At 44.2% G+C, this 71276-nt stretch overlaps 3 protein-coding genes, 1 long non-coding RNA gene, 1 other non-coding gene and 1 pseudogene across 10 annotated transcripts; 1 reads left to right on the top strand and 5 right to left on the bottom strand.

Annotated features, from left to right (window-relative positions):
* Positions 1-24054: 24054 nt before the first annotated feature.
* Positions 24055-26950, bottom strand: LOC123137484 (uncharacterized). 5 transcript variants are annotated; one of them, XR_006468320.1, is made up of 4 exons: positions 26364-26950; positions 24957-26224; positions 24769-24846; positions 24055-24612 (listed from the first exon to the last, which is right to left on the bottom strand). It is a non-coding gene; the product is annotated as an uncharacterized lncRNA (long non-coding RNA). The 5 variants fall into 5 exon arrangements; XR_006468319.1 differs by having other exon boundaries at positions 24957-26216; XR_006468321.1 differs by having other exon boundaries at positions 26425-26950.
* A 7878-nt stretch (positions 26951-34828) lies between these two features.
* LOC123140493 (small nucleolar RNA snoR136) lies at positions 34829-34975 on the bottom strand. Its single transcript, XR_006470041.1, has one exon. It is a non-coding gene; the product is annotated as a small nucleolar RNA snoR136 (small nucleolar RNA).
* A 61-nt stretch (positions 34976-35036) lies between these two features.
* Positions 35037-35132, bottom strand: LOC123140273 (uncharacterized; annotated as a pseudogene).
* Positions 35133-48833: 13701 nt separating this feature from the next.
* On the bottom strand, positions 48834-52863 carry LOC123137483 (39S ribosomal protein L41-A, mitochondrial). Its single transcript, XM_044557262.1, has 4 exons — positions 52689-52863; positions 52451-52603; positions 49536-49600; positions 48834-49103 (listed from the first exon to the last, which is right to left on the bottom strand). Exons 2-4 carry the CDS (start codon positions 52596-52598, stop codon positions 49035-49037), a joined length of 282 nt encoding a protein of 93 aa, XP_044413197.1. The 5' UTR covers positions 52599-52603; positions 52689-52863; the 3' UTR covers positions 48834-49034.
* A 138-nt stretch (positions 52864-53001) lies between these two features.
* On the top strand, positions 53002-66486 carry LOC123137482 (polyribonucleotide nucleotidyltransferase 2, mitochondrial). The gene is made up of 16 exons (XM_044557261.1): positions 53002-53373; positions 54281-54436; positions 54529-54699; positions 54962-55087; positions 55158-55319; positions 56197-56316; positions 57289-57426; positions 57643-57805; positions 58144-58269; positions 58745-58875; positions 59015-59234; positions 59312-59383; positions 64075-64154; positions 64286-64429; positions 65155-65889; positions 66036-66486. Exons 1-16 carry the CDS (start codon positions 53050-53052, stop codon positions 66132-66134), a joined length of 2967 nt encoding a protein of 988 aa, XP_044413196.1. The 5' UTR covers positions 53002-53049; the 3' UTR covers positions 66135-66486.
* A 1169-nt stretch (positions 66487-67655) lies between these two features.
* On the bottom strand, positions 67656-70206 carry LOC123134235 (GDSL esterase/lipase At5g33370-like). 2 transcript variants are annotated; one of them, XM_044553518.1, is made up of 5 exons: positions 69870-70205; positions 69613-69740; positions 69274-69516; positions 68260-68512; positions 67656-68153 (listed from the first exon to the last, which is right to left on the bottom strand). In XM_044553518.1, exons 1-5 carry the CDS (start codon positions 70111-70113, stop codon positions 67909-67911), a joined length of 1113 nt encoding a protein of 370 aa, XP_044409453.1. In that variant the 5' UTR covers positions 70114-70205; the 3' UTR covers positions 67656-67908. The 2 variants fall into 2 exon arrangements, with proteins under 2 accessions (XP_044409453.1, XP_044409452.1); XM_044553517.1 differs by having other exon boundaries at positions 69613-70206.
* Positions 70207-71276: the final 1070 nt, after the last annotated feature.

The raw sequence follows: 71276 nt of genomic DNA, 5'->3' as shown, positions 1-71276 counted from the left end.
TGTCAATATGAACTTTTATTTTGAATCATTTGGATCTGAACATCCATGCCCCAATAAAGAAAAATACATTGAGAATTATGCTAGGTAGCATTCCACATCAAAAATTCTGTTTTCATCATTTACCTACTCGAGGCCGAGCAGGAATTAAGCTTGGGGATGCTTGATACGTCTCCAACGTATTTATAATGTTTGATTGTTCCATGCTATTATATTACCCCTTTTGGATGTTTATGGGCTTTATTTTACACATTTATATCATTCTTGGGACTAACCTACTAACCGGAGGCCCAGCCTGTATTGCTGTTTTTTTGCCTATTTCAGTATTTCGAAGAAAAGGAATATCAAACGGAGTCCAAACAGAATGAAACCTTCGGGGGCGTGATTTTTGGAACGAACGTGATCCAGAGGACTTGGAGTGCAAGTCAAGAAGCAGCCAAGGTGGCCACGAGAGGGTAGGGTGCGCTCACCCCTACAGGGCACGCCCCCTGTCTCGTGGGCCCCTCGGGCGGCCACCGACGTACTTCTTCCTCCTATATAAGCCTACGTACCCCGAAAACATCCAGGGAGCCAACGAAACACAATTTCCACTTCCGTAACCTTCTATATCCGCGAGATCCCATCTTGGAGCCTTCACCGGTGCTCTGTCGGAGGGGGAATTGACCAGGGAGGGCTTCTACATCAACACCATAGCCCCTCCGATGAGTTGTGAGTAGTTTACCACAGACCTTCGGGTGCATAGTTATTAGCTAGATGGCTTCTTCACTCTTTTTGGTTCTCAATACAATGTTCTCCCCCTCTCTTGTGGAGATCTATTCGATGTAAACTCTTTTTGCAGTGTGTTTGTCGAGATCCGATGAATTGTGAGTTTATGATCAAGTTTATCTATGAGAAATATTTGAATCTCCTCTGAATTCTTTTATGTATGATTGAGTTATCTTAGCAAGTCTCTTTGAATTATCAGTTTGGTTTGGCCTACTAGATTGATCTTTCTTGCCATGGGAGAAGTGCTTAGCTTTGGGTTCAATCTTGCGGTGTCCTTACCAAGTGACAGAAAGGGTTGCAAGGCACGTATTGTATTGTTGCCATTGAGGATAAAAAGATGGGGTTTATATCATATTGCATGAGTTTATCCCTCTACATCATGTCATCTTGCTTAATGCGTTACTCTGTTCTTTATGAACTTAATACTCTAGATGCAGGCAGGAGTCGGTCGATGTGTGGAGTAATAGTAGTAGATGCAGGCAGGAGTCGGTCTACTTGTTGCGGACGTGATGCATATATGCATGATCATGCCTCTATAATCTCATAATTATTCGCTTTTCTATCAATTGCTCGACAGTAATTTGTTCACCCACCGTAATACTTATGCTATCTTGAGAGAAGCCACTAGTGAAACCTATGGCCCCCGGGTCTATCTCTTATCATATTTGCTTTCAATCTACTTTTATTTGCATCTTTACTTTTTGCATCTATATTATAAAATACCAAAAATATATTCATGTTATCATACTATCTCTATTAGATCTCACTTTCGCAAGTGGCCGTAAAGGGATTGACACCCCCTTTATTGCGTTGGTTGCGAGTTCTTTGTTTGTTTGTGTAGGTGCATGGGACTTTTGAGGAGCCTCCTACTGGATTGATACCTTAGTTCTCAAAAACTGAGGGAAATACTTATGCTACTATTGCTGCATCACCCTTTCCTCTTCAAGGAAAACCAACGCAAGCTCAAGATGTAGCACATGGTGAATAGATTGTTACTTGAGCACAAGAAATCATATGACAAAATATATATATATATGTTGTTGTTATAAGAATGATCATGATGCCCTCATGTCTGTATTTTATTTTATCGACGCCTCTATCTCTAAACATGTGGACATATTTTTTGATATCGGCTTCCGCTTGAGGACAAGCGAGGTCTAAGCTTGGGGGAGTTGATACGTCCATTTTGCATCATGCTTTTATATCGATATTTATTGCATTATGTGATGTTATTACACGTTATGTCACAATACTTATGGCTATTCTCTCTTATTTTACAAGGTTTACATGAAGAGGGAGAATGCCGATAGCTGGTGATGAGGACATCAATACCATTGTTACACCCACAACCCCTACTGCTACATATACTGGACCAATTACTAGAGCTCGCGCACGCCAATTAAATTATCAGGTACTTTCGTTTCTTGGTAATGATTCTAATGTTCATCAGAATATGATGCTGCCTAAATTGGATACATTTGTTTTGCTTACAAATGAAGGGCCTAGCTTGGAGAAGGATGAACATTGGAGCACGAACAAGCATGGAGATGATGGCAAGCGCAAGGGGAACAAGAACAGAGTTACAAGTGATGATTTCAGGACTTTGAAGCCACCATAATGGGTGCATGAAGCCTTGGACGAAATATACAAGATGCCACTTCATAAATTTTGTCCCGAGGCTATTCTAGGTGCTGCATCACCTTATTATTGGGCCAGGCCCATGTAATTTCAAAATACATAAGTATAGGCTATTTTTAGAGTCCGTATGTGTGGGGAAACAAGAGATCGGGTTGATTTCGGACCCCTCCACCAAGGGCCACGAAATTCCCCCCTCTTCCTCCATATATACAGCCCTTAGGGCACCGTTTAGACTTTGGGTTTTGTTTAGATTAAAAGTTCGCCATAGCTGCAACTTCGCGTACTTCGTTTGTGTTCAACGACCACACAAAGGCGTCACAGAACCCCACCTTGATCAATAAAGCTTTCATCTTATATTCACAATATCTAGATTGCAATCTCAGTTTCCTGCTTGTTCTTCGTTTGCTCGCAGGAAACAAACCCTCGTGGTCAGGTTGATCGTGCTCCGGCGTGGGCAATAACCTCTCGGAGTTGGTTTACGATTGCTAAGGCACGACGTACTCGCACGTTCATCGTCGGATCGTCAAAGTCGACTTCCACCAAAGTGAAATCCATCATATCATCGAAAGACGGGACACCTTTGCCTCTATCAAGTGGTATCAGATTTTCAGGTTGCCCAGTGAGATTTTACAGTTTTTCGTAGTTTAGATGGAGTCTGTTTCTTCATATCTATAGTCCACGAAAAAGCCAAAAAAAATTAGGGTTAGTTCATCCTATCCGAACCAATCTGAGCCTTTGCATAATCTTTTCTGTAATTGCATTGTTGAATTTGCGGTTGCTTCGTCGTGCCAAGTTGCTGGTCTTAGCATCTAGTCTTTAGAGTTTCGAGTTCTGTTCACAGGTATTCACGCCGCCGCCGCACCATCTGTTGGGGAACGTAGCAGAAATTCAAAATTTTCTACGCATCACCAAGATCAATCTATGGAGATTCTAGCAACAAGAGAGGGAGAGGATGAGTGCATCTTCATACCCTTGAAGATCGCGATGTGGAAGCGTTACAAGAACGCGGATGAGGGAGTCGTACTCGCGGCAATTCAAATCGTGAAAGATCCGATCTAACGCCGAACGGACGGCGCCTCCGTGTTCAACACACGTACAGCCCGGGGATGTCTCCTCCTTCTTGATCCAGCAAGGGGAGAGGAGAAGTTGAGGGAGAGCTCCGGCAGCACGACGGCGTCGTGGTGGAGCTTGCAGTTCTCCGGCAGGGCTTCACCAAGCACTACTGAGGAGGAGGAGGTGTTGGGGAGGGGAGGGCTGCGCCATGGGAAGGGGTGAAGCTCACATGCGCCTCCCCACTATATATAGGGGTGGAGGGGGCTGGTTTCTTGCCCTCCAAGTCCATTGGGGCATTGGCAAAGGTGGGAGGAAAGAAATCCCGTCATTTCCTTCCCCACCGATTGTTATCCCCCCTATTTAGGGATCTTGATCTTATCCCTTCGGGATATGATCTTATTCCTTCTAAGGGGGGATCTTGGTGCGCCTTGACCAGGGGTGTGGGGCCTTGCCCCCACTACCCACGTTCATGTGGGTCCCCCCATGCAGGTGGGCCCCACTCCAGAACCTTCTAGAACCTTCCCGGTACAATACCGAAAAATCCCGAACATTTTCCGGTGGCCAAAATAGGACTTCCCATATATAAATCATTACCTCCGGACCATTCCGGAACTCCTCATGACGTCCGGGATCTCATTTGGGACTCCGAACAACATTCGGTAACTGCACACTAATTCCCATGACAACTCTAGCATCACTGAACCTTAAGTGTGTAAACCCTACGGGTTCGGGAATCATGCAGACATGACCGAGACAGCTCTCTGACCAATAACCAATAGCGGGATCTGGATACCCATGTTCGCTCCCACATGTTCCATGATGATCTCATCGGATGAACCACGATGTCAAGGATTCAAGCAATCCCGTATACAATTCCCTTTGTCAATCGGTACGTTACTTTCCCGAGATTCGATCGTCGGTATCCCAATACCTCGTTCAATCTCGTTACCGGCAAGTCACTTTACTCATTCCGTAATGCATGATCCCGTGACTAACTACTTAGTCACATTGAGCTCATTATGATGATGCATTACCGAGTGGGCCCAGAGATACTTGTCCGTCACGCGGAGTGACAAATCCCAGTCTCGATTCGTGCCAACCCAACAGACACTTTCGGAGATACCCGTAGTGTAAGTGCATCTAGTGCCACCCCTAGTTGGTTTTGGAGTATTGACGACAAAGTTGGTTGAGGGACTAATGCGTTTGTGAGAATTGCAGGATAACGCAGGTAGTGTCCCTCATTGATTCGGTTTACCTACCGGAGATGGCCCCTAAAAATGTATGAAGACATTGAAGACAATGGTGGTAAGAGAAGATATTCATATTGAAGACTATGACATGAGAAGACATTGCGTGAAGACTATGAAGCGCGAAGACTGTGTGGTTTCATTGTTTCATTTTCTTCTTTGTTGAGTCATAGGAACCACCGTACTGTTAAGTGGGGTCCAAGTAAACTAAGTCAGAGTGACTGAAGTGATGCTCAACCCAAATCCTATGTCTTCGAGCGAAGACAATGAGAGCAAATCTTATCCAGAGCTGGATGAGTCAGCTTTGCTTGTAGCCCAAGTAAAGTTCCCGCGTGTGTTTGAAATCTGACCGTTGGAACACGTGTCAGTTCCTCAGTGACCCAGGGTCATTTTGGACAAATCAGGTCGGGTTGCCTAGTGGCTATAAATAGCCCACCCCCTACACCATAAATTGGTGGCTGCTCAGAGTTTGTGCACGGCTTTTGTCGTTTGAGAGCAACCCACCTCGAAGCATTTGAGAGAGAGAAATCCTTGCGAGGACAAAGCCCAAACACCCAGAGCCAAAGAGTGTTAGGCATCACTGAAGTCTTTCTGTCTGTGTGACCTGAAGACTTATTACACTTGAGGACTGTGAATCCTCCAGCCGGTTAGGCGTCGCGTTCTGAGCATCCAAGAGTCATTGTGGATTGCCGGTGAACGAAGTCTGTGAAGGTTTGGAAGTCTCCCTTGAAGACTTACCAGAGTGATTGGGCGAGGACTGGGTGTCCTTAGCTCAAGGGGAATAAGGTGAAGACACGGTCTTCTGAGTTAAATCTCAGCCTCCCTAACCATACGTACAGTTGTCACAGCAACTGGAACTGGTCCAACAAATCCTGTGTCTTCAACAAGCAACTGGTTCTATCCCTTCCCAACCTTACTTTAGTTTGTCTTCGTGAAGTCATTGCCTATCTGTTTATCTGATTGACTTCATTGCTTGACTACTATTGTTGATTGGCTTCATCTTCCATCTTGATCCTTACTACCTAACTGCTATTAGTCATGTACTTTCACATCATTACCTACTTGACTATGGCTTGTTTAGGGTAGTTTATCTTCCGCTGCATATCAATTAGGTTGTTTCTGTTGTTTGTCTTCGAAACTTCCAAGTTTTGAAGACTTTCATAAAAATCGCCTATTCACCCCCCCTCTAGTCGATACTAGCACTTTCAATTGGTATCAGAGCAAGGTACTCCCTTGTTCTGTGTGATTCGGTTTAACCACCTGGAGTTTCAGCTATGTCGACTGCAGGATTGAGGAACATATCGTGTCCCACCTTTGACGGTCATGAGTATCCCCGATGGAAGGCCATGATGAAGAAGCTACTCATGTCCATGGATAGCGAACTGTGGACCGTCACTGAGATTGGACTCACTGATCTATGCAAGATGGCAGAGGCTAATGACATTCACAAGTATACTCTATTGAACCTTACACCGAAGGACGTCATCTGCTGTCATTTGTCCCGAAATCAGTTCAGGAATGTTATGCACCTCAATCACGCGAAGCTAATCTGGGACCGGCTTTCTGAGGTGTATGAAGGTCATCGCACTCGTCATGATCCGTGGTTTGAGGACTACAAGGAGTCTCTCAAGGAGATGACCTTTGCACCTGAATCATCATCATCCTCATTGTGCCACATGGCAAGAGGTGATAAGGTAACTGAATGCTATCTCTCTGAATCTAGCGATGATGAATCAGGTGATGAATTTGTCCCTAGCTATGACAAGCTTGCTTCCCTTGCCACTAAACAACAAAGAATCTTGGAAAAGGTTCAAGACATGCTTAGTAAGAGCGATGATATGTTGGGTGAAGAAATGGACCAGTCAAAAGCTTTGGCTGATAGTCTTCAGAGACTTCATGCTAAGTTTGACGCCCTTCAAGATCAACATAATGCTCTCTTGTCTGATCATGAGAAGCTTTCTTCCGAATGTCTTCAAAGAAAGCTAGACCTTGAAAAGATAAGAGTGGATTATGAAGATCTTCAGAAGGAGCGAGATTCACTTCGCGCCCAACAGATCAGTTCCGCTCAGGATGGATTTGAACCACCATGTCTAAAATGCATTGAGCGTGATAACGCTACATCTGTTGCTGAATGTTCCACTACTGCTACTGTTTCATTGTCTTCACCTACTGATGTGGTTACTAACCCCTCTGCGGAGGATACCACTGCTGTTGCTGATGAAAATGCTATGTTGAAGACATTGCTTGAAACAGGGATGTACAAAAGTTTGAAGGGACATCAGACTCTCTGCGATGTCCTCAAAAAGCAGATTCTGAACCGAAACCCTAGGAAAGAGGGTGTTGGGTTCGAAAGGAAAATGAATGTTGATGGCTCGTACTGGAAGCCTGAGCAGTACCCCAAAACCACATGGGTTGCTGCAAAGGAACCTTCAGTAGATCCATCTACCTTATCTGGCTTTACCTGTGCTAATCCTATTATCATTGATGAATCCTTTGATGCAAACTATAAGCTGTTCAAAAATCAGAATGGTGAAGTGTTTGCCAGGTACATTGGTACTAACTGCAGGAATGGACCACCTATGAAGAAGATCTGGGTACCTAAGCGGTACATTGAGAATCTTCCTGTGAATGTCGTCATGACACCACCAAGGAAGAAGACAAACCCCAGACCTATAGCTTCATGTGGCCCAAAGGCTTCATACAGATACAGGACTCACATGAGTCACCCTAACGCCAATGTTTTGCAGGGAAATCATGCTCAGACTTATGAATATGAGCGTGTATCTTCGAACCGCTATGTTCATAGGACTAAGAACTTTTCTGCTTATTCATATGAGTATCATTCATCTCCTGCAAGGCTATTTGCTAGGGCTTCAAAGCCAAAATTCTCAGATGCTGCACTTAGACTCATTGCTTCTAAGCCCCCACTGAAGATGTGGGTGGCAAAGAAGAACTAACTCTCTTTTGCAGAAAACGGTCTCCAGCCAGCAATCAATGGCGTCCGATACTATTGCTGGGGACCTAAAACTCATTTAGGACGCACGATAAAATGTCATTCTATATACTTCATCTGAATCTCTTATCAGTCATACTATGTCCTAACCTTGATATAAGATGTGACTGTCCCTATATGTGTCAAATGCTTATGCTTCACAACACTCTTGTGAAGCCTATCCTCCTAACTGCACTGTAGGGTACATCACCAAAAGCTTCAGAATGGATTATGGACAGTGGATGCACAAATCATATGACTGGTGATCGAAGTCTTCTCATGGACTCAACCTTACGTCCATCCGACAAGAGTCACATCACATTTGCTGACACTGGTAAAAGCAAGTATTGGGTCTAGGTAGAGTTGCAATCTCAAAGGATCAACACATGGATAAAGTGATGCTTGTTGAATCCCTTGGTTTCAACTTAATGTCTGTCTCAATGCTTTGTGACTTGAACATGATTGTGATATTTGGCAAATATCGTTGCCTTGTACTAATGGAATCTGACAAATCTCTAGTCTTTGAAGGGTATCGAAAAGATGATCTATACATGGTAGATTTCTCAGCAGGTCCACAGCTTGCCGTATGTCTTCTCACAAAAGCTTCAGAATGCTGGCTCTGGCATCGAAGGCTGGGACATGCTGGCATGAGGAACTTACACTCACTCGTCAAGAAGAAGCATGTCATTGGCATCGAGGATGTCAAGTTCAAGAAGGATCATCTGTGTGGTGCCTGTGAAGCTGGAAAGATGACAAGGGCAAAGCACCCCTCGAAGACAATCATGACAACATCTCAACCCTTCGAGCTGTTACACATGGACTTGTTCGGACCTACTCACTACTCCACCCTCACAACAACTGCCTGTCTCTATGGCTTCGTCATTGTTGATGACTACTCAAGATACACATGGGTTCATATAATTCTTTACAAGACTGAAGTGCAAGATGTCTTCAGGCATTTTGCAAATCGAGCAATGAACAATTATGGTGTGAAGATCAAGCACATCAGAAGTGACAATGGCACTGAATTCAAGAACACTGGACTTGATCTGTATCTGGATACAATGGGAATCACTCATGAGTTCTCTGCTCCGTACACACCTCAGCAAAACGGCATTGTTGAATGCAAAAACAGAACCCTCATTGAGATGGCTCGAACAATGCTAGATGAGTACAAGACACCAAGAAAGTTCTGGCCTAAAGCTATTGATACAGCATGTCATATCATCAATCGTGTGTACATTCATAAGCTTCTGAACAAAACATCATATGAGCTACTTACTGGCAAGAAGCCGAACGTCAGTTACTTCAGAGTATTTGGAGCAAGATGCTGGATAAAGGATCCCCATCACAAGTCAAAATTTGCACCTAAGGCTCACGAAGGCTTCATGCTTGGCTATGGAAAGGATTCACACTCCTACAGAGTCTTCAACCTTTATCTCTACAAGATCGTTGAAACTGTGGATGTGAAATTTGATGAAACCAATGGTTCACAGAGAGAGATTCTGCCAAGTACACTTGATGAAGCTCCTTCAAACGAGTCTATCAAGCTGATGGGAACTGGTGAAATCATGCCCTCTGAAGCACAGCCTGAAGAGGAACTTATCATCTCTGCACCAAATCAACCTGAAGACAATGCTCAGACCGAAGACAATCCTCCCAATGATGACAATGATCAGCCAGAGCAAAATCTTCGTCCTGTTCATCCTCGTGTTGCAAATGAAGTTCAAATAGAGAAGATAATTGACAGCATCAATGCACCTGGTCCGCTCACTCGATCAAGAGCAACACAGCTAGCAAACTTCTGTGGGCACTTTTCATTTGTGTCAATATCAGAACCCAAGAAAGTTGCTGAAGCTTTTATGGAACCTGAATGGATTCAAGCCATGCAAGAAGAACTTCAACAGTTCAAACTGAATAATGTCTGGGAACTTGTCAAGCGACCTGATCCTCGCAAGCATAACATTATTGGAACAAAATGGATATATCGAAACAAGCAAGATGAGCATGGTCAAGTCGTCAGAAACAAAGCACGTCTTGTGGCTCAAGGATACACTCAAGTTGAAGGAATTGACTTCGATGAAACATTTGCTCCTGTTGCTAGGCTTGAAGCTATTCGCATACTGCTAGCCTACGCTAATCATCACAATATCTTGCTATATCAAATGGATGTAAAGAGTGCATTTCTCAATGGCAAGATTGAAGAAGAAGTATATGTCGCACAACCACCTGGCTTTGAAGATCCAAAACATCCTGATATGGTGTACAAGCTAAACAAGGCACTGTATGGCCTCAAACAAGCCCCTCGTGCCTGGTATGATACAATCAAAGACTTCCTGAAGAGCAAAGGCTTCAAACCTGGATCCCTCGATCCCACTCTCTTCACGAAGACATATGATGGTGAACTGTTTGTGTGCCAAATATATGTGGATGACATAATCTTCGGATGCACCAACCAGAAGTATAGTGATGAGTTTGGGTACATGATGCAAGAGCAATATCAAATGTCCATGATGGGTGAGCTGAAGTTCTTCCTTGGTCTTCAAATTCGTCAGCAGAGGAATGGCATCTTCATATCTCAAGAGAAATACCTCAAAGATTGTCTGAAGAAGTTTGGAATGGAAGACTGCAAAGGCTACACGACGCCAATGCCAGCCAAACACCATCTTGGTCCCGACGACAATGGTAAAGAGTTCGATCAAAAGGTATACCGCTCCATGATTGGTTCTTTGCTTTATTTATGTGCATCTAGGCCAGATATTATGCTTAGTGTTTGCATGTGTGCTCGATTCCAAGCGGCACCAAAGGAATCGCATCACTTAGCTGTGAAGCGAATTCTTCGATATTTGGCTTACACCCCAACACTCGGATTATGGTATCCCAAGGGCTCAAAATTTGACTTGGTTGGATTCTCGGATGCTGATTATGCTGGTGACAAGGTGGATCGCAAGTCTACATCTGGCACATGTCATTTTCTTGGTCGATCACTTGTCTGTTGGTCTTCGAAGAAGCAGAACTGTGTATCACTCTCAACTGCTGAATCTGAATACATTGCTGCTGGATCCTGTTGTGCTCAGCTTCTATGGATGAAGCAAACTCTCAAGGATTATGGCATCAACCTGAAACAAGTACCTCTCTTCTGCGACAACGAGAGTGCCATCAAAATAGCCAACAATCCAGTCCAACACTCGAAGACAAAGCACATTGAAATTCGTCATCACTTTCTCAGAGATCATGTTATGAAGAAAGATATCGATATCATTCACGTCAACACTGAAGAGCAACTGGCAGATATCTTCACAAAGCCCTTGGATGAGAAAAGGTTTTGCAAGTTACGGTGTGAGCTAAATATCTTGGAATCCTCTAATGTCCTGTGATCAGGCACACATCCTAACACTTATGCATGTTGATGACTTAGATGTGCAACACACAAAGTAATGTATATCTTCAATCAATGAAGATTTACACTCTGAGTGTGAATATATTAACATGGAATTTGACTTCAGAGCGCCACGATAATTGTGCGCCGTGTCTGGGTCTAATACTTCCTATACGGTGGGTAACGCCACCACCAACCTCTTTGTTTGAAGTGTTTCACTCAAGGCGTTATATTGCAATGACTTCACATTTGGTTTGTCTTCAGTTTCAATTTGTCTTCATGACCTTCTGCACTATGATGATTTGATTGCTTTCTGATATATATATATATATATATATATATATATATATATATATATATATACTAGTGTTCTGTCCTCTACAGCATTCACTTATAGCTATGTCTTCAAGATTGGATCTTTTGAACTAAGTGAATGTGATCGGACCCTAACCTCTCTATGCTTCCTATCTCAAACTCTATCTGTCCAAATCATATGCATTCTATTGAAACTGTCGAATGTCTTCTCTGCGTCCTAGTCAGCAGAAGGCAAAGAGACAAACATTAAATCTGTTTTAAATGGCTTATCTTTATTGTTGAAATCCGGAGAAGCCGGAACAACTCTCCGACATGCCTGGCGGGCGTGGGAACGTGGGACAACCCTGAGTGTGTTGCATGCTTGCCACGTACCCCTCAGATATGAACCGCCAGGGGCACCAGCGTAATTGCGCTGTGTCTCTCACCTACTTATAAATACTTGTCCCCTGCAGTAAAGAAATCTTTCTTCCACCTCTCCACCTCCGTCAAAACCCTAGCGCCACCGCTAGCTCGCGACGACGCCGGCGACGAAGCGCTTAGCTGGCGCGACTTCTCCGACGCCGTCCTCACGCCGGCCGCGGACATCGTCCTCTCCATCGTCGCTGTAGGTGTCCTCCGTCGCCAAGTTAGGGCACGATGGGCTGAACTGCTCGGTCTCCTATTCTTCCATCTAGCAGTTCTTCGTGCGGTAATTATAACTCTATTTTTACCACCTTTTTGATCTTCAAGATTCATCCTGTTTACCGAAAGTAGTTTCTGTCTATTCAAGCTAGATCTATTCCGTCTGCATCTCATACTGCTTAGTCGATTCACTTAGATTTCTTGTCTAGTTTGATTCCTCACTTGTACTTATTCACGGATTGGTACAAATCTGGAACCAACTCACCTATATAAGTGAATGTCTTCGCATCATGAGGTCAATGTCTTCAAACTGATTTATCTTCAAAATCTTCTGAGAATGCATATGACCTCTTCCCCTTCCCTCGCATCTCTAATGCTGTCACAGGTACATGTCCGTGGGAGAATCCCTTGGTTCTCATAGTCTGCATTCGTTTGCAGAATACTTACAGCATCATATAAATTCTCCTGAAGCCAGTTCCTGCTTGACCAGCAAGCGTAAATCTCTGAAGCCTTTGAACATATTGAAGCCTTTCAGCTTAAAGTTCATGGCTGCAGAAAAATCAACAAGGAAGGGTGGCAGACAGCACAGAGAAGGAACATCTAAAGATCTGCCTGATGATTTAGCAGAACTATACAAGACAGATCCTGAAGAGAATTATCATCAGAAGAAGACGCGAATCCAATGGATTCGACGCTATTGGGCAGAGGAGTGGTTCAAGTACAAGTTTGTTATGAAGGAATATGCAGAGAAGAATGCCATCAAGAGACCTTGGGGTGATATCCTCTATCGAGGCCTTCAACCCAAGAGCCTAGCTGAAGCCATTGACCAAGGCTTCTATCCTTGCATGGTCCGTGGGCCACAGCCAGCGAACGCAGATCCCACCTCACTACTATGGTGTCGTGATGACTCTCTCTTCAAGTGCAACTACCAGTTTGCTGTGGCTTCGGCCAAGAAGAACAAGAAGTCCTTGGGTTTGGACTTCAACCCAGGTCCCTCTGCTCCCCGTGCTGACGGCTCCCGTGACGCTAATCCCAATGTCATTGGCCCCTACGCCAACCTTGACGGCCTCATCACCTACATCATGGTCCAAGGCGCCAGAGTAGATCATTCTGACAATGGTGCTGACTCTGATGAAGCCCCAGCTCCTCCTCCAAAGCCCCAGAAGCAAAAGAAGTCAAAGGCTTCAACCTCAGCTGCACCTCCAAAGACTTCATGTGCGAAGCCACTGGCCACTTCACCTCCTGAAACCAGTGTGCAGTCTGAAGATCAATCCCGTGTCTCCAAGAGAACGGAGAAGAAGAAACAACTTGTCAGACCATCTGATCAAAGAGCCTTGACTCCTGCTGCCATTTTGCGTGAAGAACCCATTGATCTATCAAGTGATGAAGATCTTGCCGATAATGCTCTTGAACAGCTGATAAAGAGCAAGGAGGAAGCAGAAATCTTCAGCAACTTGCCTCTCTTTGATGTGGCCATCATCCACAATTTCATTGATGAGTGGTTCGACACCCCCAACATTAGCTTTGAAGATTTACAGCTCCCCATTGGCCTCAGCGTCGCCTTCAATGGCGCCATTGCTTCTGAGCTAGCTCTCGCTCAGCGCATCGTTGAGCTCAAAATCAAGATTGACTATGAGAAGGCTCAATTCAAGAAGCATGTGGCCAAGCTAAGTGTTCAAGACGTCAGAAACTTCAAGGTCATGCTGAATGAGCTTAAAGAAGCTTTTCTCAAGAAACGCCAAGAAGCTCAGGGCTCACGAGAGCGCATGAAGATTTTGGCTGATAAGTGTGTGCTTGCCTACAATGAGGCTGAGAAGCGCAAGTCCCTTGGCCGTCCTGGCATTGACCCTAGGATGGCTGCAAAGAAGAAGAACAAGCGCCCTGCTGATCAGCCTGAACCTTCAAGCCAAGAAGCCCCTCGCATTATCTTCCCGAGCAGCATGACTGGCTCGAAGCCAAAGGTCACCACAACAGCTTCAGACCAGAAGAAGACGAGGGCTGCCGAGGCTGAAGCCAGAAAGAGAAAGCATACTGAAGCCTCTGATGCCGCTCCCTCCAAGAAGAAGCGCAAGACCAAGAAGACTAGGGCTGCTTCCACAGAGCCCTTAGTCGTTGAACCCATTTCCGTGGTTCGCCCTGTGTCAGTACATCAAGAACGAAGAATGGTAGTCCATGAGCCTGCTCCCACAGAGGCTCATGCAGCTGAAGATATTCCAGCAACTGAACACACTGCTGCTGAAGACATTGGTCATGATGACAATGTAGTTGATGATGAAGTTCTTCCTCAGATCGAGCATGAAGTGGTATCATCGCCTGTTCGTACGAACAGCGAACTCATCAGCATTGGTCGTCCTTTGACGCCAATTGCTCAGGATGCATCGTGGACTGATCACCCACAACAACAACAAGACTCCCCCAGTACTCCCCAACAACAACAAGCTACACCCCCAGTGCAAGAAGAGGATGAAGACTTTCAGGCCCAGCCAACTCCATCTCCTAAGGCGCAGCCAGCACTTCGCAGGCTTCGCAGAGGACAAAGGACTCAAGTCCCTCTGTCGAGCGTTCCCGAAGGAGAAGTGCAACGTTCACCTGTTGCACGCCAAGTATTTTCTAAACCAGCTCCAACAGTGAACATCTCCGAGTCTGAAGCACATGCTGCTGAAGACATTCCGGCTGCATCAGCCGAAGAAAATGAAGAAGAAGTTCGTGTACCTACTCCCCCAGCTATTGAAGAAGAAGCAGTTCCAGATGAGAACGTGCCTGTGCCCGACCCTCCTGTTCGTCAAGAGGAGGCTGACAATGTTGAGGCTGCCACCACCAACGCCAATGAAGCCACTGACGTAGTCATGGCTGACGCCAATGTGGAGCCCGCACCAACTAGTGTGACTGAAGCAAGTGTGGGCATAGAACCTGAAACCAATGAGGGTGCTGCACCTGAAACCAATGAGGTTGCCGCACCTGAAGCCAATGAGGATGCTGCACCGGAAGCCAATATGACAACTGCTCCTGAAACACCTGTTGTGCAGCCTGACTCCTCTGATGTTGCCCCTGCTCCTGTTCCGCCACCAAGGCCTCACACTATTGAGCAAGCATACAATCACGGTCAGCTTACCACTGTCTGATGGCCCATTCTGGTGCCTCCGCCTTCTGCCTCAGGACCCCAATTTGACTATCATGTTGAGCATAGGCCTCAGGTCCAGAAGCCAAAGCCCAGGTTGCCAAGGTTTCCAGGTACTGCCAACTCACCAGGTTCCTTCAATGCTAATGGCTTCAAAAGCCACAATACCTTCTTTGACAGCGCCAAGAACCCCTACTCCAAGCCAAGGATATCATCAGATCGGTTCTGGAGCTATCAGCAGAGAAGCTATTCCTCTTGCGTACTATATGATCAAGGGCGCATTTTCCCTCATATGCGCCTGGACACTGAAGCTATTGCTGGATTGTCATGCTTAGAAGAAGCACTTGATTGCTTTCGTGATGTTGGTCTGCTCCACTTTGTGACAGACAAAGAACATTGGAATGAAGAGTTATTGCTTCAATTCTATGCCACTCTGCACATTCGCGGCTACTACAGGGACATCAAGACATGGGTTCTTGAGTGGATGACTGGAAATGTTCATCATGAAGCCAAAGCTATGGATATCATTGAGCTTACAGGGCTAGCCACTCCAGGAGAACTATATGAACCTGACTGTCAGCTACACCGCAATGCTGTGGAGAGCATCTTTCATAAGCCAAAACCCAATATGAGCCAGATGTTGAGCATGATGAAGCCTTTGCCATCTGACGCTGAGTATCCCACACATTTCTTTGTTGAAGACCTTGAGTATCTGCCTCGCACCATATATCATATCATCAGGCGAACTCTATGGCCAGTCAAGGGACACTCATCAGCGGCCAAGCTTGAAGGAGCTATGAAGACTTTGGTCTTCTATATTCTCAATGGCGTCAGCTTCAACACTCAGGAATTCTTCATCAGGCAACTTGCTGCTTCCGGCTCTGACCTATTTGGTCTGAAGTTTTATGCTCCATGGGTCATGCGCCTCATCAAGCGACACTCATCTGTCAATTATCAGCCCTCTGCTCGCAATCATATCATATTTCTGCCAGAGGTTGATATGTCAGTTGATGCTATATACTCTGACCCTGCCAAGACGCCGCTTTGTCTTCAGAATATTGAGCACCAAAGCTTCACTCAGCCTATTGAAGGTGTTCAAGCAGCAACAAGAATCTATCCACTGGCTGGTAACACTCGTCTGCCTCACAGAGCGCCCACTGAAGCCACTGAAAGCACCATTGCGCAAAGGCCTCGGAAGCGTTCTCGCGTTCTCAATGACCGAGAACTTCTTGTGGCCCTTCATCAGAAACAGGATAAGCATCATTTCTGGCTCAAGAGACAAATGCAAAGCCTCTTGGTGGATGTCAATCGCATTCGCAACCTTGCCACCAAGAATGCCTTTGTTGCTCATGAAACTTGCCGGCGATCATGGAAGAGTTTGACCCTGCTCAGTGCTGAAGCAGATCTTCAAGACGATGGCTTCAATGAGAGATTCCAGTTTGACTCCACTCCTCCACGGACTGCTGTCTTACGTCGCACTCCATCTCTTGAAGACTCTGAATATTCTTCTTCCGCGGCAACAGTTAATGCCAGAGTGATCGATGATGAAGATGACGCTACTTCACCACCTCCTACTACTGCGCGCATCGACACTGCACCAAGTTCATCTGCACCGCCAACCAACGACAACGACCCAGCTGCTTCACCTACTCATGACGAGTAGATGCTCTATGTCTTCAAACCTTTTTGGTCATTACTGACAAAAGGGGGAGAAGCGTATGAGTTGATAGTATTCAAGCGGGTTCATATGGGCGGTTGCATTATATTTTGCTGCGTGCTTGCGCTTTGAAACATTTGGTTCTTTGAGTTGTAACACCTAAACTTGATGGTCGTCTGCTACTTCTGCTACTTATTTGCTTTACTGTGATGCGATGATAAATTCCGCATGTGCGATGATAACTTCCGCACTTAGATCATTCTGCAGACGTCCATTTTTCATTATGCATGTCATTCTACTTGCTATATCATTTCATGCATGATGAATTATCTTCATAAGTTGAAGTGGATCTCCACAAGTACAACCTGCCATGTGCATTTGCATTCCAAAAGCAAATTACTTATATGCACATCTTCAGGGGGAGCCCTTGCAACTTATGAAGACAATTCCCTATCCTTACAATTTCACATACTTTATCCCCGTTGAAAACTTCAACCATTTTGTCATCAATCACCAAAAAGGGGGAGATTGTAAGTGCATCTAGTGCCACCCGTAGTTGGTTTTGGAGTATTGACGACAAAGTTGGTTGAGGGACTAATGCGTTTGTGAGAATTGCAGGATAACGCAGGTAGTGTCCCTCATTGATTCGGTTTACCTACCGGAGATGACCCCTAAAAATGTATGAATACATTGAAGACAATGGTGGTAAGAGAAGATATTCATATTGAAGACTATGACATGAGAAGACATTGCGTGAAGACTATGAAGCGTGAAGACTGTGTGGTTTCGTTGTTTCATTTTCTTCTTTGTTGAGTCATAGGAACCACCGTACTGTTAAGTGGGGTCCAAGTGAACTAAGTCAGAGTGACTGAAGTGATGCTCAACCCAAATCCTATGTCTTCGAGCGAAGACAATGAGAGCAAATCTTATCCAGAGCTGGATGAGTCAGCTTTGCTTGTAGCCCAAGTAAAGTTGCCGCGTGTGTTTGAAATCTGACCGTTGGAACACGTGTCAGTTCCTTAGTGACCCAGGGTCATTTTGGACAAATCAGGTCGGGTTGCCTAGTGGCTATAAATAGCCCACCCCTACACCATAAATTGGTGGCTGCTCAGAGTTTGTGCACGGCTTTTGTCGTTTGAGAGCAACCCACCTCGAAGCATTTGAGAGAGAGAAATCCTTGCGAGGACAAACCCAAACACCCAGAGCCAAAGAGTGTTAGGCATCACTGAAGTCTTTCTGTCTGTGTGACCTGAAGACTTATTACACTTGAGGACTGTGAATCCTCCAGCCGGTTAGGCGTCGCGTTCTGAGCATCCAAGAGTCATTGTGGATTGCCGGTGAACGAAGTCTGTGAAGGTTTGGAAGTCTCCCTTGAAGACTTACCAGAGTGATTGGGCGAGGACTGGGTGTCCTTAGCTCAAGGGGAATAAGGTGAAGACACGGTCTTCTGAGTTAAATCTCAGCCTCCCTAACCAGACGTACAGTTGTCACAGCAACTGGAACTGGTCCAACAAATCCTGTGTCTTCAACAAGCAACTGGTTCTATCCCTTCCCAACCTTACTTTAGTTTGTCTTCGTGAAGTCATTGCCTATCTGTTTATCTGATTGACTTCATTGCTTGACTACTATTGTTGATTGGCTTCACACTATCTTCCATCTTGATCCTTACTACCTAACTGCTATTAGTCTTGTACTTTCACATCATTACATACTTGACTATGGCTTGTTTAGGGTAGTTTATCTTCCGCTGCATATCAATTAGGTTGTTTCTGTTGTTTGTCTTCGAAACTTCCAAGTTTTGAAGACTTTCATAAAAATCGCCTATTCACCCCCCCCCTCTAGTCGATACTAGCACTTTCACGTAGTGCACCTTTATAGCCACCCAGTTACGTTGTGACGTTTGGCACACCCAAAGCATTCCTACGGTATTCGGGAGTTGCACAATCTCATGGTCTAAGGAAATGATACTCGACATTAGAAAAGCTCTTAGCAAACGAACTACACGATCTTGTGCTATGCTTATGATTGGGTCTTGTCCATCACATCATTCTCCTAATGATGTGATCCCATTATCAATGACATCTAATGTCCATGGTCAGGAAACCATAACCATCTATTGATCAACGAGCTAGTCAACTAGAGGCTCACTAGGGACATGTTGTGGTCTATGTATTCACACATGTATTACGGTTTCCAGTTAATACAATTATAGCATGAACAATAGACAATTATCATGAACAAGGAAATACAATAATAACCATTTTATTATTGCCTCTAGGGCATATTTCCAACAGTCTCCCACTTGCACTAGAGTCAATAATCTAGTTCACATCACTATGTGATTGTAATGAATCCAACACCCATGGGGTTTGATCATATCTTGCTTGCGAGAGAGGTTATTAGTCAACGGGTCTGAACCTTTCAGATCCGTGTGTGCTTTACAAATCTCTATGTCATCTCCTAGATGCAGCTACCACGCGCTATTTGGAACTATTCCAAATAACTGCTCTACTATACAAATCCGGTTTACTACTCAGAGTCATCCGGATTAGTGTCAAAGTTTGCATCGGCGTAACCCTTTACGACGAACTCTTTTACCACCTCCATTATTGAGAAAATTCCTTAGTCCACTAGTTACTAAGGATAACCTTGACCACTGTGCTATTATCCATTCCTTGATCACACTTGTACCCCTTGACTGACTCATGGCAAGGCACACTTCAGGTGCCGTACACAGCATAGCATACTGTAGAGCCTACGTCTAAAGCATAGAGGACAACCTTCGTCCTTTCTCTCTTTTCTGCCGTGGTCAGGTCTTGAGTCTTACTCAATACTCATACCTTATAACACAGGCAAGAACTCCTTCTTTGCCGATCTATTTTGAACTCCTTCAAAATATTGTCACGGTATGTATTCATTTGAAAGTATTATTAAGCGTTTTTTATCTATCCTTATAGATCTTGACGCTCAATGTTCAAGTAGCTTTTCAAACAACCCTATATGCTTTCCAGAAATTCTACATCATTTTTGATCAACAATATGTCAACAACATATACTCATCATAAATTCTATAGTGCTCCCACTCACTTCTTTGGAAATACAAGTTTCTCATAAACTTTGTATAAACCCAAAATCTTTGATCATCTCATCAAAGCATATATTCCAACTCCGAGATGCTTACTCCAGTCCTTAGAAGGATTGCTAGAGCTTTGCATACTTGTTAGCATCTTTCAGGATTGTCAAAACCTTCTGGTTGTATCACATACAACCTTTGCTCAAAAAATCGTCGAGGAAACAATGTTTTGACATCCTATATGCAAGATTTCATAAATAATGCAGTAACTACTAATATAATTCCAACAGACTCTTAGCATCGCTACGAATGAGAAAGTCTCATCACAGTCAACTCCTTGAACTTGTCGGAAAAACATCTTAACAACAAGTCGAGCTTTCTTAATGGTGATACTTACCATCATTGTCTGTGTTCCTTTTAAAATCCATCTGTACCCAACAGCCTTACGACCATCAAGTAGTTCTTCCAAAGTCTATACTTTGTTTTCATGCATGGATCCTCTCTCGGATTATATGGCCTCGAGCCATTCGTCGGAATCCGGGCCCACCATCACTTCTCCATAGCTCGTCGGTTCATTGTTGTCTAGCAACATGACCTCCAAGACAGGATTACGTACCACTCTGGAGTAGTACGTATCCTTGTCGACCTACGAGTTTTAGAAGTGACTTGATCCGAAGTTTAATGATCAATATCATCAACTTCCACTTCAATCGGTGTAGGCGCTATAGGAACAACTTCCTGTGCCCTGCTACACACTAGTTGAAGTGATGGTTTAATAACCTCATCAAGTCTCCACCATCCTCCCACTCAATTCTTTCGAGAGAAACTTTTCCTTGAGAAAGGACCCGTTTTTAGAAACAATCACTTTTGCTTCCGGATCTGAAATAGGAGGTATACCCAACTGTTTTGGGTGTCCTATGAAGATGCATTTATCCGCTTTGGGTTCGAGCTTATCAGGCTAATACCTTTTTCACATAAGCATCGCAGCCCCAAACTTTTTAAGAAATGACAGCTTAGGTTTCTCTAAACCACAGTTCATACGGTGTCATCTCAATGGAATTGTGTGGTGCCCTATTAAAGTGAATGCGGTTGTCTCTAATGCCTAACCCATGAACAATAGTGGTAATTTGATAAGAGACATCATGGTATGCCCCATATCCAATAGGGTGCATCTTATGATGTTCGGACACACCATCACATTATGGTGTTCCAGGCGGTATTAGTTGTGAAACAATTTCCACAATGTCTTAATTGTGTACCAAACACATAACTCAGATATTCATCTCTATGATCATATCATAGAAATTTTATCCTCTTGTCATGACGATCTTCAACTTCACTCTAAAATTACTTGAACCTTTCAATAATTCAGACTTGTGTTTCATCAAGTAAATATACTTAGAATCTACTCAAATCATCTGTGAAGTAAGAACATAACGATATCCACTGCGCGCCTCAGCACTCATTGGACTGCACACATCAAAATGTATTACTTCCAACAAGTTGCTTTCTTGTTCCATCTTACTGAAAACGAGGCTTTTCAGTCATCTTGCCCATGTGGTATGATTTGCATGTCTCAAGTGATTCAAAATCAAGTGAGTCCAAATGATCAATCTGCATGGAGTTTCTTCATGCGTACATACCAATAGACGTGGTTCGCATGTCTCAAAGTTTTCAAAAAACAAGTGAGTCCAAAGATCCATCAACATGGAGCTTCTTCATGCGTTTTATACCAATATGACTTACATGGCAGTGCCACAAGTAGGTGGTACTATCATTACTATCTTATATCTTTTGGCATGAACATGTGTATCACTACAATCGAGATTCAATAAACCATTCATTTTAGGTGCAAGACCATTGAAGGTATTATTCAAATAAACAGAGTAACCATTATTCTCCTTAAATGAATAACCGTATTGCGATAGACATAATCCAATCATGTCTATGCTCAACGCAAACACCAAATAACAATTATTTAGGTTTAACACCGATACCAATGTTAGAGGGAGCGTGCGATATTTGATCACATCAACCTTGGAAATACTTCCAACACATATCATCACCTCGCCTTTAGCTAGTCTCCGTTTATTCCGTAGCCTTTTATTTCGAGTTACTAACACTTAGTAACCGAACCGGTATCTATTACCATGGTGCTACTAGGAGTACTAGTAGAGTACACATTAATACTAGTAGAACGCCCATGCGTTGCCACGAGCCAACAAATGGATCTATCATGAGCCCCTAAACTTTAACTCCTGGATCACCGTGTTATTACTTCGCTATGTTGTCAGGCCACTCCAAATTCACCTGGTGTTTGCTCCAAGTCTATCAATTTGTTGAGTCCCATCATCCCTAACATATGAATTGACAAATGAATTCGAGTCATTTGGCTTCAGCTCTACATTGCCACCCAGCTCAAATTCACATATATTTTTGCCATAGGCATTCTCATCATCCCTAACTTTAAATGTCTTCCAACATTCCTCGTCCACTCCCTCCTAAAACTTATAGAGAGTTAAGTATTAAGGGAAGGGCTGGGTCTAACAACCTTTAACTCCTCAAAATTTGAGTAGAATTTGGAGGGTCTTTTGAGGACTTAAATTTTAGGGGAAGCGCTTTAGATGCCCTTACTTATCAGATTACTTTTCCAAATCTAATAAATAATTTATTGTCAGGTCTTCTGTAATATTTGTCCTCATACTCCCTCCGTTTTTATTTAGTTCGCATATTAGCTTTGGTCGAAGTCAAGCTTTACAAACTTTGACCAAGTTTATAAACAAAAATATTAAGATATATAATAACAAATCAACAACATTAGATTTATTATTGAATGTACTTTCACATCGTATAGATTTATTATGATAAATGTTTATATTGTTTTCTATAAACTTGGTCAAACTTTACGAAGTTTGACTTCAGTCAACTCTAATATGCAGAGTAAATAAAAACGGAGGGAGTACTATCTGCATCGAAGAAGGGATGAAAACGAAAGAAAGTTGTACTGCAACAAAACAACTATATCCTATTATTTGAGAGAGATTTTCCCTCGGTATTGGCATTTTCAATCCATGTCAAGTCTCGATAGGATTTACCCAACCTGAAATATATAGTACTATAAATGTTTTGTAGAATAGGGGAAATGTTTATTTATATACACACACACAAAGATGGTGTATGGATGGTTTTTCTGCAACACACTGAAGGAGAACATGTAGAGGCATTTTCTCTTCAGGAATGTTTAATTTTCTCAATACAAGTTATCTTGATCTATAGATCAATGACATGGTTAAGTACTAAATTTCATGGATTCATGTAATATGCATCTTTTATCAGTTAGTATTCCCTCCGAACCTTTTTAGTTCGCATATAAGATTTGTCCCAAGTCAAGCCTCGTAATATTTGACCAACTTTATAGAAAAAAATACCAACATTCACAATGTGAAATCGATATCATTAGATGCGTCATGACTCTAATTTTCATATCATGTAACATTAGTATTGTTGATGTTGATATTTTTCCATATAATTATGGCCAAACTTTATGAAGTTTGACTTCGGACAATTCTTATATGCAGAGTAAAAAGGACCGGATGGCGTACTAATTTGCAGATGAATCAAATGCAAAATAGCAATAGATCACTTTACCATCCATTAAGCCAACAGTATCAACAATTACTGTTGGGGCTACCCAACAGTTATTCTGCTAAAAAAAAGGTAGTCGACAAAACACATCAATCTAAGTTGACGGCAAGACCTCTATAACTGTAACACCATAGCAGAGAGAGTAAAAAACTCAGGATGGCGAGTTCACAACAACCTTTGACAGTTTAGAAATCCATAACATGGCTTTAGACACCTCACTTATGTCATGATCTAGAGTCTCCAAAGAGAAAACAACAACTACCTGAGTTACGAAAAATACTTGGTTTTGTTGAAATAGCAACCTTGATGCCATTTTAACAATCTATCACTGGTTCAGTTAGTAATATGGCATGAAAACCAAAGACAAAACTAAGGAAGTCCAAATAAATTTAATATTTGCAGTAAGGAACGAAACTGATTTTTGTTCTCAATTTAGGTGTAAATTATATGTCAACCTGGAATTAGATATCTGTTATATAATTATTTTGTAGGCAACTGAATACTTAGAATATATAATACTCACCAATTTGGTGAAACAAATGAAAAGTACAGGATTGTTTAAACCCATGTTCAGAGCACAGAATTTCCTGGGATAGCCTATGCATTAAAACAGGGCTAAGTATTAGACACAAGAGCATCATTGAATACAGATTTCAGCAAATAAATTACATGATGGGAGGCGGAAGCAAAGTGAAGTAGGGAACGAACAACTATGTACACGCTCCCTCTTTAATAATAGAGATCATCATTAAGCGCGTTGTTAGACAATTCAAAGCATTAGATCCTCAAGATATCACCTTTGTTTTACCTCGCTGAAAATTTCCAGTAATCCATGGCAATCGATAAAAAAATTCCCTAATCATCTATCTTTAGTCATTGACAGAAATAAGAGGGAGGAAAATATAGAACCACCCTCACTTAAATCACCCAAGGTTGATGCGCGATGTGCCTGTCCAGAGACTCCAAAATGAGTCTAGTGCGAGCCTTCTCTCCTTTGACCTTCGCAGTCATCACGCCAGCTTCCGCCATGCACATGTCCTCCACGCACCCCCTTCAATCATTTCCCCGGCCTCTTCATTCTTTGGCGTAGGATCCTTTGTGTTCGCTTCTTTCTTGAGGCATCAAATAATGTATATCGTTGGACAAGAATTACAAGATGTTTAGCACAAAGTGTTTGTTCATAATTGGCTTAGCGACAATTAAAAAACACTACATCTTCAATAAATGGTAAAATGCTTAAGAAGCAAGACATTTATAAGTAACTTTACCATCTCCTTCAACTGTCCTTTCTTCAGGAGCTCAGGGGCTCACTATCTGGGCAGTAAGCAGGCTGCCACGCAAAGATTCTGGATGCAAAAAGAAAGTAACAACATTTAGTAATTCAGCCATATTCCTAGTATCTACATGTTAGTTTGTGTTAAAAAACAATACACAAATCTTATCACTGCCGTTGTACCATTCCATCATGGCTGCAAGCTCCTTGTATTCATTGTTTTTGTCAATGTTCTCCTTTGACAAAAATATCCCTAAAATCATCTCTCCCCTCTTAGCATTAAGGAGTGATCTTGCAAATACAAAAGGTTTAGGGTATGAGCACCAAATATAAAATGGTGACTCGTAGCAATGATTTTCATAAAAAAGGTCACCGAATATAATAAATATAGGGCTATGCTATGCACTTATAATTAACAGTTTTTTGACTGGTACTTATAATGAACATCAGATAATAAAAAAACAGTATGTAAAGTTAAAATATGGAAAATAGTACTGAACTGGATGTATGAATATTCCAAAGAACTTATGGGGTATGAACATATTATTCGGAGGCATAAGGCCATGTCCAACGCTCAGCTGCTTGTTCGGACGCCCAACGAATAATAATAATTAATTAAATCAATTAGCATAGGTCTAGGTTTCCCCGCCTCCAGCGTGGCAAATTTAGTAGGTTTCGTGTGTTAACATAGTAGCAACCAACCTGATTCGCTTCCATGACCAAGTTGGCCATACCGAGGAAGTCCTGATGTACTGAATAGCACAAAAGAACTAAACACATCTTAAAAGAAATGACAAAGGAAAAACCCCACTAATTACAGCCAAAGCAGATAATAATCTAAAGTTGTTATGATGAGAAGATGATCAAAGCTTGCTTTATCTGAAAGAAAAAAACGTGCTAATCTTTAAGTTTAATAGTTTCAGGAAGGCCTTACAGTACGGAAGATCCCTCAACCGATGACAATTAGATTAGTGAAGTCGGCACCACAAACAACATTAGTTGCTTTAGTAACAAGGCAGGGGAGTGGCGACACCTTAGTCCCCGCACCAAATTTGGAACAACACGGAGTCAGGGACAACACAAAAATAACAGCAGTGTAAGAACACAGTGGGAAAATGAGTTTCGCATATGGTCAAATTCCCATAAATTGTCAGAACTGCCCCATCGTCCTAAACAATATAAGTTATGTATGCTCATGTCATAAATATTTTTATTGGTTTCATTATCACCGAAACAGGTAGATTCTAAGAACAGGTGACAATATAAGTTGTATTTGCTGCACTTCTAGTTGTGTCATCTATCAACCATAAAAAAGCAACAGGAGAGGGAGTCAACCACTCCTTAGTGAACTCGTCCCCAGCAGTCACCAAATACAAAGCACTTCCTTCGTCACTCACGACCATCGGATGATTTTTTCCAACACCCGCTGCAATCATAGTGTATCTGCAGAACTGAGAACTGCTAATTAGCATTTAGAAACATGCTTATGAAACATGTAATGCCGTTGGTCTATTCAATTCGTGTATGTTGGATGCTAGAAATAACAGTGGTGAGTAAGAAACGTGACAAAAATTAAGCATTGACTCGTACTTGATATCTGCAAGTCTGCAGCCAAGAGTCTTGACACGCAAGAACAACAAGAACGGCGAACCTGCTCGAGTAGCCAGACGGAATTCTGCAAGCTGCTTGACCGGCAAGTGCAAGGTGCCCCTGCTCCTCTTGGCCCATCTGCGCCACAGCCTCCTGCGACATCTTGGGGACGAACTCCCTAGCCGTGACCTCCAGGACGACCTGCGATCGGCATGCTCCCCGGGCAGCGGCGGCGGACGCGAGGAGATCGGGGAAGGAGAAGAGGTCAACCGTGGCCGAGGCGCCCAGTAGGAGGTCACAGCAGAGGAGGAACGGGAGCGACTGGGGCACACTGTCTGAAGGACTCGAAGCTGCCAACGCCGAGGAGGGAGAGACGGGCGGGGGCGAGCGACAAGCGCTCGGCGGCGGCACCTCTAGGATCTGGGCGCCGGCAAAGGGATCCGTGATGGCGGCCAGGGCGTGGTTTCTGTCGATATAGCGAATAGATCAGCGGCGGCGAAAGGACCTGCGATGGGCGGCTGGAGCGTGGTTCCAGTCATTGTATCGAATAGATCAAGGGCAAATCCCATAGATCACAAATAGGAGAGCATGAAACCTGCACAAAACACATTTAGTAATAACACCACCAGTTACTGAAGCTGCAAGTTGGGCTACATTATTCACTATAAATAGCTTTGCACAACGACCCTGGGACTTCTTTACCAATGCTACAATCTAGTCAAAACTTACAAGTTGAAGTGTAACAGGGGACAAAAAATAATTTCATCTCCTCAACCTAAGCTAATATTTCTGTGACACATTTTTTTCTAGAATTCAGTGCAGTAGTTACAATGACTAAAAGAAGCATCATTTCAATTTTACAGTATTTCTCCAAAGTAATGCCAAGTAAAAGTGTAAAACACAAATATTGTTTCCCTGCCCCATCGTGCTGCTGTTTGCCAGAGCTCGGCTGGCCAGTGGTAGTTGCAGGGATGTAGCAGTGATGGTGATAATGCTGATGGCGTGGTCCTTCCACCGCACGATGGGAGGACATCCAAAACTTTGCATGCTTATATTTCTATTAACCAAATGTCGTTGTGATTTCCCCGGTGATTCCTCTTGTCAGAATGTAGTCTCACATCCCATTGGCCTTGATAGTGAGATGCTTGACAAAAATATATAGCCCCATCTGAATATACATCCATAGCTAAAATCTTTTTTTCTTTGAAAGCAACATAGCTTTATTACTCAACGTGCGGGCAAATCACCCAACACACAGGCGCCCACTTGGGCTGGTACATTCGTATCCCACTGCATACAGTGGGCTGAATCACATAAACGACCAAGACTAGCAAGTTCATGAGCGACAGAGTTCGCACTACGCCGGCAAACAGCGATGTTGAAATGAGAAAACCAAAGCTTTAACTGGTATTTCATGTCTTCAATCACTGCTGCATAGGCCGAGGAATCCACCCTACGCAGGTCCAGCGCCTCCTCCAGAAGTTGCGAGTCAGTCTTAAACTCCACTCGAACCATACCTAGCTCTGCCGCCAAGTTTATCACATGTGACATGGCTATAGCTTCAGCAGCAAAGGCATCACCGACGTTGTCAGTCCGTCCTGCCCGAGCACAGATCAAGTCTCCATGTTTTGTTCTTGCCGCAACTCCCCATCCTGCATGGTTCTACCCGGGCACAAAAGAACCATCTACATTAATCTTGTATTCCATGTCACTTGGCGGCCGCCACCTCTCCGGATTGCTCTTGACTGGGGGGTTCAGAAAGATGTGCACATACTCAATCACGTTGCTTCTTGTTCGCCTCGCCACTTCATCTGGCACTAGAGGCATCTCTCCCTTTCTAAGCTTGTTCCTGTTTGACCACCACAGCCACCAAAATGTGAGTATGTGTAGCCTCTTTTTCTCATCTAGGCCCCAAACATAATCCATCATCACATGCACGGACGTGATTACTTCCATCTCCAGGCTTTCCTTCTCCAAGCCTAAGTCCCTCCACACTTCCTTTACTGTCTTGCATTTGATGAAGAGATGCGCCCCGTCCTCGTCAGCTCTACCGCAAAAGAGACATTTTGTGTCCGCAATGTGGATCCCTTTGCGTGCTACATTAGTGCGGAGAGCGAGGGAGTCGTGCTTCAGCCTCCACACGAACATCTGAATGTTTTTTGGGCACGGCAGTTTCCACAGGCGCTTCCATGAGTCATCCTTTACAGAGTTGAGGTTACTAGGATCTGTCGCGCTGCCACCCACACCGGCGTTCTGCATATGAAGTTCAAGCTGACGCTGAAGCTTGTAAGCGCTTTTGACGGAGTGAGTGCCTTTGGAATCATAATGCCATGCAATGAAATCCCGAACCCCCTCCCGTAGCGGAATTTGAAGAATATGTTTGATGTCATCCGCCCAGAAGGTGTCTCTCACCAATTGTTCATCCCACTGACCTGAAGCCGGATCGATGAGCTCAGATACAGACTGTAGAAGGTTCTGTCCCTTGGGTGTCAAGACACGCCGTGACCAGGGTCGTGGAATCCAGGGATCGAACCAAATATTTACTTGGGTGCCATCTCCAATTCTCCAAATGTACCCTTCCCTGAACAGATTAAGGCCATGAAGGAGGCTGCGCCATGAATAGGAGATGCCATCCCTAGGAGTCGCTTCAAGAATCTGCCCGTTGGGGAAATAACGCGCTTTCAGCGTTTGGGCACAGAGAGATTCAGGGTGCTGAATCAGCCGCCAAATCTGCCTGGAGAGGAGCGCCAAGTTGAAGTCATGCATGTCACGGAACCCTAAACCCCCTTGTGCTTTGGGCTTGATGAGAGTCTTCCATCCGATCCAGTGGGTACAATGGGATTTATCTTGTTGGCTCCACCAATATTCTCCTATCAATGAACTTAGTTCATCACAGAACGACTTTGTTAGGTAAAAACAGGACATTGCAAAAGTAGGGATGGCCTGAGCGACTGTTGTGACCAAAGTTTCCTTGCCCGCCTTCGCTATGAGCCTTTCCTTCCATCCATACACTCTCCCAGCCATTGCGCTTTTGACAAAAGCAAAGGCCTTTTTCCTTGATTTGACCACATGAACAGGCAGTCCCAAGTACTTCTCATTCCACGACTCGCTCTGTATTTGTATAGCGTCCTTGACACTCGTTTTTACCGCAGCACTAGTATTGGGACTAAACATGACTGCAGACTTCTCCAGATTGATGCATTGCCCCGAACATTCCTCATACAGGTCCAGTATCCTACGCAGCTCTTGTGCCTCTGTTTGGTGCGCTTTCAGCAGAAGGAACGAATCATCAGCGAAGAGTAGGTGCGACACTACCGATGCCTGAGGACAGATCCTAACACCAGTGATTGCTCCGGTCTCCTCCGCATCATGTAACAGTGCTGACAGTCCCTCCGCACAAATGACAAAAAGATACGGCGAGGCAGGGTCCCCTTGCCTGAGTCCTCGGGAGGGCGAGAACTGCTCGGATAAAACTCCGTTAACCTTTATCTGGTACCGAACCGAGCTAACACAATGCATGACTAAGTCGATCCATCGAGTACCGAAACCCAGCTTTGTCAGCATCGCACGCAGGAAACCCCATTCCACCCTATCATAAGCTTTGCTCATGTCCGCTTTCACCGCTGCTATACCATCCTTGCCTCTCTTCTTGTTCAGTAGGTAGTGTGACACCTCATAAGCCACTAACACATTGTCAGTGATCATCCGGCCAGGAACAAAGGCACTTTGATTCAGAGAAATGATGTCAGGAAGCACAAGCTTAAGTCGGTTGGCGATAACCTTCGAGACTAACTTGTAGATCACGTTGCAAAGGCTTATCGGGCGAAGATCCTTGATCCTATGGGGGTTCTTTACCTTCGGAATGAGAACCACGACCGTGTCGTTCCACCCTGTCGGCATAGCTCCACCATTTAGCACCGCAAGGACCTCATCCACCACTTTGTCCCCCATAAAGTGCCAATGTTTCTTATAAACGATCGATGGCATCCCATCAGGGCCCGGGGCCTTCAAGTCACCAATGTGGTCTAACGCGGCCTTAATTTCTTCCCCAGTAGCCTCCGCTTCAAGTATAGCTCGCATGGCAGGAGTCACACGGGGTTTAACCTTGTCAATAAGTTCAGGCAGGCGATTAGCCCCCGTAGAAGTAAACAAATCCAGAAAAAAAGAGCAGACAAAGTTAGTTAACTCCTCCCCTTCCTTCACCTCCGGTCCGTCCTCCCTACTCAGCTTCTTAATCCAGTTGGCTTTCTTCTTCGCAGATGCAACGGCCATGAAGTATTTTGTGCTTCTGTTGCCATCCCGGAGCCAAGTAACATGCGAGTGTTGCTTCGCTTTAATGTTCTTCTTAGTCTCCAGCTCCTCTACAAGACACCGCAGTCGCGCTTCCTCCCTAACTTTTGCTTCTGTAACTGGCGCCCGCATGCATGCCTCCAGCTCCCTTCGTGCTCTCTTGAGTCTCCCCTCTAGTTCTCCCACCACCTCCCTACTCCACCTTTTCATCCTCCCAGCCACATTGGTCATCACAGAAGCCACATCATCCCTCTCCTTCAGGCAGCCTTCCTCCCACGCTCCTTGGATCTCAGCACCACATCCCTCTTCCTGCAACCACCACGCCTCGAATCCGAACCCCCGATCGCCTCCGCTCGCCCTACTGGGCACACCTTGTGTGTTAACTATTATCGGTCTGTGGTCTGAATGGCGAGGAGCCCCGTTGATCACACTGAATTCCGGGAACCATTCGCACCATTTTGCATTGGCCGTGGCCCTGTCCAGGCGTTCACAAATGTATGTATCCACCTCCTTGCTATGATTCCTCCACGTGTATTTGTCTCCTTCATATCCAATGTCACATAAGTCACACGCCTCCAAAGCTGCCCGAAAATTGTTCATAAACCTTTGGGGGCGGACAGCACCCCTCATCTTCTCATCCCCGGTTAGGATCTCATTGTAGTCTCCAAGGCATAACCAAGGACGACCACTTCGGTGATGTTGCCCAAGGATGCGCATCATCTTCCAAGTCTCCACCTTACGCTCCAGCTCAGATTCGCCGTACACCCCCCGTCAGTCTCCAAATCCTCCCATCATCCTCCGTTACATCCACATCCACATGTCGCCTCCCGTACGATCTTAACGAGATACTTAAACCTCTCCTCCAGAAAAGCGCTACACCTCTACTTCGTCCCACAGGATTCCAAACCACCATGTTAGCTAACCCCAACGACCATCGAAATTTTTCAAGCTCCTTCTCTGTTGACTTCGTCTCCGCCAAAAACAACACGTCGGGCTCCTCCGACCTCCCTAGCTCAAGGAGGCTACGAACTGCCAGGCCGTTCCCGAGACCCCGGCAGTTCCAACCGATCAGTTTCATTGATCCCGGCGGGGCTGCTCCGGCAGCCCGGCCGATATCTTGTCATTGACGTTTACACCTTGTGCATGGGTCACTGGCCCTTCCTCTCCTAACTTCTCTTCCAGCTTTCCCTTCTTTCCCAGCTTCTCCACTTCATCTTCCTCGTCTGTCCTCCCCCTCTTCCCTCCCACCCCCCAAGTCCTCCACAGGTTCATCTGCCTCCCTGTTCCTCTCCCTCCCTTTCTTTCTGTAGTTCCTCCCTCCTGCGCCCTTCTCTTTTCCTCCACTGCCACCTGATGCAACCCTCCTTTCCAACTTGTTTGCTGGGACCATGGTCTCAGTGTGTGCCTTGTTTGGTACCGCATTGACCACTCCATCCTGGGCAACCGGGATAATCTGCATATGTTGCTCCTCACTAACACCCAGAACCAGTTGCTTCGGTTTGCCCCGGCCTAAGTTTATTATCATTTTTGACAGGGCTAGTGACCTCCTCCTCCCTCCCTATCCTACCTGTGCCGCCGCCGCTGGAATCACTCTTCCTCCAAGATAGACTCTCGCTCCCACTCCCTGATCTCCCTTCTGATCGGCCAAAACCAAAACTGCGTGTCCCACTTGAGCTTCAGCCTCCAGACCGCCATGCTTTCTCCTCCCCCCAGCCTCTGCGTTGACCCATGTCCGCCTGTAGCCATCTACCAAACTGTTTGCTTACACCCTTCACAGCTTTCTTATCGCAGTCTTTCTCCACATGGCCAATGATCCCGCATGAGTAGCAGAAATCAGGAAGAAATTCATATTCCAGCCTACACCAATCTCTATCCTCCTCCTCAACCCCGCTCTCCATCGTAGCCTCCCCTTTGCCTTTCTTATCCACCCCTTCCTCTCCCCCATCGAGCGTGAATCCTCTCATAATAGGTCTATCAATTTGCATCCTTACCTTCACACTCAGAAATCTACCGATTACAACTCCATCCGCACTCGTGTCCGCCTCCACAAACACTCCAATGATATTACCAATGTCCTCTGCTGATCCCACGTTCATCATACCAAGAGGAAGGTTAAAAACCCTCACCCAAATAGGGATATTATTATGGGCATAATCTTCTGGCCTCTTACTCGGTACATAGTCCTCCACCACCACAACTTCTTTATCAAACATCCATGGTCCATCTTCGATCGCCTTCCGCTTACCAGACTCTTGATGAAAAGTTATGAGGAACTGATTTACTCCGATCTCCTTACAATCGATCCCCTTTATCGGGCACCAAACCCTGCCTAGTGAGAGGCAGATCGCATCTGGGTGCGCTAACTTTTCGGAGATGACCTTGCCTATTGCCTGCACCATCGACGCCTTGCCCTTCTCCCTTGCTGGAAGCCGCACCTTGACGCCCTTCTTCTCCTCCTCAGACAGTTTCAGTCCCTTTATCAACCCCGCTACACCATCTACTGCCATGGCTGCTCTCCCCTGACCCCCCAAACCCCTCCTAGGAAGCAGGTGCTTTACGACTGCACGCCCTAGGGAAACGCACAGAAGGATTTGGTGGATGGCACAAGGAAAAGGAAAGCTCAAAGATCACCCGGACGAAGGAACCAGACAGCGGCGGCGATGATGCGAAAGGAACCCTAGGCTCCGATCGGAATCGTCCTCGGGATCGCCTCCGTAAACTACGGAAAGGACACCAACCGTCACCCTAACGAGAGAGACTCCTGGTCTCTGTCTTTCGCTAAGATCTTAAATACATCATGTAAGGTGGTAGAAATAAAAACCAGCAGGAAATAAGAAAACTAACAATTAATGTTACGATTCCAGATGTCTACATGTACAGTTATTACTGACCGCCTAATTCAGGCTGTTTCTTCATTTACTCATTTAGCAAAGTTAAGAATGCTGTCCACAATATTCCAATTTGTTTTTTTCCAAGAAATTTATGGAATCACGTGTCGTTGTCTAACTCTAAGAGAGAAAACTGATGACACACTCGCCTGAGATTTTCAGCCTGAATCTACTACAACAGCACACCAGAATATTTGGAGAGCCGCTAAACACACAATCAGTATCTAAAGCTTCACTTTGTGAGGTTAAGACGGACAGTTTGCTCCAAATGCTCCAAAGAGCAAAATGACACCAATGCTTCCCATCAAACATAAATGGAATTGAATGAATTGTCTCATGGCAAGTCCCAAAGTTTAACTGCAGCAACGCCGCTATCAAGGGCGGAATATGCCTTCGAATGGAAAAATTCCAGAGGAATCATAACATTCAAAGGTTTGTTTTGCGACGTTTGCCAGGGAATATACAAACACAGATAGTTTGCTCCTGATCAGGCAGAAGGACTCGGATGTCCCCCCGTCACACAATCAGACCATTAGTTTTCCAACAAACTACAAATTAAAAAAATTACTGATGTTCAGTGAACTTCACAGTAAGGACTGTTACAGCTAAGCTATTCTGAAAATCAACAGAACAGGAGGTTTACCTCTTAAACAATTTCGAAAGGAAGATAACAGTGCACATAATGAATTCCCAGGGGGCAGGCACACAATCGGAATTCTATGCTAAATGTGGCACAGACGGCATAAACCAAGGGACACAAAAGTATCACATATTCATCTGGGTTACTGATTACCAACCACATTGATCAACTGAGGACCTCTAAAATAAGTGATGGGATACCGGGGGCAGGCACACTGTGATATTTGTTGTTGGTCTTAGACAACGAACGGTGCTGCGAATCTGAGGCCAATACAGCCACGTCAGTTTTCCTGAGGTCCTGGTTCCTTGAATTTCTGACATCCCATAAAATTCTGGAGCCAAAAATTGAGGCATATGCCATGCTTCATTTTGCAAGTTCTGGTTGCGCCTTAACCAGGACCTATGGCGCACCTTTCTAGTCGATGCAAATGCAGAAGGTCCGAACAAGACCGAGCAAATCAAGTTTAGCCGCATACTTAACATTCCTTAACGCCCGTGCAGATCCTTCCACATATACAATTTCTTTATACGTTCATATCAGCGTTTTGATCCGGTGACCATGTGCAACAAAAGAGATCACTTTTATAAACAAACAAATGCAAGCGTAAATAGTAACCGGACTGAGGAAATCGAATTCAGCAAATAAGGCAGTGTAGTTCCTCGACGTCCAATCGCATCACAGAATTTCCGCATTGGATAGCGAGAGGAACAATTGCTTTCTGCTTCCCGTCTAATCACTGCCCGGGAACCATACAAATTAGTTCACAGACACGAATACTTAAGAGAAGCAGCAGACCAAAACACGCGGCAAAACAAGATCCAATATAGTACTACCAGGAATCATGATGATTTCTAAGACAACTCAGTCCCTTAGATGTTCTTTGACCATGTGATCATTTCCGCAGGAGTCATTACAGGTCTGCAACTGTAAAATTGGCTCATCACGGTTGTCGAAATCAAGATGTCCAGAGAGAAATGGGAACTTTTTAGATGTATGTAAGAGCCGCCGGTGCCTGGGAGAGAAACTCGGAGGGCACACGAGAGGGGCGGACTCGGGATACAACGGTACGATGTTGCTTCAAGGGAACGAGTGCATTGGGAACCGATCAGACTCGAGAGACTGATCATCCCAATGACCAGATGACGAAGCACCAACGAATCGCAAAATGGGAACAGAGAACAGCAAAACAAATCGAGATAAACAAATCAACGAGAACGAAGAAGCAAATCAGCAGGGTGCCGAGGAGGCGGCGGCGGCGGCGGTGATGCGGTAAACAGAGGGAGAGGCGACTGCTATTTATAGCAACGCGCGTCGCTGCCTTCGCACAGCAAAACCCTAATGGGCCCTAGAGCGATGGGCCAGACTGCTGCTATGGGCCGCAACACATGTTTTTCTGGGCGCGGAACAAATACGGGCTCCGCAACCATCTGAACCCGTACAAATTTCAAAGATGCAATAATTATTTCCATATGCAAACTTGAAATGTGCAGCGATAAATCCAGAAATTATACGTTGAACAATAATAATAAAATGTGCCCCGTTGCAGTGTACATGCATTTAGCTAGTAGCACTAAAGTGGCAGCTTTTCCCTCACTTCGCACAAATTTGTTAAAAAAAATAGTAGTTTTCCTCAGAACAATCTCCTGAGCGGGGTGATTAGACGTATAGATGGACTTTGGCGGCGCCCGTGGATAAAATCGGCGGTATTTGAAAACGGTTCAACATGTATCTGGAAAATGTTCAACCTATATGCATAAAATTGTCAACATGTATTTAAAGTAAGTCAACATGTATTTAAAAAGTGTAAAAAAACTAACAGAAAAAAACGGCCAAAACCTTCGTAAAACTAAACAGATGGTTCCTAAAACTGGCCATGGAAGGATTTCAAAACGGACTGTAAAAGATTCACAAAACCATTTGGGTATGTTGTTGGGCCGGACCACTTCGCCAAGACACTGTAGGTGAGCTATGCTTTTGTCTCGCGATAAGCAAGACATAGCATTTGCTTCCACAAGCATTGGAACTAGAGACAAAAATTGTTAGCTGTTTTTGTGAGTGTGCTTTGCTCTGGATGTTATGATGTGCATGCTATATGGATGTTATTCCAGTAGGGTTTGCTGAACAACTTTCAAACATGCATTCTTTCTTCCCGTACAAAGTTAAAACATGCATTCTTTCTTCCCGTACAAAGTTAAAACATGCATTTCATTCAGCCATACAAAATTCAATTTCAATACTACATTGATTATGCTTATTGCAAGGTTGCATAGATATCAATTACAAAGCGACAGCGCATATGCACATTCCTAAAAACAACATTGCATGTGGACACATTATATCTTAACTAAGCCTACAAGCACAATTATTACATGCTTCAGTTCTCTTTTTTATTCAACAAGAGCACTCTCATAGCTCCTCTGCCTATCATTGTTTTCCTCCTGGTCTTTCTTGTCACCATCTCCATCTTGCTCTCCTTCTCATCCTTGCTCAACTGCCTAAGTGCAACAATGTTGTCTAACTAACATTGCAATGTGCTCAAGCTCCTCATGTGCCAACAACATTTCAATATATTCTTAGACATAAATTACATCCAACAATTTTCTCCCGTCCACTCTAGCCAAATCGACAGAGAAAACAAACTTGCACCAATAATAAAAAACACTAACTTTGATTTCACAGGATAAGAGGCAAATCTTAGATTGATTTAGGGCTTACTATGTGATATGAGCATTTAAACAACGCACACGGCTAGGATTTCACATGCGACAAAGACATGTCGATAATGGTGTCACCATGGACAGCCACGAGCTCCCAACCGCACTCGAGCTTCCTACCATGGCCAAGAGACAAATAAGAGAGAGAGAGAGAGGGGGGAGAGAGAGCAGTTGGTGAGAACAAGGGGATTGACAACCCTCTTGCCTTCATTGGGTGCAAGCATTTGCTTTTTGTGTGTGTTCGTATCGTTCACGTTGTTTGTGTGTCGTCTTCTTCTGATTCGATAAGCCTTAGGTCTTAACTGAGGGAAATATTATCTGCTACTATACTACTTCACCCTTCCTTTTCAGGAAGCCCAACAACTCTACAGAGAGTGGCACCGGGATAAGTTAGATACACAAATATGGGATGGGACACTTCACAAGAAAATCAAAGGATTCTAGTTTGTGAAATGATAGGAAATGTGCCATGGAAGAAATCAAGGAAACACTTAAATCCAATCAACCTTCCTCTTGATATTTTGATACAACTTTGTGCCTGCTCGAACTTTTTCCTATCGTTCTATTGAATTTGGGGCTAGATTACATGTTGAAGAGTCAGTGGAAGAAACAGGTAGCTGCCCTGGTGTAGGACCTTGAAGTATGTCTAGAGGGGGGGTGATTAGACTACTTGACCAATTAAAAACTTAACCTTTTCCCAATTTTAGAGTTTGGCAGATTTTAGCTATCTTTGGACAAGTCAAGAAATCATCACACAATTCAAGCAAGCATGCAAAGAGTATACGAGCAGCGGAAATTAAAGCATGCAACTTGCAAGAAAGTAAAGGGAAGGGTTTGGAGGATTCAAACGCAATTGGAGACACGGATGTTTTTGGCATGGTTCCGATAGGTGGTGCTATCTTACATCCACGTTGATGGAGACTTCAACCCACGAAGGGTAACGGTTGCGCGAGTCCACGGAGGGCTCCACCCACGAAGGGTCCAGGAAGAAGCAACCTTGTCTATCCCACCATGGCCGTCGCTCACGAAGGACTTGCCTCACTAGCGGTAGATCTTCACGAAGTAGGCGATCTCCTTGCCCTTACAAACTCCTTGGTTCAACTCCACAATCTTGTCGGAGGCTCCCAAGTGACACCTAGCCAATCTAGGAGACACCACTCTCCAAGAAGTAACAAATGGTGCGTTGATGATGAACTCCTTGCTCTTGTGCTTCAAATGATAGTCTCCCCAACACTCAACTCTCTCTCATAGGATTTGGATCTGGTGGAAAGAAGATTTGAGTGGAAAGCAACTTGGGGAAGGCTAGAGATCAAGATTCATATGGTAGGAATGGAATATCTTGGCCTCAACACATGAGTAGGTGGTTCTCTCTCAGAAATGGTAAGTTGGAAGTGTAGGTTTGTTCTGATGGCTCTCTCCACGAATGAAGAGGAGGTGGAGGGGTATATATAGCCTCCACACAAAATCTAACCGTTACACACAATTTACCAAACTCGGTGGGACCGATTCAACAGACTCGGTCAGACCGATTTAGTAAACCTAGTGACCGTTAGGATTTTCGGTGGGACCGACATGCAACTCGGTAGGACCGATATGGTTAGGGTTAGGGCATAACGTAATCTCGGTAAGACCGATTACACAAACTCGGTGAGACCGATTTTGGTAATAAGCTTTCCAGAGAGTTGGTCAGGTAAACTCGGTGGGACCGATTCGCTCATTTCGGTGAGACCGAAATGTTACGAAAAGGAAACAGGGAGTTTACATTGCAATCTCGGTGGGACCGATCGCTCACTTCGGTTAGACCGAAACGTTACGAAGGGAAACAGAGAGATTACAACCCCATCTCGGTGAGACCGAGATCCCTATCGGTAAGACCGATTTGCCTAGGGTTTGTGGCAGTGGCTATGACATTTGAACTCGGTGGCGCCGGATAGAAAGAATCGGTGGGACCGATTTTGACTTTGGGTTTAGGTCATATGTGGATGTGAGAAAGTAGTTGAGGGTATTTGGAGCATATCACTAAGCACATGAAGCAAGAGGCTCATTAAGCAACACCTCATCCCTCCTTGATAGTATTGGCTTTTCCTATAGACTCAATGTGATCTTGGATCACTAAAATATAAAATGAAGAGTCTTGAGCTTTTGAGCTTGAGCCAATCCTTTGTCCTTGATATTTTGAGGGATCCACTTTCATCATCCATGCCATGCCATTCATTGAGCTTTCCTGAAATAATAGTCTTGGAATAGCATTAGCTCAATGAGCTATATGTTGTTATGAATTACCAAAACCACCTAGGGATAGTTGCACTTTCAATCTCCCCCTTTTTGGTAATTGATGACAACATATAGATCAAAGCTTCGACAAATGATAATAAGATTGAAAAACATCGTCGCTTTGAGAAGTATGTGATAAGCAAGAGCTCCCCCTAAATTTGTGCATAGTTTAAAATTTGCTTTGGACTGCAAATGCACAAGGAATTAGGCTCGTGGGTTACTCTTCCATGTCACATACATCTTGGTGGAGCGCTCAAAATAATAAAGATTGAATACATGCACTCATCACCAAGCAAAGTGAATGATCACATAAGGATAGGTAAGATAATATCATCAAACATGCATAAGTGTAGCTTATGATCAAACACATGATCATCAATGTCTCACAGATAACAGCATAGTATCTTAAGCAATCAAAATCAAACAAAGTTTAACCACCAAAGCAAGAGAGAACAAAAGCAACACTCTCTCTCTCGAAGCCTATGATCTATACATTTTTCTCCCCCTTTGGCAACAAGTTACCAAAAAGTTCATAGAAAATGCATAGTGCTAGATCGACTCTCAGGCTTGATCTTCAGGTGGTGGTGTAGAGATGGCTCCTTGGACGAAGGCTTCAGTTGAAGTGGATGGAGCTGGAGGAGTTGGTGATGGAGCTGGTTGCACTGGAGCTGTAGGAGCTGTTGCTGGTGCAGATGATGTGGCTCTGGAGTCTGTCACAGGCACTGCAGCTGACCTATGAGCTCTAGGCACTCTGGCAAATGCATCAGTGGTTGTCTTGCCCTTCCTCTCCTGCATGTCATCCTGGAGCTGCTCCACAACTGACTGAATCTCAGTTACTTTGACATCTAGATCATAGAATTTTTTTCCATGATTCTTTCCAGCCTCTCCTGGTTTTGAGTTAGGGTGGCCAACCCCTTCTCAATCCTCAGTGTTGATGCTATCAAGTAACCAAGCTGCTCCTGCTTGTTCTTCAAAAAGTATTCAGATGCCTCCTCTTGAGTTGGCATCTTGGCAGCCTTCTCTCTCTTTGCCTTCTCCTTCTGCTCTTGAGCTTGCACTGATGATGGTTCATTCTCATTCATGACAACCTGATTGTCCTCAAAGTCTGGATAGATAGCAAAATGTTCCTTATCCAGCAAATAAGTTCATGTGCCCATCTTTGAGTTAATCAACTCCTGAATCTGTGGGGCATACCCACAACTCCTCTTCTGATCTGCTGCTGTCCTCTTAATGTTCTCAACAATGAGGCTCATGACCTTGAATTTTTGTGGCACATCAAACAAGTGCAGCAAGTTGATAGCATGCCCTCTAATCATATTGTGGTCACCTGACTTGGGCAACAGAGTGTGCCTTAGGATCCAGTTGATGATTGGCAGCCCTGACAGAAGAAAGTGGACTGACCCAAACTTGAAAGTCTCAAGAGCTTTGTTTGGGATCTCCTTGTACATATGAGCCATGGTATTGTGGTCCATCTTCTTCTTGGCATAGACATCCAAGTCATCTTCACTCTCCTTTGGGGCATCGATCAGACTAGCCCATTCCTCAATTGTTGACTGGTACCTTGTACCTTCAGACATCCAAACTATCCTGCCATCTGGATAGAAGTGTGCTGTGGAGTAGGAGCTCATCATTCCACTCTGTGAGCTTCTGCCCAACAAAGTCTGCAACTCCACAAGCAACACAACTGTCTTGCACTCCAGGATAGTGTTCCTCATTTTCCTTTATGTAGGTCCAGTCGACCCACCTCATATCACACACTATGGGCTTCTTGTCCAATAGCACTGTCTCATAGAAGTCCCGTTGTTCCTTAGTGTGGAACCTGTAATCAACAGCAGTCCTTCTCCTGGTGGCATATGGATCTGTCAGCCTCCATAATATGAGTCATGCATTCTTTCTCAACTTCATATTCTCAGCCACAGGATGAGCATCATTGTGGTCTGGAATCTTGGGCTTTAGCTTCCTCAGGACTTGTCCTTCATCATCTTCTTCATCAGCAACTTCAGGCACTGGGGCCTTGTTCTTCTCAGCAGCTGAAATACTCCTGGTATTCCTCTTTGGTGCAAGCTTGGGCTTGGGGGCAGCTTTGGGTGCTTCCTTGGGCTTTGATGTTGCAGCCCCTAACTTAATAGCATCACCCATTAGCTTTTGTGCCTTGGGTGCTGGTGCAGCAACCTCTTCTTCCTCTTCAGAGTCTCTCCTCATAGAGAGATTTCCAAGAACCTAGGAAGTAGTGGTTCTGGCTCTCTTCTTCTTCTTATCTTGACCAACAACTTCATATTCTGATTCAATGGTAAACTTCATAGTTTCTCCAGTGGGAACTTTCTTGGGTTTGGAAGTTGTGACTCTTCTTGCAGGTGCCTCTTTGGGTTCAGACTTTTCAGGCACTTGAGTTGATCCTCTGACCTTCAGCATAGGTGTCCTCTTGGCAGGAACCTTCCTATTGAGTCCAGGCTTTGTGTTCTTTGCTAAGGCATACTCCTTTTTGAGAACTACCTTCTTGGAGGTAGCCTCATCTTCTTCTGCCATATAATCCTCATCTTCAGATTCTGAGGTTCTCTTCTTCCTTGTCCTGGTGGCAGCTTTAGGCAGATTGCTTGGGGTGCTCCTGCTGCCATCATCTGAAGTGCTAGAGGGACTAGTGCCCTCACTCATGTGATTGTGCTCTTCTGACTTGTTCTGACTATCACTTTGGTCTGACATGCTGCAAATCACTGACTGCTGACCCTGTGAATAGTTATAGATGAGATAGAATGGATGAGCATCACAAAATGCAGGGATTTTTGCAAAAGAATGATTCAAAAATTCAGTTTTAGTTTTCCATAGAAAGCATTTCAGATCAACCAATTTTCAAACTCGGTGATACCGAAGCAGTTTTGGAACCTAAACTGGTGAACTCGGTCGGACCGAGTCACAGTTCGGTGGCACCGAGACTGCTAGGGTTTCACAAAGTCCTAAAATCGGTCACACCGATTAGCAATTCTCGGTCAGACCGAGAGTTACTAGTGCAATGGCGTTAGCCAAATCGGTGGGACCGAGTTTTTCAACTCGGTGGGTCCGAGATTGTTTCGGCGGAAACCTAACCCTAAATTTTCAAATCGCATCTAATCTAAGGATTGTATTGACTGGATAGGAGTGTTTCAATCGTGGGAAGAATCATTATGAACACAATGTGCTAGGAATCGGACGAGGATAGCACTGTGATCGAGTCCATACCCTAGCTTGGCGATGAACTCGCTACGGCGGCAACGGCGGGGGTGAATTCCGTTGACGGCGGCGGAGACCAGCGACAGGAGGCGGCTGGCGACGAGGAGACGATCCGGAGACCCTGGAGGCAGAGCAAGCTATTGCGCGGGCGAAGAGGTTTGGAGAAATTTCCAAATTTTTGCCCGTGAGTATATATAGCCCGACCCTGTCGGTGTGACCGAGTGGAACAACTCGGTGGCACCGAGATGCATAACTGTATACAGTTACAGCAACTCGGTGTGACCGAAAAGTTCAAATCGGTTGCACCGAGATTGAAAACCTAGATCGACTTAGTGATCTCGGTAGGACCGAAATGGAGGAATCGGTCAGACCGAGAATCACAAAGAAGTTTTGGAAGTTTAAGTCTATGACGAATCGGGGACTCCGAGTGCTCCTCACACAGAGTGGTTCGAATCTGACTTGATCAAATTTTTTGATGTAGCATGAATAGAGTTTGAGACGAGAAAAGCATAGATAGCTAGAGAAGGTTCTTAGGCATTCTTGTCCATCCACTTGGCAAAAGAAAAGAACCCAAACAATCAAAGCAACAAGTGGATGTCCTCGAATGAGTAAAATATGCAACCAACATGCTCACACAATAAAATGGCAAATGAAATATGTGGCAAAGCATGCACAACCAATTCTAGCATCTATCAAACAATTGGCGATGACTAGGTCATCTATATATGAGTATATTGACTTAGGAGTCAAATGAGAACATTTGATCATAGGTCATACTCATCGTTTAAGCTCAAGTGGGGTTACCACTTTTACATAATGCATTGATGTGTTCACACCATTAGAGTTGCTTTGACTCAATTCTTAGAGTTAAGCTCCCCCTAGATGTGAGATCCCCTTTTAGAGGGATGAACTAACCTTGGGTTTTGTCGATGATGACTTCATGTAGGTGTTGAAGATGTGGATGCTCAATGTTGATGTAGATCATTTGGAGCATTCCTTTGGAGTGAGTTGCACTTTCAACATACCTACATGGGTTAGTCCCACAAGGAACAAACAAGAATATCCATAGACATAGAGTGATGCACACACAAGATGATGTCCATGAAATCATTAGGTTACCTTGTCCCTTGCCTTACCAACATGAGGGTTTGTGACTCCTTGAACTAGTGCAAGATGTGGAAGTTGATTGCACTTGTCCTTGCCATAATGATATGAGTGAAGAATGTTGGCGGAGTCACCCTCAAGAACTCTCTAGTTCTTCTTCTTCGGGATCCACATCATCTTGATGGGAATCCTTGGAGTTGTAGTTGTACTTGATGAAGTAGAACTTGACGTAGTCTTGGGAACCCACTTGACCGAGGCCTTAGGTGCTTCTTCAAATGCATCAATCTCCTCTTGAAGCTTGTCCTTGCCTTTGTTCTTGTGGTCTTGTGGTGGAAGATCATCTTGTGCTTGTGTTCCCTTGAAGGAAGTAGGATCATACTTCTCTTGTTGAGGAACAAACTTCGTCTTGGGGTATTGATCTTCTTCCCACTCAACTCCATTGGCATTGAACTTTCGTTCAAAACCAACACCTTGATTCTTCCGGTGCCTTCCTTGCTTGCGTACAATTTCCTCGAATTGCTTACTCCCGGCAAGGCTCTTGTAAACACCTTTCTCTATAATTCCCTTCAATAAGCTATTTTCTTGCTCAAGTGTAACTTGGCTAAGAGAATCATTAGTGGAATCAAGAGAACTACTAGAAGCAACAATATTGGATTTGGCATTATTATTGTTACTACTAGAGGAAGGATCTTTCTTGTACTTGTTACTAGACTTGACTTGAGGCATGTAAGTAGATAAGAGTAAACGCTTGGCAATGTAAGAAGAACTTTTCTTACGGAGATCATCATTGATTGCTTTTAAGAACTCATGCTCTTGCTCAAGATTGAGCTTTTCAAAGCGTAACTTCTCATGAGCCCTTAAAAGTTCTCGATGATCTTCGAAGATAGTTTCATGAGCTAACTTAAGAGTGTTTAGTTCTTTAGTTAGAAGCTCAATCTTCTCCTTATCATTGTCATTCGTTTTATCTTGATTAGCATGATTAATTGACGTTTCATCATAGTATTCATCACTAGAGTTGTCAACAAGTAAATCATCATCAACTAGCAAGTCATCTTCATCACTATTGAAATCAACATACTCGGGATGTGTTACCTTTGGACCTTTGGCCATGAAGCATCTTCCAATTCCTTCATTTGGTGAGTCAAATATGTCGTAGGAGTTGGTTGACACAAGTGCTAGACCGGCAACACCTTCATCTTGAGTATATTCGGAGTCGGAGTGATAGCTTCTCTCGGAGTGATTGTCGGAGTCGGAGCCGGATACCCATTCACCAACATGAGCTTGATGTCTTCGTTTTGTGTAGCTCCTTGATGACTTGTCCTTCCTTTCCGAATCCTTGCTTCTCCGTGAGGGTCTTCGTTCATAACGATCATCTCTACTCCTCCTCTCTCTTGGTGGTGATTCTTCTCTTTTGCTTCTTCTTTTTGGAGAATCTTCTCTTCTTTTGTAGGGTGCCGTACACTCATTGGAATAGTGTCCGGGTCTCCCACAATTGTAGCAATTGCGCTCTCGACTAGAAGATCTTTTGTCATTGTAGGACCTTGACTTAGAGCTTCTTTCTTTGCTTCTACTCTTGTAGAATTTGTTGAAGTTCTTCACCATTAAGCTCAATTCTTCATTGAAGGTTTGTTTCTCACTTGATGATGTGGGGGCTTCACATGAGGCTTTGTAAGCACCACTTGACTTGTTGTGAAGTTCCTCCTTATCCTTGAGTGACATCTCATGAGCAACAATTCTTCCAATGACTTCCGTTGGCTTGAGATCTTTGTAGTTTGGCATCATTTGGATCAATGTGCACACGGTATCATACTTTCCATCCAATGCTCTTAGGATCTTCTTGATGATGAATCTGTCGGTCATCTCTTCACTCCCTAAGCCGGCAATCTCATTTGTGATAAGAGCAAGCCTAGAGTACATTTCAGCGACACCTTCACCATCCTTCATTTTGAACTTGTCAAGCTGACTTTGGAGCACATCCAACTTGGATTCCTTGACGGAGTCGGTACCTTCATGCATATCAATCAAAGTATCCCAAATTTCCTTTGCATTCTCAAGACGGCTGATTTTGTTGAATTCCTCGGGGCACAATCCGTTGAAGAGGATATCACAAGCTTGAGCGTTGTATTGCAGCATCTTCAACTCTTCCGCGCTAGCTTCACGGTTTGGCTCTCTCCCATCAAAGAATTCACCTTGCAAGCCAATACACACAATAGCCCAAACGGCGGGGTTATGTCCAAGAATATGCATTTTCATCTTATGCTTCCAACTAGCAAAATTAGTACCATCAAAGTAAGGACCTCTACGGTGATAATTTCCCTCGCTAGACGCCATACTCTCCTAGGTTGTGAAACCAAGGCTATGACCACCAAAAGCTATGGAAATCAAAGCAAATGGAGACCAAAGCTCTGATACCACTTGTAGGACCTTGAAGTATGTCTAGAGGGGGGGTGATTAGACTACTTGACCAATTAAAAACTTAACCTTTTCCCAATTTTAGAGTTTGGCAGATTTTAGCTATCTTTGGACAAGTCAAGCAATCATCACACAATTCAAGCAAGCATGCAAAGAGTATATGAGCAGCGGAAATTAAAGCATGCAACTTGCAAGAAAGTAAAGGGAAGGGTTTGGAGGATTCAAACGCAATTGGAGACACGGATGTTTTTGGCGTGGTTCCGATAGGTGGTGCTATCGTACATCCACGTTGATGGAGACTTCAACCCACGAAGGGTAACGGTTGCGCGAGTCCACGGAGGGCTCCACCCACGAAGGGTCCACGAAGAAGCAACCTTGTCTATCCCACCATGGCCGTCGCCCACGAAGGACTTGCCTCACTAGCGGTAGATCTTCACGAAGTAGGCGATCTCCTTGCCCTTACAAACTCCTTGGTTCAACTCCACAATCTTGTCGGAGGCTCCCAAGTGACACCTAGCCAATCTAGGAGACACCACTCTCCAAGAAGTAACAAATGGTGCGTTGATGATAAACTCCTTGCTCTTGTGCTTCAAATGATAGTCTCCGCAACACTCAACTCTCTCTCATAGGTTTTGGATCTGGTGGAAAGAATATTTGAGTGGAAAGCAACTTGGGGAAGGTTAGAGATCAAGATTCATATGGTAGGAATGGAATATCTTGGCCTCAACACATGAGTAGGTGGTTCTCTCTCAGAAATGGTAAGTTGGAAGTGTAGGTTTGTTCTGATGGCTCTCTCCACGAATGAAGAGGAGGTGGAGGGGTATATATAGCCTCCACACAAAATCTAACCGTTACACACAATTTACCAAACTCGATGGGACCGATTCAACAGACTCGGTCAGACCGATTTAGTAAACCTAGTGACCGTTAGGATTTTCGGTGGGACCGACATGCAACTCGGTAGGACCGATATGGTTAGGGTTAGGGCATAACGTAATCTCGGTAAGACCGATTACACAAACTCGGTGAGACCGATTTTGGTAATAAGCTTTCCAGAGAGTTGGTCAGGTAAACTCGGTGGGACCGATTCGCTCATTTCGGTGAGACCGAAATGTTACGAAAGGAAACAGGGAGTTTACATTGCAATCTCGGTGGGACCGATCGCTCACTTCGGTTAGACCGAAACGTTACGAAGGGAAACAGAGAGATTACAACCCCATCTCGGTGAGACCGAGATCCCTATCGGTAAGACCGATTTGCCTAGGGTTTGTGGCAGTGGCTATGACATTTGAACTCGATGGCGCCGGATAGAAAGAATCGGTGGGACCGATTTTGACTTTGGATTTAGGTCATATGTGGATGTGAGAAAGTAGTTGAGGGTATTTGGAGCATATCACTAAGCACATGAAGCAAGAGGCTCATTAAGCAACACCTCATCCCTCCTTGATAGTATTGGATTTTCCTATAGACTCAATGTGATCTTGGATCACTAAAATATAAAATGAAGAGTCTTAAGCTTTTGAGCTTGAGCCAATCCTTTGTCCTTGATATTTCGAGGGATCCACTTTCATCATCCATGCCATGCCATTCATTGAGCATTCCTGAAATAATAGTCTTGGAATAGCATTAGCTCAATGAGCTATATGTTGTTATGAATTACCAAAACCATCTAGGGATAGTTGTACTTTCACCTGGTTTTTGGCTATGCCTCAATAAAATCCTTGTGAGCTCCGCTATTGCAAAGGATGAAACTGACTTTAGAGCCAAATGAATCTTTTGATGTGTTGATGTGGGAAGAGATCATAAAAGTGGTTTAGTAGTTGCGTTAGAGTGAAAAAGCCGGATCAACCTATCATTCTAAAGCTAGGAGTTAGAACAAGTCTGTCCTCAAACAAGAGCCGTTTCCAAAGCTTTTTAAAAAAGTGGAGACCGTGACCTCTTCAATCTTCATAGCCGCCACACATTGGAGAGGTCGCGTGCAAGCTCAAGCTTCCCGAATCGTCATTATTATGAGAGAGTCGATGGAGACTTTCCTCACCTATTTGGTCTAATACCCTCCACTCAAACCCCGAGTCATTCATGCAGGAACAAAATACTAAATAGTATGATATGATTGTTGGTTTGGCAGGAGATCTGTCCTATTTCCATTCCTTCGGAGAAGCCTCTTCTTTTTCTGGTCATGGTTTTGCCAATCCGAGCTCGAAGATAAGTGGATGCCACTAGTTACCTCCTTCTGAAGAGCTATAGCTCCTCTACTTCATCCGGTGTGGCCAGTAATGTCATAGCTTTCAAGGTTGGGTTGTGATACAACTCTATCTTACACCCAAAGGTCCGCCAACTTACAAAAAGGAAGGGCAATGACTCTACTGTATCGACTACACTGTGGTGTTGAGGTGAAGTTTCCTCAAGAATTCAATCAACAACAAAATTTGGTAACCCCGGAAAACAACATTGAGGAAGAAGCAACGCGAAGGGAATAACAATCAGAATTCAAAATTAAAAAAAAAAACTCACACTCATATGAATGTTGTGTGTAAAGTTTCATACAGAAATACATCGCCAAGCGAGCTAAAAAAGACAAAATCATGATTTTGAAAACAATGAACAATGTGTGTACTGTTCACTACAAAAAAACAGTGATTTTGTTTTTTTGCCTTTTTGTGTAGCTCACTTATCAAGTATTACATCATGATTTTTTTTTTCACATGCAGCATACATTCATATGAATTTGTAGATTTTTTCAGAATATTTTTTGAACTTTGAAATGCATTTTTTTAAAAACGTCCTGACTTAAGCCCAAGCACACAAACGCGACGCTCCGCGGGGATCACCTATGTAAGATCCAGTACAAGTATCATGTACGTCAAGCAGATAGTAGCATCACTTGCTTCAGAAATGAACATCACAAATGCTAGGAAAAATGTGAACGCAGAGTAAATCAACATTGGTAAAAAAAAATCGAATTTATGCTGAGGCACAAAGTTTGTTATTACGACTAGTCCACACGTAGCAATCTTGACGAGGTTAGATGCTCTGAACATGGGCACCGTAAGAAAACATAATTGCAAAGCTGCATTGCATTCTTGCAAAACAAGTAACTAGAGCATCTAGAAACATATCAGTTCTTAGAGCATCTAGAAACATATCAGTTCTTGTTTTCGGTTGAGGAGGCTCCGAGCTCGTCCCTGGCACATTGTGATACATATGGCTTCAACTGTAGTTATTTAAAGAAAGAGGAAACTGATTAGTTACAACACAAAGGCGGAAAATGAAGAGAAAGATGATTCTCTCGGCCAAATCACGTAGGGAGCTTTTTGCGCAATACACGTGATATCATCCACTTTCAGTTTCTCCACCTTGGCTTACAGGTTAAACAATGCAATGGTACTAAATTTGGAACATTAACTCTTCTTAGCTAAATTTGGAATAGTTTCATAGCTTCACTTAAGATATGTTTGTAGGTACTGCCAACTATTTTTACCTTTTAGTGCTCTATTTTTCTGAGTAAAAGAGCTAATATTCCAATATTCTCTTTTCCCACGAAATTGAGGTTGTAATAAAGTACATACAGGCAACTTTGGTACTTAATGTAACTGAAGCATGAAAACCGTGCCAAATATTGAAACCCCAAAAATACGAGAGGCACCTTAAAATCAGTCAAGTCAGGGACCACGAATCTTGGTAACTTTGCATCCACCATAACATAGCCACCTACAAAATTACATCAACATTTCAAAAATAGTAAAACTCTTCCCTCTCATGAAAGAAATCCATACAAAAACATGGAAGTCATAGCAACAGTTACGTCACTACCCACTTATAGTAGAATAATCATATCCTAACATGAAAGTGATTTTTGTAGTTGTACAGTAGCATGAAAGTGATTGCCTATGTTTACAACTTCAAGAATACAATATCGGAGGAACTGGATCCTTATGTATAACAGTATAGGCATGCAACACATAATCAAATTAATCTATTGCAGCTAAAATATGTAAACAGTTTACGGTTCAAAGAAGCATAGTAGACGAGTCACATCTACACAAGGGTACATCACAAGGTACTTGGAGCTTTCGGACGAAGAGCGAACTAAAAAAAAACACCCAATCAAATCAAATGGACAAAAAACTTAAGCATAGTATCTTGAATTTGTTTCATTAAAACCCATGCTAAGTTTTAGCTGACATCAATACAACAATTATCTTATCTAACACATACACAATGCTTCAATGTTCCGAAATCTACCCAGATTCTAAGTTCAGCTAAATACCCACCATCACCAGTACATTATTCCTTGGCATTATCCAGCACGTGTTCTCCACAATGACCCAGCAATATAGCATTATTCGTAGTAGCTGGATGCACATATAGTTGCATTTCTTAGTGCAAGGCTGTATCACTATTCTTGTACATCATCATCATTATCATCACTCCTATAAATATTGGACTGGTGGTTCATCTAACATCCTACCCCCCGCCCCTCCAAAGCTAACCCACTGACTGGTGTGGCGTTCTCCACGATTTCCACAATCCTGTTTTAGGGTATGCAAAATATGTACAATTCCAAGAAGCTTAAATTATAGCTCTTATCATAAAGGCTGTAAGTGCTTGGATAGGTCCACTGATTTTGTTATTTCTCATCATGTGATCTATGAAAGAGTTCTTTTCCCTTCGCATCCAATGTCACCCCTGATATTTCCTTACTCACCGAACCCATTTTGTTTCCCTCCTCTGAGCCCGTCGTTCAGAATGCTAGTATGAGACATTATGATTTGCAATATTTGCTTCATAATCCTGCTGCAGGTCCAGGTCTTCGGCTGATCGCTGACCCTGAAAAACCCAGGAAATGTCCCTGCTCTGGCTGGCCCTGTACCCCCGGCACCCTCCACGTTGGCGCGTGTTAGACCCGCCCCAAGCTACACGGATCATGCCACCTCGTCGAGCACACGTAGCCATGCAGATGGTGCAACGTCTGATGGGCCAGCCCAGCACTCGGCTTCTCCTCACGTTGGCAATCATTCTCCTCCTAGGCTTCCTCCGTCTCCGGCTCATGCTCCTGGACCGCTTACAGCAGCACCGGTGTGGCCCGTGATCACCCGCGGTGGTCGCGTCGTCAAGCAAGTGGTTCCGATGGATGGCACCATCTGCTATGACCCCAATAGATGCGCCTTCTCGCCGAGCCTGTCTCAAACCGTGCTGCTCGAGGTGATCCGCAGTGGCGCTCGGCTATGGAAGACGAGTTTGCAGCGCTTCGCCACAACTCAACGTGGTCGCTGGTTCCTCACCCACCTGGTCAGAATCTCATTGGTTGCAAGTGGGTGTTTAAAGTTAAACAAAGACCCAATGGCTCAATCGACAAGTATAAAGCTCACGTCGTTGCCAAGGGTTTTACGCATTAAAACCCAGTGTTTCATGCACACACTAAACACATTGAAGTGGATTTCCACTTTGTTTGGGAGAAGGTTTGCACTTGGAGCTTTGGAAGTCTGTTTTGTGTCGTCAGCAGATCAGGTCGCTGACGTCTTCACCAAGCCATCAACGAAGCAGATGTTGGAACGTTTTAGAGCCAACCTCAACCTTGTTCATAGTGGCTGAGATTGCGGGGGCATATTAACTCTTGTATATACTAGGCACTAGTTGTTCAGTTCCTAGTTGTTTCGTTTCTGCAACTCATATGGTTACGTAGCACTAGAATCAGTAACTATATCCATGATCTAGTGATCATGACTGTTTGTATGCCTGCACGGCAATATAAATATAAGACAAGCCTACCATCGTAGGCATGACCAAAAACATCTCTTCTCACTTGCCATATAAACACAATACTGTTTTGCTATTTCTAAGCTGCCTTGTTTTTCCTAACTCCAAGTAAGTTATTGTGGCCATGATAGAGAGACTGATGTGGCACACGATTGGAATGGCTCTTCCTCCATGAAGTGCAAGGCTGTATCAGTATTCTTGTATGTTTTCCAAAGAAGTATCTATATTCTTCTTTGGTGAAATTGCTGAATTTGCTCTCCACAGTTGCAGTTCTTTCTAGCCATATGGTGTATGCATGAGCAATGCTTGAAAATACTACTTAGTACTAGTTTCTACAAACCCATGGTTAATACTAGTTCCCATGAACCTCCCCAATGCCTATAGACTGCCTGCATTGAAATGTTTTGCTCCTTGTCTACTCACCAAACTTTACCGTATTATTATGATGTCAAATGCCAAGTAAGCATGCACTTGGTTCACATACGGTTTAATGGTTTACCCAGAACAAGACACTTCACATTTGACCTCCCATATGGAACATTCGTTCCTAATATGGGGCAAATACTAGTTCCCATATGTCGAACTGAGAGCCAATTTGATCCGCTGCGCCATGTTATTTTAACTACTATCTGATTCAAAATCGTTTAGGTTTCTCAACCGATCAGATCATGGCCTGCATCTTTGCATGTAAAACACGCATCGAAGCAGAAGGTGGTGGGAAATGCGGTCTCGAACAGCAGCGGGCATGAGATACCGATAAGACGACTAGGTTCAGATCAGAGTTACTGTCAAACTTGTCACCTTTGCGGGTGTGGAACCCGGTGGGCTTGCAGTTCTTGCCCTTGTAGTAATCCCGGGGCGCCCTCTTGGAGGAGAGGATGTTGAGCGAGGACGTCCGCTTCCGCCGCATCGACCTCCCGATCGAGCTCAGTATCAGCCCCAGCGGCATCGTTCCTACGAATCCCGACGGTAAAATCAGCGGTCAGAGGGGAGGGGAGGGGAGGGGAGGAGAGGAGAGGGCGATATGTGAAGGGCATACCGGAGGCGAGGACGGGAGGAGGTGCGGTAGGGTTTTGGGGGGTTTCAAGGCGGAGCTCGTCTTCCCGGCGGCGGCGGTTGGCGATCAGTGCGGGAGGGAGAGAGAGAGAGAGAAATGGGGTTTCCTTCGACACGATACGGGTGTCCTGAGCCGTCAGTCGGTCTTCGTACGGTCCAGATCTCGTGAGGGTCATAAAACTGGAGAAGCTGTGTTCGTTTGGCCCACTGACAAGTGGGTCCACGATCAACCGAGCCAAGACGGCGAGAGGCCCAACCATTTCGCTTCGCCTCGCCGCTTAAACCCTAAACTCAGGCCCAAACCCCTCTTCCTCTGCCGCTCCTCCCAGTCCCAGCGCGCCACCATGTCGATGGCGGTGGCCTCGCTCCGCTTCCTCGCGCGCCGCCGGCACCAGCTCCGGCTCGCCGTCCCCGGCACGCGGGCCGCATTCCTCTCCGACACGGCGGAGGAGGCCTCGCAGGCGGCGCCGCCGCCGCCGGGCCGTAAGGTGCTGGAGAGCTTCCGCGAGGAGTTCGAGATCGGGGGTCGCCTCATCGCCTTCGAGACCGGGAAGATGGCGCGCTTCGCCAACGGCTCCGTGGTCATCTCCATGGAGGAAACCAACGTCCTCTCCACCGTCGCCGCCGCCAAGTCCTCGGACCCCGTCCGGGACTTCCTCCCTCTAACCGTAAGGATCGTTTTTTCCCCTTCTGTTGACGTGACTTGTATTTCAGAGCCTGTTAGTTTCGCCCTTCTCCTCCCATGTGGCAATTTAATCTGCATATACACAGACTTCCATTTGACGCAATTTTAACTGTTCTCCACCTACAGCATTTGATTTGTGCCACAGATTTTCCCAGGTTATATATTTTTTGTTGACCCCTCCACCTGTTTTTTATATCTTTGTGATAATGATGCTTCATTGATTTGGTTCACAAGGACGTTTTGGTTGCAGCACTATTCATTATTATGTTCTTCATTTGTGCCATACATGACCAGTTTGGCGTTTCAGTAAGAGATTGATCAAATTAAGCTGCTGAATTGCACTCGATTGTCATAATCCCGGTTGCCGAACCAGCTTTTGCCTATTTTGTGTTTGTTTGACCTGCTTTTACCTACTTTCGTGGCTAATCTTCAACAGCGCACTATAAAATATGCACAACGCAGCACAGTTCAGCAACTGCAAACTAACTCGATGTTATTTACCAATTATCACGCTTGATTTTGGGCAGGCAGTGTTCAGTGCTACATGGTAGTGAAGCATAGTTTTAGTATCCTCAAGCTGTTTCTTACAGCTGCTGTTACCCTGCAGTAGAATTTGATAGAGCTAAATACACTGTCGACCCTTAAACTTCTCTGAAGCACTTAAATAATCTACAGTTTTCTAGTTTACGGACCTACTTGACCACCCTGGACAAGCTTAAAGGCCCATTGTGTACTTCACTTCTCTCATTGTCAATTGAACTTACTGGGGATACACTTAACCCAAAAGGAAGAATGGAATATGTTTGTCTTCACATTTTCAAGGCAACACTATTCATTTGCTATCTGCATCTTTCCCATGATGAGCATGTTGGTTATTTTGTCGGCTGTAGGTTGATTATCAAGAGAAGCAATATGCTCAAGGTGTTATTCCCACAACATATATGCGCAGGGAAGGTGCCCCTAAGGAAAGAGAACTTCTGTGTGGGCGCATAATCGATCGACCAATACGGCCATTGTTTCCTCGTGGCTTTTACCATGAAGTCCAGGTGATTTTTCTGTTTAATATTTTATTCCTGAAATTCGTGAAGTTTGCACAAGCATTATCACTCATTGATGGATTTGCATCCTGCTTTTGTAGATCACGGTAAATGTACTTTCCTCAGATGGAAAGCAGGACCCGGATGTTATGGCTGCTAATGCATCTTCAGCTGCTCTCATGCTTTCTGATGTACCTTGGGATGGGCCAATTGGAGTAATACGTGTTGGAAGAATTGATGGGAATTTTGTGTTGAACCCAACAGTGGATGAGGTAATATCGATCAAGTGCTACAATATGTAATCATTTTTATCTATCCTCCACTGTGCCTCAATTGTACCCATGATGGTGTACATTTGCACTCTGTGGATATAACATTTCCCAGGAGCGTTTCATGGCTCATGGTGCCTATTCCATTCTTTGTTATTTGCACCATAACTAACATCAGTTTATATGTGGTTTTCACATCCATTGTAAATATTGTGGTTTCATTCTCTTTACTCATATTTTCTGTATATTTCTCTGTGACTTGCAGTTAGGTTTGAGTGATCTCAATCTAGTTTATGCATGCTCACGGGATAAAACACTAATGATAGATGTACAAGCTCGTGAGATAACTGAAAGGGATCTTCAAGCAGGAATGAAGCTTGCGCACTCTGAGGTATTATTGCTTTCTTATTTTAGTTGATGCATTATAATTATATTCTCATGCAGTTGGCTTTGATTCTCAGGCAGTCAAGTATATCGACCCTCAAATTAGATTGGCCAAGCGAGCTGGCAAAGAGAAAAGAGAGTACAAGCTGTCAATGATTTCAGATGAAAACTACGAGAAAATCAGAACATTATCAGAAGCACCAATTGAGGAAGTCTTCACAGATAAATCATACGGCAAGGTGTGTTGGGTATTCTCTTTTGACTGCAGGTCTTCCTTTCTAGTTGAAGTTCTTCCTTTCTAGTTTGTGGAGTTAAAAGCGGAAATGTTCGATTGTGAACTTCCTTAAAGATTTTTGCCTCCGTCTCTAAGGGTGCATTTGGATTGTGACCAAAGTGAGCCGTGCTAATTTTTTGGTCAGGGCCAAAACATTGGCTTTTGTTTGGAGTATGACCAACTTTTTGACATGCCAATGCTCCAGTACCAACTCTAGCACATTTTTCTAGCCAATGTTGGCCAATCCATTGACAAGCAAATCTTCAACCAATTTTGTGTCTAGCCAACTTTTTGGCATGGCAACCTTTGGCACAAACTAAACATACCCTAAATGTAAGTTGCCCAGCCCTGGGATTTTGTGTGGTCAATCTTTATAAACTTTGAATAATAATATGTTTGGAACATAAAGATTGACTTCATGAAATTTGCCCAGCCCTGGGATTTTGTGTGGTCAGTCTTTATAAACTTTGAATAATACTCCCTCCATCCCAAAATAAGTGTCTCAACTTTGCAGTAACTTTAGTACAAAGTTGTACTAAGGTCAAGACACTTATTTTGAGACGGAGGGAGTAATATGTTTGGAAGATAAAGATTGACTTCACGAAAGTAATGTAATTAGATTTGTCTAGAATACCATTTTCACTTCCTTTTGCAAGTATGTTATGATGAAAACTATGTTCAAAGTTTGCCCAAAAAACCATATTTTGACTGTGCTTCAACTATATCATGAAGAATAAAAAACCAACCTCTACCTTTTTGGAGGACTCATCCAGTAATAAGTTAAATCTGTTCCTGTTTTCTGCTTGCACCATGAATTCATTGGATGTTCTCATTTGCTGCAGTTTGAGCGTGGAGAAGCCCTGCAAAAAATCACAGAATCTGTAAAAGAGAAGCTTGAAGAAGAATGTGACGAGGAAAGCTTGAAGTTTCTTCCTAAAGCAGTTGATACTGTGAGAAAGCAGGTAGAGCACATTGATTTCTCTGGAAACTGGGAAATATAGATACAAGTGTGGGCTTTGTCAACAGATGAGCGGAAAATACATTCTTGTTGTTACAAATGCATCTATATCTATCTATATGACTATCTATACCATACCAATATAAAAAAGGCCTGAAGGGGCAGATCCAACTAATCTAGGCCATCAAACCATGTCAATCCAACGACCTAGATTACTCCAATGGCGAGCGCTCAACATATTTAACATGCATTTAATGCCGTACCAAATATGAACGGACATGTAATTAACGCGCAATTAATATCCAACCTAATATGAGCGTGCAATTAATAGAATGCCTAATAACAACGTGCATTGCACGTACACATTTAGTAGTAGCTCATGGGTATCCTGTTTCAGTATATGTGAGGAATGTTAACTCCAATGATGATGTTTTAATCATATTTTTTGCCGTGCCTAAATGAATGATTCTGACATATCTCATTTTCCACACTGGAACCTGGAACTTTATGTAACATCTGCTGATCTTATCTGTTCAATGCACATGTGTATGTGCAATAGAAACAACAGAGCACATTGATCTCTTTATAATAGCGAATTCTTAACATTTGGCAAACTTGCAGCCATTGTGCCAAACCTCTGTTTCCAGTCATGTGCATGAGTAATTTATAATTGGTAAACGAAAGCTCTGGTCCCTATGCATTCACATGACCTATTGTTTGCTCTAGCCTTCTATACCTCTATTTCTGAATTCAGGATAAATTTTCTGTTCCAGTAGTACATGGAAAACTCTGAGAACGTGTGCAAATTATATTGAGGTATTGGGCTTATTAGCTTTTAATATCAAGATGAAAGTTGTGAGGAGCTACCATCTGTCCTTGGCATCACTTGATAGCATTTCATCCAGTGCAATTTTGTGTGTGTAGAATCACTTATATTATTTCAGTTCATGAAGAGTTGTGCCCTTCTTTTGTGCAGGTCATACGCAAGAGAATAATTAAAGAAGGTCTTAGAGTCGATGGTAGACGACTTGATGAGGTGCGGCCGTTGTACTGCGAATCAAGCACATACCCGATATTGCATGGTTCTGCACTGTTTTCACGTGGAGATACTCAGGTTTTCTCTCTCTCCCTCTCTCTCTCTCTGTCTCTCTGTCTCTCTCTCTCTCTCTCTCCCTCCCTCCCTCCCTCCCTCTCTCTCTCTCTCCATAGAGGCACACATAATGTCACACCAGAAAGTGATGTCTGTTTAAATCTGAAGGAACTTTATAATGTATTTCAATCAAGTTATTATATGCATACACCACATGAATAATCCGAATTTTGCTTGTAGGTTTTATGTACAGTTACCCTTGGTGCTCCTGGTGATGCCCAGCGATTGGATTCAATTGTTGGCCCACCAACAAAGCGTTTCATGCTTCATTATAGTTTTCCACCATTTTCAATAAACGAAGTTGCCAAACGTGGGGGTTTGAATCGACGTGAAGTTGGACATGGTACATATTTTTCGTCGTTGGTGCAGAGCTGCAGTTTAAAGAATTTATTTGTCCCTAAGGAGATATGTGTAGACCATGTTTTAAAGAATACATAGCCTAGGGATCTTCTGCAAACTGCGGTTCAAAGCATAGACTTTTGGTTTGTTGTGTGCATACTTGGGTTTCTACAATATGCTGAACGGCATCTGTTGCAATATTTAAGTTCTTGATCTGTGATTGTGTTTTCCTTTGTTTTTCTCCTGTTCAGCTTTTCTAATTTCAGCCTTAATTTGTGTTGAAAGTTTTATGAGGGAAAATGAATACCACCAATTTCGCAATTTTGTTTTTCTGTTGTGCAGGCACTCTTGCCGAGAAAGCACTACTTGCTGTGCTTCCTCCAGAAGGTGACTTTCCATATACTGTTCGGGTAAATTCAGAAGTCATGGCCTCTGATGGTTCAACATCAATGGCATCAGTATGTGGAGGTACACATCTTTATTTAGTGTTACTATTATACATAAAATGGAACTCTTGGAGATGTTGTTTTATTAGAACTAAATGCCATTTTATCTGATTGACCTTCATCCGTAGTTTGGTGATGGAAAACCATTCACTTGCAAACGCGTTAGTTTTGCAAGATCATGTCCTGCACTTTGATGTAAAAATGAATCAAGGGTCTATGCTTCGCTCTGTAGCAAAGCCATGATAGGCATTACAATTGCCTTTATCATGTCTATAATGCAGAAATATCTTAAATGATTAGCAAGTGTAACACTTCCAAGAGACCTCTAAAATGACTTTATCTTGTATTGAGTTTAATAGGTTTCTACGGTTCATCTGTTAATCTGGATATAAAAATGCCTTTCCAGCGTCAATGTGATGTCCTTGAACTGCTCTGAAGTTTTTTTTTTTGGTATTATAAATTCTGCTTTTCATGCATTTCAAAATGGTGACTGACAGGAAGCATGGCTTTAATGGATGCTGGGATACCTGTAAGGGAGCATGTTGCTGGTGTTTCAGTGGGTCTTGTCAGTGAAACAGACCCAACTACTGGAGATATTTCTAGTTACCGTATATTAACGGATATTTTAGTAAGTCTTAGACACTCTTCATTTCCTTGTCAGATTTTGAGAGAACCATTTCCTACTTTTAAGTCAATTTGACTAACTGTATATGTTGCTAGGGCAAAAAAGTCCATTCTGAACTAATCATGGCCATTGACGTACTCAGGGTCTTGAGGATCACTTGGGTGACATGGACTTCAAAATTGCAGGAACAAGGAGAGGTATTACTGCTATTCAGCTGGATATAAAACCTGCTGGAATACCATTGGACATAGTATGTGAAAGTTTGGAGCCTGCACGAAAGGCTCGTAATCAAATCCTTGATCGCATGGATCAGGAAATAAGTTCTGCTCGTGCTATCAATGATGGAAGTTCTCCTCGATTAGGTTTGTTGATGCACTTTCACTGTTCCCTTTTAGGTTAGGTTGATTTGTTGATGTCACAATTGCCTGTCCATTTGCAGCCACACTGAGCTTCAGCAGTGATTCTCTTAGGAAATTGCTTTTCCACAGGAAAAAAATTGAGCAAGATACAGGTATAAAGCTAGCTTTTACCTGATTATTGTTCATGCCGTTTCTTAAGCTCTTCTTTAAGACATTATTCATGTCACATTTGACGTGAGGGTTAAATATTACTACCTCTGTCTCATAATATAAGATGTTTTTTGAGACTATGATAGTGTCAAAAAACGTCTTATATTATGAGACTGTGGGAGTACTTGTTTGTGGAATTTTGTAATTGTCTACTGTGCCACAAATTATTTTGATGATTGATAACATGTGTTTCAGTTTTTGGCAACTTATTTTGGATCCTGTTTGCACTTTTCTTTTTTGTTGTAAAAAACTGAATTGATTTTTTGAAGGCAACACTAAGAACCATCATTGACTCTGCCTAGATGAAATGAAACAACAACAACAACAACAACAAAGCCTTTAGTCCCAAGCAAGTTGGGGTAGGCTAGAGATGAAACCCATAAGATCTCGCAACCAACTCATGGCTCTGGCACATGGATAGCAAGCTTCCATGCACCCCTGTCCATAGCTAGCTCTTCGGTGATACTCCAATCCTTCAGGTCTCTCTTAACGGACTCCTCCCATGTCAAATTCGGTCTACCCTGCCCTCTCTTGACATTCTCCGCACGCTTTAGCCATCCGCTATGCACTGGAGCTTCTGGAGGCTTGCGCTGGATATGCCCAAACCATCTCAGACGATGTTGGACAAGCTTCTCTTCAATTGGTGCTACCCCAACTCTATCTCGTATATCATCATTCCGGACTCGATCCTTCCTCGTGTGGCCACACATCCATCTCAACATACGCATCTCCGCCACACCTAACTGTTGAACATGTCGCCTTTTAGTCGGCCAACACTCAGCGCCATACAACATTGCGGGTCGAACCGCCGTCCTGTAGAACTTGCCTTTTAGCTTTTGTGGCACTCTCTTGTCACAGAGAATGCCAGAAGCTTGGCGCCACTTCATCCATCCGGCTTTGATTCGATGGTTCACATCTTCATCAATACCCCCATCCTCCTGCAGCATTGACCCCAAATACCGAAAGGTGTCCTTCTGAGGTACCACCTGGCCATCAAGGCTAACCTCCTCCTCCTCACACCTAGTAGTACTGAAACCGCACATCATGTACTCGGTTTTAGTTCTACTAAGCCTAAACCCTTTCGATTCCAAGGTTTGTCTCCATAACTCTAACTTCCTATTTACCCCCGTCCGACTATCGTCAACTAGCACCACATCATCCGCAAAGAGCATACACCATGGGATATCTCCTTGTATATCCCTTGTGACCTCATCCATCACCAATGCAAAAAGATAAGGGCTCAAAGCTGACCCCTGATGCAGTCCTATCTTAATCGGGAAGTCATCAGTGTCGACATCACTTGTTCGAACACTTGTCACAACATTATCGTACATGTCCTTGATGAGGGTAATGTACTTTGCTGGGACTTTGTGTTTCTCCAAGGCCCACCACATGACATTCCGCGGTATCTTATCATAGGCCTTCTCCAAGTCAATGAACACCATATGCAAGTCCTTCTTTTGCTCCCTATATCTCTCCATAAGTTGTCGTACCAAGAAAATGGCTTCCATGGTCGACCTCCCAGGCATGAAACCAAACTGATTTTTGGTCACGCTTGTCATTCTTCTTAAGCGGTGCTCAATGACTCTCTCCCATAGCTTCATTGTATGGCTCATCAGCTTAATTCCACGGTAATTAGTACAACTCTGAACATCCCCCTTGTTCTTGAAGATTGGTACTAATATACTCCGTCTCCATTCTTCTGGCATCTTGTTTGCCCGAAAAATGAGGTTGAAAAGCTTGGTTAGCCATACTATCGCTATGTCCCCGAGACCTTTCCACACCTCAATGGGGATACAATCAGGGCCCATCGCCTTGCCTCCTTTCATCCTTTTTAAAGCCTCCTTGACCTCAGACTCCTGGATTCGCCGCACAAAACGCATGCTGGTCTCATCAAAGGAGTCGTCCAGTTCAATGGTAGAACTCTCATTCTCCCCATTGAACAGCTTGTCGAAGTACTCCCGCCATCTATGCTTAATCTCCTCGTCCTTCACCAAGAGTTGGCCTGCTCCGTCCTTGATGCATTTGACTTGGCCAATATCCCTCGTCTTCCTCTCTCGGATCTTGGCCATCTTATAGATGTCCCTTTCGCCTTCCTTCGTGCCTAACCGTTGGTAGAGGTCCTCATATGCCCGACCCCTTGCTTCACCAACAGCTCGCTTTGCGGCCTTCTTCGCCATCTTGTACTTCTCTATGTTGTCTGCACTCCTATCCAGGTATAGGCGTCTGAAGCAATCTTTCTTCTCTTTAATCGCCTTCTGGACATCATCATTCCACCACCAGGTATCCTTATCTTCGCTTCTCCTTCCCCTGGACACTCCAAACTCCTCCGAGGCCACCTTACGAATGCAAGTCGCCATCTTCATCCACACATTGTCCGCATCCCCTCCTTCCTCCCAAGGGCCCTCCTTAATGACCCTCTCCTTGAACGCCTGAGCTACCTCCCCCTTGAGCTTCCACCACTTCGTTCTAGCGACTTTGGCACGCTTATCCCGCTGGACACGAATCCGAAAGCGGAAGTCAGCAACCACCAGCTTATGCTGGGGTACAACACTCTCTCCAGGTATCACCTTACAGTCTAGGCACGCACGCCTATCTTCTCTTCTCGAGAGGATGAAATCAATCTGGCTAGAGTGTTGGCCACTACTAAAAGTCACCAGATGTGATTCTCTCTTTCTAAAGAGGGTGTTAGCTACAATCATGTTGTAGGCTAGAGCAAAGCTTAAGACATCTTCTCCTTCTTGATTCCTGATGCCATAGCCAAAGCCCCCATGCGCCCCTTCAAAACCTGTGTTAGATGTACCCACGTGGCCATTGAGGTCTCCTCCTATGAAGAGCTTCTCACCAATCGGTACACTCCTAACCATGTCTTCCAGGCCTTCCCAGAACTCCCTCTTGGTGTTCTCATTGTGGCCTACTTGCGGGGCATACGCGCTGATAACATTGAGAACCAAGTCCTCAACTACCAGCTTGACCAGGATAATCCGGTCCCCACGTCTCTTGACGTCTACCACTCCATACTTGAGGCTCTTGTTGATCAAGATGCCTACGCCATTTCTGTTTGCAGCCGTCCCCGTGTACCACAGCTTGAAGCCGGTATCCTCCACCTCCTTCGCCTTCTGTCCTCTCCATTTGGTTTCTTGGACGCAAAGGATATCAACACCTCTCCTCACCGCTGCATCAACTAGCTCCCGAAGCTTCCCTGTCAGAGACCCTACGTTCCAGCTACCTAAGCGAATCCTCCTAGGCTCGGCTAGCTTCCTTACCCTTCGCACTCGTCGAGTCAAATGCGAAGACCCTTGCTCATTTTCCACTACATCCGGGCGCCGATGTAGCGCGCCACTAAGGATGCGACGACCCGATCCTCACTCACTTGCCACCGTATCCGGATCAAGATACGGCGCGCCACCTGGGGGGTGACGGCCCGGCCCTTGCCCATTTTCCACCACACCCGGGTTCCGATGTGGCGCGTCGCTGAGAGGGTTACGCTCCAACGAAAATCTTTTGGGTTTCATCTCCATAAGAGTGGCTGAGTTTTTACGTTGGCTCGCCAAGCCTATCACAACCCTCCTCCTTTACCCGGGCTTGGGACCGGCTATGTTGAGACAACATAGGCGGAGTTTGCCTAGATGAAATGAAATGAATAAAAAAGGGCTGCCCGGTGCACGTAGCTCCTGCTTGCGCAGGGTCCGGGGAAGGGTCCGACCGCTTTGGGTCTATAGTACTCAGCCTTTCCCTACATTTCTGCAAGAGGCTGTTTCCAGGACTCGAACCCGTGACCTCATGGTCAGAAGGCAACAGCTTTACCGCTGCACCAAGGCTCCCCTTCATGAAATGAAATGAATACTTTTTAATATTTGTAAAGACTAAAAGATTAATCTCAGCTGAGCATTGACTGCTTGCAGGGTTGCATTCTTTAAAATTTGAAGTTTTTCTTTATGGTTGCAGAACCTGGACTAATAATAAGAATAAAATACTGATACAGATTGTTTCATTTGATGATAGGACATATGTTGCTACATACCACCTGTAGATCCCACGTCAGTTCATGCTTGGGGATTCACATATTTTTATCTTTTCACGTAGCGCATACACATTTTTTATCAAAACGGAGCGCATCCAGATTTCACACCCTAATAAAAAACCAAGTGTACGTTACTGTCATGTCTAAAACATGATTGATACAATCTTGATTCTGTCATCACGTAATGGTTTATTCATTTCAAGTCCTGATATATGGTCAAGTAGCTTTGGGTGACGTCATCATCATCTGCCTGGAAGCAGTAGGGGTGTAAAAGTAAAACCACGGTCTTTGATGTTAATACTCCTTGGGCTGTGTTTCTACAGACTTGCTTTTGGGCTGTGTTTCTACTTGCTTTGTTTTGCTATTAGCTGTCACTCTATGTGGAGTCTGCATGTCTGTGATAAGCCAAAGTCAGAAATTCAAATTCCCTTCAGGATTAACTGGATATGGACGTATTCTAAAAGAAACTGATATGGGCATAATTTGTCACCATTCTGTTTCGTAACTTGTATATTTGAATCCATGTATGTAGTTTATTTAGCTATCCCTTCTGTATTTTGTAAGAATTTTTAGGCAGCTAACTTTGTAATTAATTTCCATTTTCTCAAGGTGCACGGGTATCTGTTAGTGATGGTACAGTCACTATTGTTGCTAAAACTCAGCCAATTATGGATAAGGCTATTGAGAAGGTATGTATCAGTTATTCAATGGCAGGTCGCTTAATCCAGATATGACATCACATTCTTTTATCATTCCTTGCAAGTGTTTGGGAGGAAGATTCTTTACATGAGAGCGTTTAACCTGTTCTATGTCTTTGCAGGTTGAATTTCTTGTGGGTCGTGAAATTGAAGTTGGCAAGACATACAAAGGAATTGTTTCCTCAATAAAGGAGTATGGCGCTTTTGTGGATTTCAATGGCGGACAGCAAGGTCTTCTTCACATTTCTGAGCTATCACATGAACCGGTATTTCTCTTGATATTCTGCTTCACATTTCTGAGTTGTTTCATGGACCAGTTTTTATCATGAAATTTTGTAGAAGGTTGATAGGACTGACTATCTTGATTCTTTTACTTTGCCTTGAATAATTCAATGCCATTCCTTCAGAATATACTCCCTCTGTTCACAAATATAAGATGTTCTAACTTTTTTCTGAATCTGATGTATATAGACACGTTTTACTGTTTTAGTGTGTAGTCTATATTAAAATAACCAGAACATCTTACATTTGTTAACGAGGGTGCATGAATATTTTTGGATATGTGGTACTCAAGTTGAAAAGTGTTTGCTGGTACCGTTTGAATTCTTTAAGAGGATATTTGGTTCCAGGATTGGGTTGGTCTCTTTGGTTCAAGCCTTTCTTGCTTGGTTTGAAGAACAGATTGGGTTGGTCCACCACCAATCCTAGTTTAGACTCCTGCTTTTTTCTTTCTGTTAATAGAGATTCCTCTTTGCTCTCTCCTTTTGAATGAAAGTGGTGCTTGCGATGCCCCTCCTTTACTGCCTTGACTCACTATAACTATAATAGATAAGGAGCAATGATACTGTGCCATAAAAAACTATGAACCAGAGTTTTTGTTACCTTCTACATCGCATTTATAAGTTCTCCATTGTATTCTATATACTGGCAAAGCAGCTTTTAGTTAGTTCTAATATTTGTTTATTTTGTTTTATTTCCTTTCTTCCGTCAGGTTTCAAAAGTCACGGATATTATATCGGTTGGTCAAGCGCTCTCATTGACATGCATTGGACAGGACGTGAGGGGTAATATTAAACTTTCACTCAAAGCAAACCTACCCCATCCCCATCGGCCTGAAAAGGAGTTAGCAAGTGAGGATGCTACTCTTTTGCCAAATCAAGACGTTGTTGGTTGTTCTGCCGTGGAGAACATGCCCAGCAAGGATGCTGAAGTCAAGTCATCCAATAGCAAAGATGAAGATGACACAACTGAGGAAACGCCTGCATTTCCTACTCCTACAGTTATAATTCGCAGTGCTGCTGACTGCGATGCTCAAGATGTTGCAGATGGTCCTACTAAGAAACGTTCAAAGGCGGCAAGTTCTAAGGTTGCAAAGCCATCCCCTAGAGCATCTAAACCAACCAAAGAACAGCAGGAGGCTAGGAAAGCTACCCCTAAGAAAGCATCAACTACGTCAACTGCCAAGAAAATTAAGAAAGAAAAGGCTGATGATTCTGCAAGTAATGGGCTTGATAAAGGGAAGAAGGCTGATGATTCTGCAAGTAATGTGCTCGATGCCATTCCAGAAAAGGAAATAAGCAACACCCTGAAGCATCCGAGTCCCAAGAACTTCCGCTCAGGTTCTATAAAGCTGGGCGATGTAGTCACTGCAAAGGTCTACCAAATACGGGCCTATGGGTTAGTACTTGAGCTGAGTGATGGAGTTCGTGGAATGCACAAGTTTGTGGTAATTTCCTACCCAGCTCTCTGGTGTTCTCTTTTGGTTAATGCTGCCGCACGCAGTATTTCGTACATTGTTCAATTTTTTGAACCCGTTGTGGTAATGTCATCTTTTGGTCTTTGGTACTGAAATTCGGGTGAATGTTTTTGCAGGAAAATAGCCAAAACAACTTTGAGGTTGGAGAGGAAGTGCTTGTGAAATGCGATACTTTCAGTGCCAAGGGTGTCCCAGTCTTCTCATTGCTTGATTAGTAAAATTTTGATGGGGCTAATTTGCTCTACTCTAGAGCTCTACGGAGATACAATTGTAAATGTGTAGTAGTTAATCCACTGACTTAATAAACATGGGAAGCAGCGAAGCAGCCTCAAATTTCGTCGGAATGCTGCACGAGTTTGTGCTTTTGCAGCCGTCGTGAGCATTTTGCTCCTGCATTTTTACTCTTCTAGCATGCAACCATGTATTAGGAGGAGGGAGGCGAAAATTGATCATATGTGACTCAGCTGAAACATCGGACCCCAACTTTTGTATATTGTTAATTTTTGATGGCCACAATGTTCCTCATTTATTGTATTAAATAATTGTTAAAGTCAAATTTCATTTCTATGTACCATGGTTCATCCCATCAATTCACTCGGTTCTTGGCAGTTTTCTAGGACGTGCATCAATATAATCATCTTTTTTTTTGACAAAGCTGAATTCACTTAAAAGAAGATTGGTTATTTTCTTTAGAAAGGAATCAGGTATAAATTTAACTCAGTAACAAGTATCCTTCAAATTGTGACCATCCAGTTAGAATGTTCACGCATGACTTCTTACTTTTGGGCAGAAACTTGCACGCAGAACAGAAAAATAGCATTGAATGCATGATTTTAACTGTTGGATTATATCTATGCCATTTGTACGCAGCACAAAAAGGTACCCAAGCGGCGATGTCAATTCAAGTTTTGGCCTCGAGTTTCACGAAAGCACAAGAGAAAGAGATTCAGCCAAGATCAAGTACTTGGCATGGGGCATCTGAGGGCTTTGTCTCTATACATGTTGATGGTAAGTACGATATTAGTATGAGGTCAGGAGCTACAGGTGTGGTACTTAGAGATGATAAAGGGAGAATTTTCCAAGCTCATTCCTTTTGCGCTTGACAGGGCAGCAGCTAAGCTCAAGCAGTCTAGATGGAATTCATCTTGCAAATCAAATAGGCTGTCAGAAAGTAGTTATTCAGTCTGATTGTGTAGGAGTTATTGATCCTCTTCAGGAAGGTGGTTTCTGTACCACAGTTGCTGCTCTAATATTCGAAGACATTCGTATTCAACAGTGGTGAATCTAAAAAGAAGATGGAGGGTGGGCTTCAAATTTACGTCGAGAAAATTAAATGCTCTTTTCAAGAAAAAAACAATTATCTCCAAATCCATTTGTCCAAATTAGCTCAAAACTCTCCGAAATTACCACTGGAATCTAGCGGTGAGGAGGATTAAGGTACCAACTCAAAAAATATCTAAATTACATTCATGGGCAAGTGTATGCGCTGATCGATTTGCTTCTTCCCTCGGACAATGCATAAATAAGATTTTACCAAAAGAGCTTGCCTGAAATCGGGTAGCGCATACACTTGCCCATGAATGTAATCTAGATAATTGTGGGCGGGCTGATGATCCACCTACTTTTATTATCCTGCTGTTAATTGACGATGTAAGTTTGATTCAAATTTAACAAAATTAATGATGATAGCATTCCCTAAAAAAGGCATCGAAACATTATAGCTCTTATTTGGCCTACATAAATACACTTACTCCTATGAACGCACATACGCACCCCCTGTCCTTACGAGCAAAGTATTAGGCACATGTGACATCGATCGATGAGGAGGATTAATAGTACCAACTCAAAAAATATATTAATAGTGCTCCTAACTGAGGATTGAGATCAAACGCCAGGACGGTCCACGCAAGATAACCTCCTGTTGTGTTGACCGAGAGAGCAACACTGCTCTGGAGTATTGTTTGATTAATTAATAGCACTCGTAATTAGCTAAAGAGGACCCTCCTGCAGCTGGTCCATGGCGAGTATGGTGCTGAGGTTCATGGGGTGCATGTAGTCGGTGGACCCGTGCATGAACTGGCCGACGATGATGCGGTTGGCCCGCTCGGTGGGGTGGAAGGCGTCCCAGAAGGCGAACACCTCCCGGTCGGCGCACACGTTGGACGCCGCCGTGCACAGCCCGATCCCGTTGTACGGCCCCTGCCCACAGCACGCCACCTTCACGTTCGTGAACCCTGCACGCACGCAACCACAAGAACCAATTAGTTAACCACGATCACACGGCGGCGTTCTGCAGGATCGGCCGTCGCTCCGGCTGGCGGCAAGCAAGCACGTATTTACCGTAGCTCTGCGGGTTGGCGAGGTAGTCGAAGTTGGCGCGGTAGGCGTTGGCGGAGACGAAGACGTCGGCGCCGGCGTCGCGGTTGAGGCCGCGCACCATGTCCACCAGCTGCGGGTTGAAGAGGTCCACGGCGCGGTTCAGCTCCGCCGCGCACTCGCCGTTGCTGCTGTGCTGCGCCAGCTCCGCCGGCACGCACCCCAGCGGCCCCGTGCCCGTCACGATCACGCGCCGCGCCCCCAGCTCGTACAGCCTCTGCACGCACGGTGTCAGTTCGTCGGTCTCGTTCGGAATGGAAGGCGAGTGAATTCGAGAAGTTGCTGCACTGCACAGCACATGCATCGTACGTGCTGCAGCGCGCCAGTAGTGAATTCTGAGACTATAATCGGTCGCCAACTCGCCATGTGTATACGGCTGTCTTTACCCTGCATGCACGGTACCCTTTGCTGGCTCCATTTATACTTGTCTTTACAGCTTGGGGCAAAAGGCGTGTGTGTGTGGGTGTACACGAGAGAGGTTTCATGCTGCAGGTGGGGGCTCACCAGTTGATTTGACTGGTGGGTCATGAACTGCTGCTGGCTGGCTGGTCTATGTTTTTTCATGTGCTCAAACTTATTTCACGAGCATTACTCCCTGGAACTGTAGCGGCAATCTGGCATCCATTTATGTAGAGATCTTCCTTCCTTCTTGCTTCAATTCGGTCATAACTCTATTGCAGCAGCGTGCATGCACGAATCGGCCATGTCAACCTGTAGCTAGAGCAACAACTCAAATATACGTTCACAATTATTTTTTTACTGCACTGTGCATAAATCGAAATACCAGATCTGTCGCTCTCTTCTTCATGTGTGTCCTAACGGGTGCCACACATGCCCTTGCTTCTTATGGCCATGTCAGCTTGCAGTTAAGCAACAAACAGTTGAACGTCCAACGTTCTAGTATTTCTTACTAATTCCCTAGTGCACTGTGCACAAATTTGGAAGCAACATCAACTGTAAATTCACCCGGAGACTTACCGCGAGGATTTTCCTGTACTCGGAGACGATGAAGCGGACGTAGTCGGGGAGCGTGTACTGGCGAGACCGCATGGACATGGGCACCAGGTAGTAGTTGTTGACGAAGTCGTTGCCTCCCAGCGTGATGAGCACGAGAGCACCGCTGACGAGCCTCGCCGCCTGCTCCTCGCCGGCGAAGGCCCTCAGCTTCCGCTGGTACTCCCCGAAGTAACGCAGCTGATCCCCCATCCTAATTATGTTCACCTGCTCCATCCATCATGCACGCATCATTTATAAACCGTCACGGTGTGGCAAGCGCTGAGCATCATTTATATCTCTCGTAGTCGTAGTAGCACGTACAAACTGCACTCCCGTGTCGTTGAGGATCCCGACGCCGGCCGACGCGAAGTTGGCGCCGACGAGAAGCTTCGCCCCTCGGAGCTCCGGGCTCAGGTACGGCAGCGCAGGCTCCGCCCCGAGGTGCTCACCTGAAACGACGGCGTCAGTACGTGACATGCCGTGCTCCAGTTCGAGCTCAACGGAGCAGCATTTTCCTATCTGAAACTGAGATGCATGCATGGCGAATGGAGGCATGGAGTGTATTGTAGTAGTATTACTGATGATGTCGGGGATGTTGAGGCCGTTGGAGAAGCGGCCCGTGGCGCGGTGCGACGGGAAGTCGATGCCGTAGGGCGGCGCGTCGGCGCGCGCCGTGGTGAGGAGGTAGTTGTTGTTGCCGTTGTCGACGAGGGAGTCGCCGAAGACGAAGAATGCCCGCGGCGCCGCGGACGCCGCCGGGGCACGCGCCGCCGCCACGACGAGTAGTACGGAGACGAGGAGAGGAATGACAGCGGCGCCCATCTGCTCGCGACGTACGTACGCTTGAGACCTGGAGAGAATAGAGATGCACGGCACGGGTGGCTAGGCAGGCTACGCGCGCACTAGGAAACTGAGAAGGTGGCGATCGAACGTGCGCTTTATACAGGCCGTCCGGACAGCTTGATAGACGCCCTCGCAAATGCGTACTACTCCAAGCAGCGTGGTGGTTGGGGGATGGGTAGGTGGTGCCTCGGAGGACGTACGCTCGATCGGCTTGGATCATGTGCCGGGCAACGACCCAAGCAGCGTGTGATCGACACAGGTTGGAGAAGCCTTTTGTGTTCGTCAAAGGAGGGGGGGTTGCACGGCCGGTGCGTGCCGGTATTTAGGGTTCGTACGGAAGGAAATAATGCTTTGCATCATGGCTGTCTCGTTTGCTGCTTTGGAGGGAAGAGAATTCCAGTTATGATGAGTAGGAGTAAGATTTAAAGTTGGAAACTGGAATTACTACAAGTGCGATTGGTGTTGGAATTACATGTTTAGTTTGGCATCACGACAGTTTGTTAATTCAGTTGAAATTCCCGTGGATTTTTTTTTGACCTACTCACTGATACATGCTTCTTAGTAAATTCAGTATGCTGCTACAGTACTATTTCCCAAAATATAAGGCGCGGTTCACTTTTTCTGGTCTTTGTTCCATAACTTTAACTATGATTTTCACTTATTGTATGTCTATGTCTATAAAATTATTGTAAAAACTCATAAAATAAAATTGCTTTACAAGACAAATACGATGATGTCATTTTATACATGTTCAATTCATGTACTACTGTGGTATATTAATGTTCAAAGTTGCTCATCAACAATCTGCAAGGTCATGGGCGCCTTATATTTTGGGAAGGAGCGAGTAGTATAAATAAATGACCCCTAGGCCTCCTTTACTTCATAGGATAGGAATATCTCGTGAAAGAAAAATCGCAGGAAGTGAGATGACATGTATCTCAAATTCTATAGTGCAAGAGCTATCATTTGATTCATAGGATATGGTTTTTTTATTGGGTCTAAGCTGATATTTTCTTTCAATTTTTCTGCTCTTTGTTGCACAACTTTGACTATAATTTACAATTATTTTATGTCTATGTATATACAATTTGTACAAAGACTTATGAAATAAAACTGTTTTCCAAGACCACTATGGCGATGTC

The sequence above is a fragment of the Triticum aestivum genome, chromosome 6B, assembly GCF_018294505.1.
Source record: "Triticum aestivum cultivar Chinese Spring chromosome 6B, IWGSC CS RefSeq v2.1, whole genome shotgun sequence".
Taxonomy (NCBI): domain Eukaryota; kingdom Viridiplantae; phylum Streptophyta; class Magnoliopsida; order Poales; family Poaceae; genus Triticum; species Triticum aestivum.
Note: the sequence above shows the minus strand (reverse complement) of the source record. Positions and strands in the feature narration are given on the sequence as shown.

Excerpts from the sequence above, each read along its gene's own strand:
- LOC123137483 (XM_044557262.1), bottom strand. The coding sequence starts at position 52,598 with ATGCCGCTGGGGCTGATACTGAGCTCGATCGGGAGGTCGATGCGGCGG. Across the intron at positions 49,601-52,450 it reads CGGGTTCCACACCCGCAAAG|GTGGCTATGTTATGGTGGAT; the intron begins GTGACAAGTTTG and ends GTAATTTTGTAG. Across the intron at positions 49,104-49,535 it reads CTGACTTGACTGATTTTAAG|TTGAAGCCATATGTATCACA; the intron begins GTGCCTCTCGTA and ends AAATAACTACAG.
- LOC123137482 (XM_044557261.1), top strand. The coding sequence starts at position 53,050 with ATGTCGATGGCGGTGGCCTCGCTCCGCTTCCTCGCGCGCCGCCGGCAC. Across the intron at positions 55,088-55,157 it reads TGAAGCTTGCGCACTCTGAG|GCAGTCAAGTATATCGACCC; the intron begins GTATTATTGCTT and ends TTTGATTCTCAG. Across the intron at positions 65,890-66,035 it reads GTGGAATGCACAAGTTTGTG|GAAAATAGCCAAAACAACTT; the intron begins GTAATTTCCTAC and ends ATGTTTTTGCAG.
- LOC123134235 (XM_044553517.1), bottom strand. The coding sequence starts at position 70,113 with ATGGGCGCCGCTGTCATTCCTCTCCTCGTCTCCGTACTACTCGTCGTG. Across the intron at positions 69,517-69,612 it reads ACGACACGGGAGTGCAGTTT|GTGAACATAATTAGGATGGG; the intron begins GTACGTGCTACT and ends TGGATGGAGCAG. Across the intron at positions 68,154-68,259 it reads CGCCAACCCGCAGAGCTACG|GGTTCACGAACGTGAAGGTG; the intron begins GTAAATACGTGC and ends GCGTGCGTGCAG.